The sequence below is a fragment of the Rhinopithecus roxellana genome, chromosome 20 (genome assembly GCF_007565055.1).
Source record: "Rhinopithecus roxellana isolate Shanxi Qingling chromosome 20, ASM756505v1, whole genome shotgun sequence".
NCBI lineage: Eukaryota > Metazoa > Chordata > Mammalia > Primates > Cercopithecidae > Rhinopithecus > Rhinopithecus roxellana.
In genome coordinates this window covers 81,418,878-81,490,966 of record NC_044568.1, presented here as the reverse complement: position 1 = coordinate 81,490,966, position 72,089 = coordinate 81,418,878, and the positions used below count along the sequence as shown (strand labels likewise).

Sequence of the window (72,089 nt, the reverse complement as noted above, 5' to 3'; positions counted from 1 at the left end):
GTTTTAAGCCAACCAGCTCGTGGCACGTTGTTATGGCGGGCCTAGGAAACGAATGGAGATAGAGATGCAAATATTTTTCTATTGCTTTGGTGATTTCAATCACTTTGTAAAGGAAGAGAATACATGGGCTGTATCTACCATCTGGGAAACGAATACAGAAGTCTCAATATTGCTTCCTATTGTGGGTCTCCCACAGATGATCTCATGCCCACCTAGAGGATTTACTCAGTAATAGGTGTTCCCTAAGCCTTTTGTGGGCTTTGGGCAAGAGTATAAATGGGAGCCCATATACAGTATGGCCAAAGTCTTTCAAAGCTTTAAGTAAGCTGACAACTGTTCTTCTTCTTCTTCTTCTTCTTCTTTTTTATTTTTTTTGAGACAGAATCTCACCCTGTTGCCCAGGCTGGAGTGCAATGGTACAATCTTGGCTCACAGCAACCTCCGCCTCCCAGGTTCAAACGATTCTCCTGCCTCAGCTTCCCGAGTAGCTGGGATTACAGGCTCCCGCCACCATGCCCAACTAATTTTTGTATTCTTAGTAGAGATGGGGTTTCACCATGTTGGCCAGGCTGGTTTCAAACTCCTGACCTCGTGATCCATCCACCTTGGCCTCCCAAAGTGCTGGGATTACAGGCATGAGCCACCATGCCTGGCCAACTGTTCTTATCTCTACCTGGCAAACATACCTTCATAACCATGTGGCAAGCCACATTTGAATTTAGAATTCTCCCAGGCTCCTCAGAGTTCTGAGCTATTATCTGGTAACACAAAGAGAGTTGAATGCCCTTTCCCTATAGCTCCCATTTCCATCCTGCATCAGGACAGGCCTTGTGAGAACAGGTATGGGCATTCCAGCCCACTGTCCATGCTTTGTCCACACCCCATGCAATCAGTCATCTTTTGTCACTCCTCAGGCTTAGGAGTACACTGACCAGCAGTGTGGTCTACTTTTGGGAGGATGGACCCAGGAAACAGGCCCTGAAAGCGGGATAAGACCATTTAGGTAGAGGATTCTAGGGTCTTGGGTATCTAGAATATGGTCTAGAAGGCAGGGGCACAGGGTCATGGCATCCAGGACTCCATAATTTCCACCTAAATGGGCCTGAACCTACTTGCAAGTTCTGTCTCATTGGCCCTGCAGATTCCTCACCTGCTGGGGAGGATCATGGCCAAAGGAGGAACCAAGAAGACAATTAAAGCAAAGGCAGAAGCTGCCCTGGCCTGGTCTACAGGGCTGCTGCTTAGCAGGTTGTCACATTACAAAAGAGATCCGCCTTGTGGCTGGGCGCAGTAGCTCATGCCTGTCATCTCAGCACTTTGGGAGGCTGAGGCAGGTGGATCACCTGAGGTCAGGAGTTCGAGACCAGTCTGGCCAACATGGTGAAACCCTGTCTCTATTAAAAATATAAAAATTGGCCAGGCGCGGTGGCTCATGCCTGTAATCCCTGCACTTTGGGAGGCCGAGGCAGGCGGATCATGAGGTCAGGAGATGGAGACCATCCTAGCTAATACAGTGAAACCCCGTCTCTACTAAAAATACAAAAAATTAGCCAGGCGTGGTGGCGGGCACCTGTAGTCCCAGCTACTCAGGAGGCTGAGGCAGGAGAATGGTGTGAACCCAGGAGGTGGAGCTTGCAGTGAGCCGAGATAGCGCCACTTTACTCTAGCCTGGGCGATGAGACTCGGTCTCAAAAAAAATAAAAATAGAAATAAAAATAAAAATTAGCCTAGTGTGGTGGTGCGTGCCTGTAATCCCAGCTACTCGGGAGGCTGAGGCAGGAAAATCACTTGAACCCAGGAGGTGGAGGTTGCAGTGAGCTGAGATAGAGCCACTGCACTCCAGCCTGGGTGACAAAGCAAGATCCATCTCAAAAAAAAAAAAAAAAAGACATCCACTTCTACAGCACACTGAACACTGAAGATGGTGGATTAAAAACTTTGTGGGGACATCAGAGAATGGAACCACATTACAAACCCGAGCAGAAACTAGTAGACATCCCTGTCCCTTCCTCCAAGTTCCTTCCCCACCTTTCCTCAGTCTCTTCAAAAAACCCAGTATTTATTTATTTCTTTATTGAGAATGATCCAGTTTTAACCATTGCCCCTAGCAAAAGAGAAGCCAAATAATCATCCATTGATCTACAAGTATGTCTGGGTAAATCTGTTGAAATCTTATGACCTCTCCCTTCCGTCTAAGTAGCATGTCACATATTTTGCCAAGAAAAGTAGAGGACAAGGGTGGTCATGAGATAAAGAGGCAATAGATCAATTTTGACTTAAAAAATATTTTTCTCCTATTTTGTAACCCTTAAATAAAACATTAAGAAAATTGATATGTTGTCAAACTCTTCAACAGCAAAAAAAAAAAAAAAAAGAGAGAATAAAATAGAATACAACTCTACATTTAAAAGAATAATAAAATTTGACTAAGTATAGCTTAACTCCCCAAATCATACATGCAAGGATAGTTCAATGTTAGAAAATGTATGGATTTATAACATTCAGAAGTTAAAGAAGAAAATCATATCAGCTAATAGAATTTTAAGTTCTCTCTTCATACAATGCTTTTGTTAAATTGGAGAGCGACAGAGGCTTACTATTGAAAAATATATTTATCTCAAATCAAGAGTCTACAAAATAGCTAACTGGGCAAAGAATGGAGGCATTTTGACTAAAACAGGATAAGGCAAGATGCCTAGTATCGCAACCCAATACATACTTAAATTCTGGAACCTCTAGCCAATGTGGAGGATACTGTGAGCCTAGATTGAATACGACCATCAGATATTCCATATTTGACTTGCCTGATGTTTAAAAAACTCAAATTTATTTCCAACATTTAAAATACCTGTATATTCGACATTTTAAAATACCTGATCTTTGGCATATCTTTTTTTAAAAAATCTGACCCTCTGTTAATACTAGGTCTGTTTCCCAAAGGGCAGAAATTGGCTGGGACTGAGCAGAAGCACCAATCCCTCAGACAACGCCTGGGATCTGAGTAAAGGCCTTGCTTGGCTCAAGTTACTCATTTATATTGCTTGACTGGGCCTCTTGAACCCATGCTATAAGACAAGAAATAGAAAAAGAGGTATAAATATTGACCACAGGACAAAATTATCATTATTATTTTTACATGAAGTAGATGGTCTCCCTACACTATTCAAAAGAATCAGCTGAAAAACTATTACCATGAATAAAAGTTCTATAAGATGGGAAGTTATAAAATCCATAAAAGTTCTTGTAGTTAGAATGGCCAGGGCTGGGGGAGGGAAGAAAGTTCAATCACAATTCGCAGCAACAATAAATACCTTTGAATTAACTTGGCAGGACGTGCGGGACCTATATGAATCGAACTACAATATGTTACTGAAGGAAGTGAAAGAAGACTTCCACAAATGGTAATACACATTTTCTTAATATTGTAAGGATTCCCCTTATTGTCAAAGTAAAATGAATGTAATGCAATTCCAATAAAAATCTAAACATCATTTTCTTTGGAAGCTTGACCAAAAGAATCTTATATGTTCAACTGGAAGAATAAATAATTGAGGATGGCCAGTTAGCCAGTAAAAATGTCAGAGGATGCAGTAATAGAGAGACATCTGTCCAACAAATTATGGAAATTTATTACGACATGATAGGGGCCAGGCACAGTGGCTCATGCCTATAACCCCAGCACATTGGGAGGCCGAGGTGGGTGGATCACCTGAGGTCAGGAATTTGAGACCAGCCTGGCCAACATGGTGAAACCCTGTCTCTACTAAAAATACAAAAATTAGCCAGGCGTGGTGGCCGGTGCCTGTAACCCCAGCTACTCACTCGGGAGGCTGAGGCAGGAAAATCACTTGAACCCAGGAGGTGGAGGTTGCAGTGAGCTGAGATCGTGCCACTGCACTCTAGCCTCCAGACAGAGCGAGACTCTGCCTCAAAAACAAACAAACAAACAAAAAAAGACAGGAACAGAATGAAAAGCACAGAAACATATCTAAATGTAACATAAAATACAGTATAAGACAAAGGTGTGAATTAAAATCAGAAGGTAAATAAAATACTTTTCAACAAATGGTGTTGGATAACTAGTTCACCATTTTGAAAAAGGTTAGATACATACCACACATCACATATTGATATGAGTTTTCAGTGAAATAGAGATTTAAATGCAAAAAACAAAATAAGAATAAGAATACCAGAAGAAAATGTGGGTGTATTTTATATATTCTCAAATACAAAATGATTTTTTAAATACCAAAAGATTTAACAACATATACATTTTTTTTTTTTTTTGAGACGGAGTCTCGCTCTGTCGCCTGGGCTGGAGTGCAGTGGCTGGATCTCAGCTCACTGCAAGCTCCGCCTCCCGGGTTTACGCCATTCTCCTGCCTCAGCCTCCCGAGTAGCTGGGACTACAGGCTCCAGCCACCTCGCCCGGCTAGCTTTTTTGTATTTTTTTTTAGTAGAGACGGGGTTTCACCGTGTTCGCCGGGATGGTCTCGAACTCCTGACCTTGTGATCCGCCCGTCTCGGCCTCCCAAAGTGCTGGGATTACAGGCTTGAGCCACCGTGCCCGGCCAACATATACATTTTTTGAAATCTGAAAGGCAGTAGCATAGAAGAAAAAGATAATTACAAAAAGGTTTACAACATTTATGTTGCAACTTACTACTCTCAGTGGATATAATTCTCAAAAATAAATGAGTGGCCAGGCGCGGTGGCTCATGCCTGTAATCCCAGCACCTTGAGAGGCCGAGACAGGTGGTTTATTTGAGGTCAGGAGTATGAGACCAGCCTGGCCAACATGGTGAAACCCCATCCTACTAAAAACACAAAGATTAGCTGGGCATGGTGGCGCACGCCTGTAGTCCCAGCTACTCAGGAGGCTGAGGCACAAGAATCACTTCCCAGGAGGCAGAGATTGCAGTGAGCCAAGATTGGGACACTGCACTCCAGCCTGAGCAACAGAGCGAGATTAAGTCTCAAAAAACAAAAAATAAAAATAAAAAAATAAATGGGAGGAAGAACATTTGATAGATAAAAGGGACAATTTGCACACACATACCCTGCCCCTCCAACACACAAACAAATGGCCAAGCAACATATGAAAAATCTAATCTCAATAGTAATGAAGAAATACAGGCAAGAGTGGTGGCTCATGCCTGTAATCCCAGCACTTTGGGAGGCCAAGGCAGAAGGATGGCTTGAGGCCAAGAGCTTGAGACTATTCTGGGCAACATAGTGGGACCCCATCTGTACAAAAAACATAAAAAATAGCTGGGTGTGGTGGCACGCACCTGTAGCCCAGCTACTCGGGAGGCTGAGATGGGAGGATTGCTTGAGCCCAGAAAGTTGAGGCTGCAGTGAGCTATGATCACGTCACTTCACTCCAGCTTGGGTGACAGAACAAGACCTTGCCTCCAAAATAATTAATAATAATTTTAAAAAGAATGACAAATCCAAATAGTGAAATGGCACTTGAATTTAGCATATTGATGATAAAAGGCACAGTGACACTTTCCAAGTGAAGGTGTAGAAAAGTGGAGTCCCATATCCTGCTAATGTGAACCTAAGCTGATAAAACCTTTCCAAAGAGCAATGTGGCTGCATATACCAAAAACTTAAAACATGGTCTCATCTTTAGGAATTCCCGCTTGTTAAAATTTACCCTGAGAAAATGATCATGGATATGCACAGAGGTTTAGTGTGAAGGATGACCGTTTCATCATTGCTTCTATTGAGGAACAATCAGAACCACCATAAGGGTCAGAAATGTAGCGTTGGTTTCATAAAATCCACAGCCGATACGAGTGTATGGGAGCACTGGCCAGCATCCACTCTGATTGGTGGCTGTGATGCACATTTGACACAGACTTTAGATGTCACTCACACAGTGAAATACTCTGTACCACTCAAAAATGATGATGCAGAACATTTATGACACTGACAAATTGTATACAATGTTAGGCAAGAAACTTATACGTGGCATATATATAAGAAGATTCCATTTTAAATAAAATATAATATCCATGCAAGTAAAGACAGAAAAATATCTAGGAGGCCAGGCGTGGTGGTTTATGCCTGTAATCCCATCACTTTGAGAGGCCTAGGCAAGACAGATTGCTTGAGACCAGGAGTTTGAGACTAGCCTGGGCCACATGGTGAAACTCCCGTCTCTACTAAAAATACAAAAATTAGCCAGGTGTGGTGGCACAGGCTTGTAATCCCAGCTACTTGGGAGGCTGAGGCACAAGAATCGTTTGAACCTGAAAGGTGGAGGTTGCAGTGAGCTGAGATTGCACCTCTGCACTCCAGTCTGGGTGACAGATTGAGATTCTGTCCCCCCCCCAAAAAAAAGAAAGAACGAACAAACGAACGAAAGAAAAGAAAGAAAGAAAGAAAGGAAGAAAGAAAAGGAAAGGAAAGGAAAAAAAGTCTGGGATACACATTGAAGTGCTAGAAATATCTCTAGCTGATAAAATTATCTATATATATTTTTTGCCTACCCAGATTTTTAAATAATTGCACAAAATTCAAATTATACAAACTATAATTTCTTTTTTAGTTTTTTATTTTTATTTTTATTTTTTTTATTTTATTTTTTTTTTTTGAGACGGAGTCTCGCTCTGTCGCCCAGGCTGGAGTGCAATGGCCGGATCTCAGCTCACTGCAAACTCCGCCCCCTGGGTTTACACCATTCTCCTGCCTCAGCCTCCCAAGTAGCTGGGACTACAGGCGCCCGCCACCTCGCCCAGCTAGTTTTTTTTTGTATTTTTTAGTAGAGACGGGGTTTCACCGTGTTAGCCAGGATGGTCTCGATCTCCTGACCTCGTGATCCGCCCGTCTCGGCCTCCCAAAGTGCTGGGATTACAGGCTTGAGCCACCGCGCCCGGCCTATTTTTATTTTTTTTGAGGTGGAGTCTCACTCTGTTGCCCAGGCTGGAGTGCAGCGGTGCAATCTCAGTTTACTGCAAGCTTTGCCCCTGGGTTCATGCCATTCTCCTGCCTCAGCCTCCCGAGTACCTGGGAATACAGGCGCCCACCACCACACCCGGCTAATTTTTTGTATTTTTAGTAGAGACAGGGTTTCACCGTGTTAGCCAGGATGGTCTCGATAACCTGACCTTGTGATCTGTCCGCCTCGGCCTCCCAAAGTGCTGGGATTACAGGTGTGAGCCACCGCACCCGGCCCAAACTATAATTTCTTTAACAGAAGTTCTTTTCTTTTTTTTTTTTTTTTAGGGTAATGGTCAGCACTGGTAAATGGTATTCCTGGATCAAGAAAGGTAGTGTCTGAATCACCTCCATGTCTAGGGTCAGGGACATCGGATAGTCGCGTGCTACTGGTGGTCATATAGTTGGTTGCAGATTTTCTGGAGAATCAGTAATGTCTGAAGATTCTGGCATATTAACATGTACAGAAAAAAGTCTGAGTGATGGGATTATGGTTTTTCTTTTCTTTTCTATGTTCTTCTCCATAGTCCAAATTTGATGAGTTCATGTTATGTTTATAATCAGGAAAAAAACTCACAATACAACTAGTCAGTGTATGTGTGTGTGTGTGTGTATATGTGTGTGTGTGTGATATGTGTGTATGTGAATATATTTACTTATTTATTTAATAAATAATTTAATTAAATAATTACTTATTTAATAAATAACCCTTGCTCTGTCACCCAGGCTGGAGTGCGGTGGCGCAATCTCGGCTCACTTCAACCTCCGTCTCCTGGGTTCAAGCAATTCTCCTGCCTCAGCCTCCTGAGTAGCTGGGATTAGAGGTGTCCACTACCACACCCGGCTAACTTCTGCATTTTTAGTAAAGATGTGGTTTCACTGTATTGCCCAGGCTGATCTCAAACTACCAGGCTCAAGCGATCCACCCACCTCGGCCTCCGAAAGTGCTGGGATTACAGGTGTGAGCCACTGCACTTGGCCCTAATCAGTATTATAAAAGCCTGCTATGGCTATAATTCCCACCAGGACCTGGGTCCTGCCGAAACTCTGTATTCTCTTTCCTCTCTGGGTTGTTTGGCCCCATTCCTGGGATTGTGTTTCTTCCTCCTTCCCACGTCTACTTTCACAGTTCCTTCTGCCAGGAGAGGATTCTTTTCTTTGAGCTCTGGATTAATCTGACAGAAATTAATTTGTTGAAAGCCAATTTATCGAATTAGTTTTCCAGAATGAATCATTGGCCAAAATTTATCCAGTTTGCCTCTTCTCTAAAGCCAGATGTTTTAGTAGCTTTCACTAGAAAGTTTAACAACTTTACAGGAAATGTTGAGTTTTTGGTTATTGGTCATAAGAATATATTTTTAGCCTTTCTACTAGAAAATTTTTGATTTACAATAACTTTTTTCCTCCAATATATTTACAATTTTTAGACATACTGAAAAATTATATAACAAATGCCCGCATACTCATTACCTACATTGTAAAATGGTTCACACTGATTTTTAAAAATAATTGCCAATTTTTGTTTTTGTTTTTTTTTTTTTTTTGAGACAGAGTCTTACTCTGTCACCCACACTGGAGTGCAGTGGCACGATCTCGGCTCGCTGCAACCTCCACCCCCCAGGTTCAAGCGATTTTCTCGTGCCTCAGCCTCCTGAGTAACTGGGATTTCAGGCACCTGCCACCACGCCCAGCTAATTTTCTTGTGTTTTTAGTAGAGACAGGATTTTGCCATGTTGGCCAGGCTGGTCTCGATCTCCTGGTCTCAAGGGATCCACCTGCCTCGGCCTCCAAAGTGCTGGGATTACAGGCGTGAGCCACCACTCCCAGATAGTAATTGCTAAATTAATGTTCTGATCATGATCTTTGTTCACTGTTTTGGTGTTTATGCAATTTAAGAGGCTTTTAAGTTGATTTTATTGATTGCTTCTTTTAAAATTCCTATTTATGGTTAATGCATGTCAGATATAAAGTACTAATAATATGATTCATTATAATAATTCATTCTGGTGAAATTAATTTTCTCTCACTCATGTATTCCAAATTATCCTTGTTAGAAACCAGAATTTCAGCATTTTTCAGGAAAGGATTATTTCAGTTAGTCCTGATATTTTTAGTATGGTTTTAAATTTGCAATTTTGGATTTCTTTGGGACATTTTGCATTAAAATTTAACATGTTTAACACTGAATTCCAACTAAATTCAATTTTAAATTTGATGCATTTAAATTTAAGCCTGATATGTCATTAAAGGAATTGGCAAAAGATTATTATAAATGTTTATAGTTTGAAGGATAGAAAAAGACATTCAAAAGTATCAAAAAAGAATTTAGAAGAAACTGAAGAAAATCTGACATGAAAGGCTAAAATTTTGCTTGGTAAATACAGCACTTCATATGAAAAAAAACCCTTCATTTTAGGTTTATTCCTACTTTGTCACATTTTTAAAAGGATCATTTTTATAAGATCCTTTTGCCAGGTGGCATTATCAATCATATTTAGTTAGTAGATAGGGAAGTATATCACAATCAGAAACCAACTTGAATATCCCAGTGAAAGCTACTCAGTAACTCTGGCAAATTCAGTCTATGGGTCATTTGGCAAACTGGATTTCTGCACATTGATTTGCTGTGAGTTGATCAGGCGATGAATCCACCAAGAACTAAGTAAGAGCTCTACATAGATTATTTTATTTTGTTTTGCTAATAAATGTAGGTTCTCTGTACTACTATCCCCATTTTACAAATGAGAACACACATGCTTTGGTTGGGTGGGGAATTTAAGATATGAACTGGGCTGGGTGTGGGGGCTCATACCTGTAATCCCAGCACTTCGGGAGGCCGAGGCATGCAGATCACGAGGTCAGGAGTTCGAGACCAGCCTGGCCAACGTGGTGAAACCCTGTCCCTACTAAAACTACAAACATTTGCCGGGAGTGGTGGCGCGTGTCTGTAATCCCAGCTACTCGGGAGGCTGAGGCAGGATAATTGCTTGAAACCGGAAGGTGGAGGTTGCAGTGAGCCGAGATCGTACCACTGTACTCCAGCCCGGACAAAAGAGCGAAACTCCGTCTCAAAAAACAAAAAGATACTAACTTAGGCTGTGTGAGCCCAGAGCTTGTACTCTTAACCTCAGAGCTAACTCTCTAGCTCCCCACCAGCTCTATGGCTCTCTGCTGTTGATGGCAGTATAAACTGTTACATCAGGCATCGCTTCCTCCAGGGAGCCTCCCCTGACTTCCAAGACTAGGTTAGATACTCTCCTCTCTGTTCTCAGTGAACTCTGATCATGATATGTCCACGTTGCTTTGAAAACATCAGTATGTTCCCCATAGTACTGAGGGCAGGACCATTAAATGTGTCATCTTGGGCAGCCCTGGCACCTAGCATAAGGTTCTGGTGCAGAGGAGTTCTGATCAGTGAGGTTGTGCCAGGTGCCACTGGATCACAGAGCTTAAGCACTCTTGCATACTCAGACAGAGAACATCAGCCCTTTTCCCTCACGTTCCGGTAGCTTTGGTGTGGGGTCTGGACTGCTGGCTTTGGCAGACATACCCAGACAGTGATTTAACCAGCTGTGTGAGGCGTCTGTTCCCTGTGCCCCCACCACCCCCAACTTGGTTTCTCAAAATGGAAGAGTGGACTGGTTGTAGGCTGCTGTATTATTCAGTAGCACTTTCAGGAAAGCAAACAAGAATAAAAGAGGCCTGAGGAAAATGGCTTTCTCAGTTTTTCTTCCTCTTTTTCATCATCCTATTTCTTCACTGTACTTAAAACAATCTGTAATCCTATTTGTCTCCTTGTTCTCTCCCCTGATGAGAAAGTAACTCTAGGAAAGCAGAGATCTTGTCTGACTTATTCTGTACCATATTGTTAGGGTCTAACACAATACCTGGCACAAAGTTGGTTCTTGGTTAATATTTGTTGAATGAATAGGCTTTGGGTTCCTCAATGTTAACTCTAAAGCTTCTTCTAGCTCTAATATTGTGTAACCCTGGGAACTAACCCAACCGTTCTGGTAACCTAACCCAAAGCATCTTATTAAGCTGCCCTACATATTAGGGAGAAAGTTATGAGAAGCAAATAAACGTTGATTTAGTATCATTTGTTTGACATTACTACTATGATTGTAACTGCTTACATTTTTAATTTATGTATACTTTATAAAGCTCTAATCAAAAATTATCTTTAAACAGGCAAAATATAGAAAGAAATAAAGAAAACGTGAGGTTGTAAGTTATGAAGAATATAGAAAGCTAGGATTGGAATCACAGATCCAAAAAGATTGGAAGTATTCTTGTACAAATCAGAAAACAGACAAGGGTGTTTACTATCATCTCATCTATCCAACATTGTATTGGAGGTTCTACAGTGTAATAAGACAAGAAAAATAAATTAGAGGCATAGGAATTGGAAGGGAAGAAATGAAAAGGTCATAACTTTCAGGTAACAGGATAATCATACAGAAAAGCCAAAAGAAGCCACAGTTAACGCATTAGAAATGAGATTTAACTAGGTTCCTGGGTGTGACATTAAAGTGAAAAATTCCATTGCTTTTACTATACCAACAGCAAAGTAGAAGATATAATTAAAGAGAATAATTTTTAATGGAACTAGAGAGTATAAAATATCCTAGAATAAATCTAATAAAAGATATCCGTAATCCCTATATGGAAAATTATAAAACTTTATTAAGAGATAGTAAAGAAGGTGAAATAAATGGAGAGAAATATGTTCATGGATAAATATTGGGAATAGGTCAGTTCTCCCTAAATTGAGCTTTAAAGATAATTGCAGTTAAAAATCCCAACAGAGATTTTATGGAGCTTGATAAGATAATTCTACAATTTATTTGGAACAGTAAAGGGCCAAGAATTAGTAGGACACTTCTGAAGAGAAAGAGTAGAGACAGGTCTGGCCCTACCATATATCAGAATTATTAATAAAGCTCTAGTAAGACAGTGTATTGGTGCAGAGAGAAATACATTCATCAAGAGAAGAGAATTAAGTGCATGAACAGACTGTATATAAAGTGGAAATTTTGTATATGACAGACATGGAAAAAGATACAATTTTTAGATCTTCCATGACATCATAAATAAATAAAATCAACTTTAAAAACACTTAGTATAAAATACAGTTAAATATTTGAGATATTATAGTAGAAAGGACTTATTAAACAATTTCTCAAAAGATATCTCAAACAAAAAAGATTAATTATAAAAGAGTGATACATTTTGCTATATTAAGAACTTTTGTTCATCAAAAGATACCTTAAAGAAAGTGAAAAGAAATAAACAAAGGATCAGTATTGAGAACATATTCAGTACTCCTTTTAATAAGAAAAGCATATCAGTTCTAGGAGCTGAGAAATAAAGGAAAAAAAAAAAAGAAAAGCACAAACAACTGTAGAAAAATGGGCAAAAACCATAAACAGATACATCTCAGAAAAAGAAAGGAGACATGCGGTCAATCCAGTAAAAGAGATGCTTGGCACTGAAGGTGAAAATGCAAATCAGGACCATAATGAGGTACTATATAATGCACAATTAATCAGCAAAAATTAAAAAGTCTGATAATATCAAGTGTTGGAGAGAATGTGGCTCCATCAGTTCTCATAGACATTACTGACCTGAGTGTAAGGGCAAGCACTTCAGAAAACAGTTTGGCCCTCTACCCTGAAGTTGAACATACATAAACCATCCAACCCAGCAATTTTCTTTCTAGGTACATACTTGAGAGAAATGTTTGCACACACTTGTATAAGTCATAAGACTAGACACAAGAATGTTGATAAAAGCACTGTTTAGAGTAATACCGAAAACTTGTGGAGGAGAGGAGGCAGAGGAAGATGGCCAAACAGAAACCTCCACCAATTCTCCTGCCCACAGGAACAACAAATTGAACAACTATCCACACAAAACAGCATCTTCATAAGAACCAAAAATCAGGTGAGCAATCACAGTACCTGGTTTTAACATTACATTAAGGAAAGAAGCACCGAAGAAGGTAGGAAAGACAGTCTTGAATTGCCAATGTCACCCTTCCTCCTTCCCCCAGCGGTGGCTGTGTGGCACAGAGAATCAGTGCACTTGGGGGTGGGACAGCACAGTGATTGTAGGACCTCACAGTGGAACCCAGTGCTGCCCTGTCACAGTGGAAAGCAACATGGGGGAGAAATCAGCCAGAGCCAATGGAGGGAGCATTTAGACCAGCCCTAGCCAGAGGGGAGTCATCCATCCCAGCAGTCAGAACCTGAATTCCAGCCAGCCTTGTCACCATGGGCTACAGTGCTCTGGGGTCCTAAATAAACTTAAAAGGCAGTCTAGGCCACAAGGATTGCAATTTCTGCATAAGTCCTGGTGCTGTGCTGGGCTTGGAACCAGTGGACTTGAAGGGCACACGACTTAGTGAGACACAAGGTAGGGCAGCTAAGGGAGTGCTTGCACTAACCCTCCCCCAACCCCAGGCAGTGCAGCTTGCAGCTCTGGGAGAGACTCCTCCCTTTCACTTGAGGAGAGGAGAGAGAAGAATAAAAAACAGGCTTTGTCTTGCAACTTGGATACCAGCTCAACTACAGTAGGCCCACATTCCAGGTCCTAGTTCCTGAATGACATTTCTAAACACACTGTGGGCCAGAAAGGGGACCCAGTTCTATGAAGGGAGGGACCCAGACCTGGCAGGATTTATCACTTCTAGACTAAGGAGCCCTTGGGTTCTGAATAACCAGCAGTGGTAGCCAGGCAGTACTCACTGTGGGCCTTGGGTAAGACTCAGAGACATGATGGCTTCAGGTGTGACCCAGCACATTCCCAGCTGTTGTGGCTATGAGGAGAGACTCCTCCTGCTACAGAAAAGGAAAGGGAAGCATAAAGGGGACTTTGTCTTGCAGCTTAGGTACCAGCTTGGCCACAGTGGGGTGGAGAACCAGATGGGCTTTTGGGGTCCCTGATTCCCGGTCTTGGCTCTTGGATGGCACTTCTGGACATGCCCTGGGCCAGAGGGAAGCCCACTGCCCTGAAGGGTGAGTTCCAGGGTTGGGAACATTCACCACAAGCTGACTGGAGAACCCTTGGACCTTGAGTGAACACTGGTGGTAGCCAGGCAGGACCCATCATTGGCCTGGGGTGGTGGTGGCCATGGGGAGAGACTCCTCTGCTTGAGGAAAGTAAGGAAAGAGTGGGAGAGACTTTGTTTCATGGCTTGGGTGCCAGTTCAGCTAAAGTAGAATAGAACACCAGGTAGATTCCTAAGGTTTCTGACTCCAGTCCTTGGTTCCTGGCATCTCTGGAGCTGCGTGGGGCTGCAGGGGAGCTCATTGCCCTGAAGGGAAGAACACCAGCCTGGCTGGCTTTGTCACCTGCTGATGGTAGAACCCTAGGGCCTTGAGTGAACATAGGTGGTAGCCAGGCAGTGGTTACCATGGGCCTTGGGTGAAACTGAGCAGTGAGCTGACTTCAGGCCTGACTCAGCATAGTCCCAGTGGCAGTGGACACAGAGGTGCTTGTGTCACTCCTCTCCTAGTTTCAGAGAGAGAGAGAGAGAGAGAGAGATATTGAGATTCCATTTGTTTGGAGAAAGTAAGGGAAAAGAATAAGAATCTATGCATGGTAATCCAAAGAATTCTGGATCTTATCCACGACCACCAAGGTGGTACCTCTATGAGTCCGCATGAACCACAGTGTTACTGGGCTTGGAGTGCCCCCTAATGAAAATATGTCTACAGCGAACAAAAACTTAGATTACAACACCCAAGTCCCTTTGAATACCTGGAAAGCCTTCCCAAGAAGGATAGGTACAGACAAGCCCAGACTACAATGGCTATAATAAATACCTAACTCTTTAATGTCCAGACACCAACAGACGTCTACAAGCCTGAAGACCATCCAGGAAAACATAATCTCACCCAACAAACTAAATAAGGCACCAGGGACCAATCCTGAAGACATGGAGATATGTGACCTTTCAGACAGAGAATTCAAAACAGCTATTTTGAGGAAACTCAGCGAAATTCAAGAAAACACAGACAAGCAATTCAGAATTCTATCAGATAAATTTAACAGAGATTTAAATACTTTGAAAGAATCAAGCAGAAATTCTGGAACTGAAGAATACAATTGACATACTGAAGAATGCATTGTGTGTCTTAACATCAGAATTGATTGAGCAGAAGAAGGAATTAGTGAGCTTGAAAACAGGCTATTTGAAAATACACAGTCAGGCCGGGCACGGTGGCTCAAGCCTGTAATCCCAGCACTTTGGGAGGCCGAGGTGGGCGGATCACGAGGTCAGGAGATCGAGACCATCCTGGCTAACACGGTGAAACCCCATCTCTACTAAAAAAATACAAAAAACTAGCCGGGCGAGGTGGCGGCGCCTGTAGTCCCAGCTACTCGGGAGGCTGAGGCAGGAGAATGGTGTAAACCCAGGAGGCGGAGCTTGCAGTGAGCTGAGATCCGGCCACTGCACTCCAGCCTGGGAGACAGAGCGAGACTCCTTCTCAAAAAAAAAAAAAAAAAAAAGAAAATACACAGTCAGAGGAGACAAAAGAAATAAAAATAAAAAACAATGAAGTACACCTACAGGATCTAGAAAACAGTTTCAAAAGAGCAAGTCTGTTATTGGCCTTAAAGAAGAAGTAGAGAAAGATAATGGTAGAAAGTTCATCCAAAGGGATAATAACGAAGAGCTTCCCAAACCTGAAAGACATCAATATTCAATTACAAGAAGATTATAGGACAACAAGGAGATTTAATCCTAATAAAACTACCTCAAGACATTTAATAATCAAACCTCCAAAGGTCAAGTATAAAGAAGGGATCCTGGAAGCAGCAAGAGAAAAATGTCTGGCAGCAGACTTTTCACTGGAAACCTTACAGGCCAGGAGAGACTGGCATAACATATTTAAAGTGCTGAAGGGAAATAACTTTTATCCCAGGATAGGAAAATATCCTTCAAACATGAAAAAGAAATGCAGACTTTCCCAGTCAAACAAAAGCTGAGGGATTTCATCAACACCAGACCTGTCCTACAAGAAATGCTAAAGGGAGTTCTTCAATCTGAAAGAAAAGGACGTTAATGAGCAATAAGAAATCATCCGAAGGTACAAAACTCACGGGTAAGTACAAAGAAAACACAGGATACTATAACACTGTAATCACGGTGTGTAAACTATTCATGTCTTGAGTAGAAAGGCTAAAAGAGGCAATAAAAATAATAAAAAATTTTCCAGACATAGACAGTATAAGAAGATATACATAGAAACAACAAAAAGTTTTAAAACGGGGGAATGAAGCTGAAGTGTAGATTTTTTATTAGTTTTCTATTTGCTTCTTAGTTTGTTTATGCTATCAGTGTTGTCATCAGTTTAAAATAATGAATTATAAGACATTATTTGCAAGCCTCATGGTAACCTCAAAACAAAGAACATACAACTGATATACAAAAAATAAAAACAAAGAAATTTAAACACACCACCAGAGAAAAACACTTTCACTAAAAGGAAGACAGGAAGGAAGGAAAGAAGGAAGGAAGAGACGACCACCAGACAATCAGAAAAACAAATAACAAAATGACAGGATAAATCCTTAATAATAGTATTTAATATAAATGAACTAAACTTTCCAATCAAAAGACATAGAATGGCTGAATGAATGTTTTAAAAAGACTCAAAGATCTGTTGCCTTCAAGAAACCCACTTCATCTATAAAGACACACATAGACTGAAAATAAAAAGATAGGAAAAGATGTTCCTTGAAAATGGAAACCCAAAAAGAGCAGGAGTAACTATACCTATATCAGACAAAATTGGTTTCAAGAGAAAAACTATAAAAAGAGACAAAGATGGTCACTATATAATGATAAAAGGGTCAATTCAGCAAGAGGATATAACAATTTTAAATATATATGCACCCAGCAGCAGAGCACCCAGATATATAAAGCAAATATTATTAGAGATAAAGAGAGAGATAAGCCCAGTACAATAATAGCTGGAGACTTCAACATCCCACTTTCAGCATTGGACAGATCATCCCAGCAGAAAATTGACAAAGAAACATCAGACTTCTCTGTACAATTGGCCAAATGGACCTAATAGATATTTACAGAACATTTCATCCAAGAACTACAGAATACACGTTCTTCTCCTCAGCACATGGATCACTCTCAAGGACAGGCCATATGTTAGGCCATAAAACAAGTCCTACAAGTTTTTTAAAAGTTGAAATTGTAGCAGGTATCTTCTATGACCACAATGGAATAAAGCTAGAAATCAATAACAAGAATTTTGGAAACTATACAAATTCATGGAAATTAAAACAATATGCTCCTGAATGACCAGTGGGTCAGTGAAGCAATTAAGAAGGAAATTAAAAATGTTCTTGAGAAAAATGATAATGGAAATGACATACCAAAACCTATGGGCTCCTGTGAAAGCAGCACTAAGAGGAAAGTTTATAGCTCTAGGCATCTATATCAAAAAAGGAGAAAAACTTCAAATAACCTAACAATTCATCTTAAAGAACTAGAAAAGTAAGAGCAAACCAAACCGAAAATTAGTGGATGAGAAGAAATAATGAAGATCAGAGCAGAAATAAATAAACTTGAAATGAAGAAAACATTGCAGAAGCTCAAGGAAATGAAAAGTTGGTTTTTTGAGAAGATAAACAAAATCAACACTCTCTTAGCCAGACTAAGAAAAAAAAAGAGAAGAAAAAAGAGAGAAAAAAAGAAAGAAGACCCAAATAAGTAAAATTAAAAATGAAAAAGGAGATATTACAACCAATACTGCAGAAATTCAAAGAATCATTAGAGGTTACTATGAGCAACTACATGCCAATAAATTGGAAAACCTAGAAGAAATGGATACATTTCTAGACACATACAACCCACCAAGATTGAACCACAAATAAATCCAAAACCTGAACAGATCAATAACAAGTAATGCAATCAACGCAATAATAAAAAGCCTCCCAGCTAAGAAAAGCCTGGGACGCAGTGGCTTCCCTGCTGAATTTTACCAAACATTTGAAGAACTATACCAATTCTACTAATCCTACTCAAACTCTTCTGAAAAACAGAGGAAGAGGGAATACTTCCAAAATCATTCTATGAGGCCAGTATTACCTGATACCAAAACCAGACAAAGAAACATCAAAAAATGAAAACTATATGCCAAAACCCCTGACGAACATTGATGCAAAAATCCTCAAAAAAATACTAGCAAAATGAATTCAATAATACATTAAAAAGATCATTCATCGTGAGCAAGTGGGATTTATACCAGCATGCAAGAATGGTTCAACATACAGACATCAATCAGTGTAATACATCATATTAACAGAATGAAGGATAAAAATCACACGACCATTTCAATTAATGCTGAAAAAGAATTTAATAAAATTCAGCATCCCTTCATGATAAAAACCCTCAGAAAACCGGGTATAGAAGGAACATATTTCAACACAACAAAAGCCATATGTGACAGACCCACAGCTAGTATCATACTGAATGGGGAAAAACTGAAAGCCTTTCCTCCAAGATCTGGAACATGACAGGGATGCCTACTGTCACTACTGTTATTCAACATAGTACCTGGAAGTCCTAACTAGAGCAATCAGACAAGAGAAAGAAAGAAAGAGTATCCAAACTGGAAAGGAAGAAGTCAAATTATCCTTGTTTGCAGATGATATGATCTTATAGGTTTTTCCAACTAAAGACCCTGCCAAAAAACTATTAGAACTGATGAACAAATCGAGTACAAAGTTGCAGGATACAAAATCAACATAGAGAAATCAGTAACATTTCTATACGTCAACAGTGAACAATCTGAAAAAGAAATTCAAGAAAGTAATCCTATTTATAATAGCTATAAATAAAATAAAATATCTAGGAATTAACCAGAGAAGTGAAAGAGCTCTACAGTAAAAACTGTAATATGCTTATGAAAGAAATTGAATAGCATGCCAAAAATGGAAAGATATTCCACGTTCATGAATTGGAAGACTCAACATTGTTCAAATGTCTATACTACCTAAAGCAATCTACAGATTTAATGTAATTTCTGTTGAAACACCAACAACATTCTTCACAAAAACAGAAAAAGAATCCTGAAATTTATACGGAACCACAAAAGGCCCAGAACAGACAATGCTATCTGGAGCAAAAAGAACGAAACTGGAGGAATCACATTACTTGACTTCAAATTATACTACAGAACTTTGGTAACCAAAACAGCATGTACTGGCATAAAAATCTAGACACATAAACTAATGGAACAGAATAGAGAGCCCAGAAACGAATTCATATATCTCCAGTCAACTCATTTTCAACAAAGGTGCCAAGAACATACATTGGGAAAAGACAATCTCTTCCATAAATAGTGCCGGGAAAACTGGATCTCCATATGCAGAAGAATGAAACTAGACCCCTATCTCTCATTACACACAAAAATAAAATCAAAATGGATTAAAGTCTTAAATCTAAGACCTCAAACTATGAAACGACAAGAAAACACTGGGGAAACTCTCCAGGACATCGGACTGGGCAAAGATTTCTTGAGTAATATCCCACAAGCACAGGGAACCAAAGCAAAAATGGACACATAGAATCACATCAAGTTAGAAAGCTTCTGCACAGCGAAGGATACAATCAACAAAATGCAGAAACAACCCACAGAATGGGAAAAAATATTTGCAGGCTACCCATCTGACAAGGGATTAATAACCAGAATATTTGAGGAGTTCAAACAACTTCATAGGAAAAAAAATCTAATAATCCAATAAAAAATAGGCAAAATACCTGAATAGACATTTCTCAAAAGAAGACATACAAGTGGCAAACAGGCATATGAAAAAGTGCTCAACAGCACTGATTATCAGAGAAATACAAATCAAAACCATGATGGAATATCACCTCACACCACTTAAAATGGCTTTTTCTTTTGGGATGGAATTTCACTCTTGTCGCTCAGGCTGGAGTGCAATGGTGTGATCTTGGCTCACTGCAACCTGCACCTCCAGGGCTCAAGTGATTCTCCTGCCTCAGCCTCCCAAGTAGCTGGAATTACAGGTGCCCACCACCACTCCTGGCTAATTTTTTGTATTTTTAGTAGAGATGGGGTTTCACCATGTTGGCCAGGCTGGTCTTGAACTCCTGACCTTGTGATCCACCTGCCTTGGCCTCCCAAAGTGCTGGGATTACAGGCATGAGTCACTGTACTTGGCCTAAAATGACTTTTATCCAAAAGACGGGCAACAAATGCTGGCGAGGATGTGGAAAAACGGTAACCCTTGTACACTGATGGTGGGAATGTAGATTAGTACAATCACTGTTGAGAATACTTTAGAGGTTCCTCAAAAAACTAAAAATATAGCTACCTTATAATCCAGCAATTGCCCTGCTAAGTGTATACCCAAAAGAAAGGAAATCAGTTTACCAAAGTGACATCTGCATTCCCTTGTTTACTGCAGCACTATTCACAATAGCCAACATTTGGAAGCAACTTAAGTGTCTAGCAACAGGCAAATGGATAAAGAAAATGTGGTACTTATACACAATGGAGTACTATTCAGTCATAAAAAAGAATGAGATCCCATCATTTGCAACAACATGGATGAAATTGGAGGTCATTATGTGAAGTGAAATAAGCCAGGCACAGAAATACAAACTTCCTGTGTTCTCACTTATTTGTGGGAGCTAAACATCAAAACAATTGAACTCATGGAAATAGAGAGTAGAATGACGGTTATGAGAGGCTGGAGAGGGTAGTGGGGGATGGGAGTAGGGCTGGGGAATGGGTACAAAAATATTATTATATAGAATGAATGAGAACTAGTATTTGATAGCACAACAGGGTGACTACAGTCAACAGTAACTTATTACACATTTAAAAATAACTAAACATGGCAGAGCGTGGTGGCTCACGCCTGTAATCCCAGCACTTTGAGAGGCCAAGGCAGGGGGATCACCTGAGGTCAGGAGTTTGAGACCAGCCTGGCCAACATAGTGAAACCCTGTCTCTACTGAAAATACAAACTTAGCCGAGGGTGGTGGTGCACGTCTGTAATCCCGGCTACTCAGGAGGCTGGGGCAGGAGAATCACTTGAACCCGGGAGGCGGAGGTTGCAGTGAGCTGAGATCACGCCATTGCACTCTAGCCTGGGCGACAAGAGTGAAACTCTGTCTCAAAAACAAAAAACAAAAAACAAAAAAAGCCCAACCTAAACGAGTATAATTGGAATGTTTGTAACTCAAAGGATAAATGCGTGAGGTAATGGATACCCCATTTACTTTGATGTAATTATTACACATTGTATGCCTGTATTAAAATATCTCAGGTGCTTCATAAATATTTATACCTACTATGTACCCACAACAATTAAAAATGTGTTAAAAAAGGACCTATGAGTAACCCAAGTGACCAGTAAGGAGAAGGCTGCTGATCCACTGTGGTTTGTTCATCTAATGACATATTACAGAGGCGTCCAAACAAATGAAGAACAGCGGTGTGTAACAATAGGAGAAATCTTACCAATATAAGTGAGTCCTAAAAAACTACACTTTTTATAAACTTATGAACATACGCACACACTTTTTGGACTGAACATAATACATACAAGAATTAATAAGACTGTATGAAAAAGACAGCCAGGGAATAGCAAACCATACATCAGAAGGAGGATTCACTGTGGCTTGGGAGGGGTAGGGAAATAGGGTGAAGTGTGGGTCTGGATGGTTAGATGAAAGTAACAATCTTATTGTCAAGGTCCTGTTTGGGTTGTGGGGAGTGGTCATTTCAGGAGTACTTTCTGGATTTTTAAAAATAACAAACTAGGCCGGGCGCGGTGGCTCAAGCCTGTAATCCCAGCACTTTGGGAGGCCGAGACGGGCGGATCACGAGGACAGGAGTTTGAGACCATCCTGGCTAACACGGTGAAACCCCGTCTCTACTAAAAAAAACAATACAAAAAACTAGCCGGGCGAGGTGGCGGGCGCCTGTAGTCTCAGCTACTCGGGAGGCTGAGGCAGGAGAATGGCGTAAACCCGGGAGGCGGAGCTTGCAGTGAGCTGAGATCCGGCCACTGCACTCCAGTCTGGGCGACAGAGCGAGACTCCGTCTCAACAAAAAAAAAAAAAAAAAAAAAAACAAAATAACAAACTAAATGAATCAGAGCAGGTTGCATGGATACATGATGTGTTTAATAAACCAATAATTATGATTATTCTCATTCTATGCACTAGTGACCCAAATAAAAACAAAAACACCTATCTTAAACAAACAGTAGTGTATGAGAAAACAAAGAAGATGGGCTGGGCATGGTGGCTCACGCCTATAACCCCAGCACTTTGGAAGGCCGAGGTGGGCAGATCCCGAGGTCAGGAGCTCAAGACCATCCTGGCCAACATGGTGAAACCCTGTCTCTACTAAAAATGCAAAAATTAGCCGGGCATGATGGCAGCTGCCTGTAATCCCAGCTACTCAGGAGGCTGAGGCATGAGAATTGCTTGAACCCGGGAGGCGGAGATTGCAGTGAGCTGAGATCACGCCACTGCACTCCAGCCTGGGTGACAGAGCAAGACTCTGTCTCAAATAAATAAATAAATAAAATAAAATAAGTACAAAATAAATAAAAATGACAAACTAAATGAATCAGAGCAGGTCATGCATGGGTCCATGATGTGTTTGATAAACCAATAATTATGACTATTCTGATTCTATGCACAAGTGGCCCAATTAAAAATAAAAACACCTATTTTAAACAGTAGTGTATGAGAAAAGAAACAAGATGATAAACTCAAGGAAATGCAGGCAGCTCAAACCTGGATTACAGATGGAAGGCTCAGTTTGAAGGGATACGTCATAGGTTTGGAGCCCCAGTGAAAAACCATAACACAAAAGCTTCTCCAGGACAGGTCTAAGGAATACAGTATAAAGATCTACCTGGAACACGTCTTTCCTTTTATAAACCCTTCTGTCTCATTTCAGAACTGCCCTCCGACACCACTCCTCGCAACTGGCGAACAGCCTGAAGATCCGAACAGCTGAGGACATGGGTTCTTCGCTTTTCAAGACGACCGAACTTTCTCATCTGTTCGACTTGGGCTATCTTTTTCCTACAAGGCATTAAATGTGAAATAAGCCCTTGCTTGGCAGTCTGCCATGGAGAAGTATACTTTTACAACTCCTGTAACCTATGCTCTTAGCACCCAGAACTCTGTAATACAGATCACAGTGCTGTGAAGCTTTGGTCATTTCCAGGCAAGGAGTGTTATTTTCAAAAAAATATGTATCTAAGGAGTACTTTACTGTAATTCCATCATTAAAAATACAAAAGCTGGCTTTGCTTTTTGCACTCTTTAAGACTTGGAGAAAACTACAACGTTAACTCCAAACTATGGGCTGGGCTTTACTGTTCTGGCACACAGAAGACGCTTTATGAATGTTTGTGGAATAAATTGACATTTTTTTCCAAACAATAATTTTTTAGACCCCGAATGTCAGGAGAAAATACTTGTTGAATGAAGCATTCTTCTGATAGATCATATTTACATAGCAGAAAATGACCTACAAAGTATGAATGTATATTTATGGAGGTATGTCAAAGAAATTGTGAAAATTTGGGACTGTCTTTAGAAATTAAGGACACGGACAGACATATGTGAGATCAGCCACTGTGGCAAGGACACGCCTTCAAAATAGGTACAGAATCCAGAGGGTCAAAAAATACACACACATACACACACACACACACACACACTGCACATACAGATTTAGTGACAGTGACTGAGAGGTTAGGAGATCCGGAAAAAGACTGCCAACATTAATGACCCTCTTGTTTGTTTGCTTGTTTGCTTGTTTGTTTGGAGACTGAGTCTCTCTCTGTCACCCAGGCTGGAGTGCAGTGGCGCGATCTCAGCTCACTGCAACCTCCGCCTCCCGGGTTCAAGCAGTCTCATGCCTTAGCCTCCTGAATAGCTGGGACTACAGGCAGCTACCACCATGCCCAGCTAATTTTTGCATTTTTAGTAGAGACGGGGTTTCAGCATGTTGGCCAGGCTGGTCTCAAACTCCTGACCTCAACTGATCCGCCTGCCTCAGCCTCCCAAAGTGCTGGGATTACAGGTGTGAGCCACCGGGCCCAGCTGACCCTCCTGTTAAGATGGCAAGTTCTCCAAATTACCTGTGTATGTTGAATTTGTTTGCCAAAAGATGGCAGCAGGAAAATGCTGGCCTCACCAGAGACTGAAGGGGAAATGAAAGAAATAAGTAATTCCTTTTGGATGAAGTTAGCAGTCAAAATGAAAGACCTTTCCCATAAGGTTAGCAGTCAGAAGTAGGTATCCCCAAGAGAATACCTACAGCAAGAGGAAGGAAAAGCCTCCTTTCGCGTCATGAAGGGCATTTATCTGAAAGAGAGAGGGATCATGTACTTTTCTGAAGATCATAAGCAAGTCCACGCATGGATACATGTTCATATTTTCCCAGTTGAAGTTATTTACATTTAAAAAAATCCAGGCCACTCCACCCTCACGGCTGCTTGCTCTCTGATTAACCTGGCTTGCTCACAGACTTTGTTCTTTCTTTTGTGCCATCTAAGAATGCACGTGTTCATTTCTCCCTAAATTAATTTGCTCCCTGGTGTGCTGGTTTCCAAGTGTTAAATCATTTCACGTGTGCGTGTTTTGTGGTTCCCAGCCCAATGGCACAGACCTTGCATGCCGTCATGCTGTTGGCTTGACTCAACTTGCATTTGCTGAAATCTGAAGGCGTCAACAGCCTTCTCCTGTCCTGTGGCCGCCTGGGGTGGGGCACCTTGAAGGTGCTTCTTTTTCCTTTGCTACTAGGTTGCTGTGAAAGTAATTGTGGGCCAGGCATGGTGGCTCATGCCTGTAATCCCAGCACTTTGGGAGGCTGAGGTGGGTGGATCACCTGAGGTCAGGAGTTCGAGACCAGACTGACCTACATGGCAAAACCCTGTCTCTACTAGAAATATAAAATTAGTCGGCTGTGGTGGCGCATGCCTGTAATCCCAGCTACTCGGGAAGCTGAGGCAGGGGAATCACTTGAACCTGGAAGGCAGAGGTTGCGGTGAGCCAAGGTCATACCATTGCACTCTGGCCTGGGCAACAAGAGGGAAACTCCATCTCAAAAAAAAGAAAAAAAAAAAGTAATTGCAGTTTTTGCCATTGAAAGTAACAGCAATAACTGCAATTACTTTTTAAAAATGTTTTATTTTCTTTTATCTTTTTCTTTTTTTTTTTTTTTCGAGACAGAGTCTTGCTCTGTCACCCAGGCTGGAGTACAGTGGTACAATCTCAGATCACTGCAACCTCCTCCTCCCGGGTTCAAGTGATTTTCCTGCCTCAGCCTTCTGAGTAGCTGGGATTACAGGCACTGGCCACCGCGCCCGGCTAATTTTTGTCTTTTTGGTAGAGACGGGTTTCACCATGTTGGCCAGGCTGGTCTCAAACTCCTGACCTCAAGTGATCCTCCCACCTCAGCCTCCCAAAGTACTGGGATTACAGGCATGAGCCACCGCTCCTGGCATAATAACCACAATTATTTTTGCACCAACCTAAAACCCAACATCTCCCCCTCCCTCCTCCAAATTTGTCACCAACCTGGGTTTCACCTATCCTGACTGCCTTCATTCTCTTTTGCCTACTGAAATAGGGAGTTGAGTAAAAATAAATGTCACCTACTAACACACGCTCTGGGAGTTTGAGATCAGCATTAGATGCTGTGACCTCATGATCCCTTCAGGCAGGTACTCTGTGTGTTTGCACCCAAATACAAGCGATAAATTGGTATAGATGGGAAGGGAAGAGGGAACGCTGAGCTTCATGATAAATCACAATAGTAGTTAAACACCACATAGGATGACCAGCGGTGTCTTCATTGTTGCATCAAAGGCCATCAGGCCACCAGCGCTCATACTCCTCAACTCCTGATGTTGTGGGTCACTCTCTTGAAATTCCCTCCTGTTTTCATTCTGGTTGCTGGATGACTCAGTTTCTTCTTCTAATATTCTGTCTCTGTCTTCCCATCTCCTAAGTGTAGGCATTTTATTTTATTTTTTTGCGACGGAATTTCGCTCTTGTTGCCCAGGCTGGAGTGCAATGGCACAATCTCGGCTCACCGCAACCTCTGCCTCCCAGGTTCAAGCAGTTCTCCTGCCTAAGCCTCCCGAGTAGCTGGTATTACAGGCATGTGCCACCACACCCGGCTAATTTTGTATTTTTAGCAGAGACAGGGTTTCTCCATGTTGAGGCTGGTCTCAAACTGCTGACCTCAGGTGATCCGCCCGCCTTGGCCTCCCAAAGTGCTGGCATTACAGGCGTGAGCCACCGTGCCCAGCCAAGTGTAGGCATTTTTAGCGTTCTGTTAGTCGTTTCAGGTTTCTTTACCTTAACCACTTAGTTATTCAACCAGTGTCTTCAGTTCTCAATTCAATGCAGGTGCCTACTACATTTTTTTTTCCTGCTAAACTGTTAACTATGTTTCTTTTAAAAAATATTTGAAGTATAATTTATATACAATAAACTGCACATATTAAGAGTGTATGCTTTTATGATTTTGACATCTATATACTGCAAAACCATCATTGCTAAAATTACAAACATTTCTATCAATTCCAAATGAGTTTCTTTGTGGGCCCAGCCAGTTTTTATCCTTATGCTGGAAGCTCTTTTGGTTTTGAAGGGATGTGACCTCATGTAGAAGCCTAGGGCTTAACAAGGGGTCACCGATAGTATTCAAGAAATCAACAGAACTCTACTGAAAAATCCACCTCTTTCTCAGGGGGAAAATTCCCAACAAGACTTGGGACTTCAAGTCTGACTCATGCTCTGTCCTGGGGCGCAGACTCGGGCTCTGATAAGAGGAAGCCAATCTGTCCTCTATTTGTTTATAATGAGTCATGCTGGAAGTCAGGCATCTACTTTTTGTCTCTCCTCTGTCATGGTTAGATACACCCCAATTCGGAGCGCAGTCATCCTTAAAGTGTTCAGGGGCTCCAGTGTAGTTTGGGACGTGTGACTTAATGGGGACCCCTACCGATGGAGGCCGGGAGCGCCAAGTCTTGGAGTTGAGGTCTTCCTCCCTCCCATATCCCAAGGGCAGATCTTAGTGAGTTACAGATTTATTTGCAAGAGGAATGGGAAAAGGCAGCTGAGTTTTCAGGGCGTCCTTGAGTCCTGTCCACCCCATCCCCAACCCCCATCTATTAGTGACAGAGGGCGGCATGAGTCACATTTCTCAGCCCAAGCCCACACTGGAGCCATTAACCACATAATTGCTTCAGTGATGAACCTTTCCCCAGCTGCAAGCCGCCCCCGGGGCAGGGCTCTAGGCTGTGAGCCAACAGCTTTCAGTTGTATGAATTGGGAAGGCCCGGGTTTAAAAAGCCGAAGTTGCAATTCTTTTAGCCAATGCCTTCTTGGCCCCAATTTAAAATTCCTATACATGAGTCCTGATGGGAGCATGGAGGATGTTTCAACCAGAATTAATGTCACGATCAAGTCAACATGAAGTAGATTTATCTGCTGTTTCAATGCATTGAAGGAAAGTGCTCTGTTTTGAGAACAAATTACCATAGCAACTCAGCCGCCCCAGTTACAGTAAGTAAGCTCAGTACGACCAAAATAAAAATCCTTACCACGTTGTAGGATTGGCGAGTGAGAGTTGCTGAACATCGACTTTCAGTTTCCAGATGACATTAGCCAGCATATATTTTGGTTTTAAAAAATCGCTGAAAGGGAGGCTTTAAATAATAACAAAACTATAAAGTCAGATTACAGAGAGGGGTTCTAGGCTGTTCCAACGCGAGCTTAAACACAAGCAAACTTCAATGCCAAACAGCAGCGTTTTGTTAAAACAGAAGGCTGCCGAAAAGGCTCATTACTACTTATTGCGGCGTGCCTGTTCCGTTTTACGTGGGGGGAGCAGGATCATGTAAATGCTGGTCTTTAAGAAGAGGCAATTCAATACAAAAACAGGTTTTCTGTAGGTGTGAAAGGAAGAAAAGCAAAACCAAGTTCGTTTTTTTCCCTCCACCCCCATCCCCCACAATACTAAATTTTGGTTCTACCTAATTCTCTGTTCTCTCTCTAGTGTCTTCCTTCTCCCACTTTGCCCTGCTTCCTCATCCTGATCACCAACGAGCAAAATCGCCCCTCTGTTCAGCCTGCCCCGTCCTCATTTTCTTCATCCTCACCATCCCCCATGGCTTCCTCAGACCCTCAGGCGGGCACATGCCCCTAGGTCTCCTGGATGTACCACACAGGATGACCAGCGCTGTCTTCACTGTTGCTTCCAAGGCCACCAGGCCACCAGCGCTCATACTGCTCAACTCCTGATGTTGTGGGTCACTCCCTTGAAATTCCCTCCTGTTTTCATTCTGGTTGCTGGATGACTCAGTTTCTTCTTCTAATATTCTTTCTCTATCTTGCCACCTCCTAAGTGTAGGCATTTTTAGCGTTCTGTTAGTCGTTTCAGGTTTCTTTACCTTAACCACTTATTTATTCAATCAATGTTTTCAGCTCTCACTTCAATGCAGATGCCCACTATATCTTTTTTTTCTTTTCTTTTTTTTTTTTTTTCCTTTTTTGAGACAATCTCCCTCTGTCACTCAGGCTGGAGTGCAGTGGTGCGATCCTGGCTCACTGCAACCTCAGCCTCCCAGGCTCAAGAGATTCTCACGCCTCATCCTCCCGAGTAGCTGGGACTACAGGTGTGCACCACCACGCCCGGCTAATTGTTGTATTTTTAGTGTAGATGGGTGTTTCACCATGTTGACCAGACTGGTCTCGAACTCCTGGCCTTAAGTGATCCGCCCACCTCAGCCTCCCAAAGTGCTGGGATTACAGGCATGAGCCACCACGCCCAACCCCTACTACATCTTGTATTGAGACTGTCTCCTGACTCTCTGCTATCTTAAAATCAACCTAATTAAAACTGTACTTCTCCTTTCCCAAATCAAGCCCTTCTCCAGACTTTAACTTTTCTCTTCAACAGTCTCATCTCCTGAGCCCAGGCTTAAAAGCTAGCATTATTTAGACTCTTCCCAGGCATACATTTCATTTGCCACCTTCCAAAGATAGTCCTTCCTTCCATTTCCAAAGCTGTCATCCTAGTTCTGGCTTTCGTTGTCTGTTGCTTAGATTGTTACAACAGCTTCTGAGGTGGACTTTTCACCTCCAATCCTCCCTTCTAGCCAGCAACGTCTGGCACAAAGATGACAGGTTTTGGAGTCTGAATCTGCAATGTCCTTCCACTGTGGCTTTAATTTCTTAATCTCTCAGTATCTGTCTCTTTGTCTGTAAAGGTAGCATCCATAACCCACATGACACACTGTCAATTAATATTAGTTCCTTTCCATTTCAAAATCTCTACTGCTAGACCAAAATTTTAAAAGGCTTCTGTTTCATTTTTTCCTTAATTGAACATTCACTTTTCTACTGAAATAAGAACAAACTCCTCATCCTAGCCCTTAAGAGACTCCTACAATATGGCCCTCGTATTTCTCCTACTTAGCATTCACAACTCCCTCTTTAAACATCATTATCCTATTTCCCATCTGTTTCTTCACAAAGCGGTAGACTGGGGCTGAAGTGGAGTGCCCTGCATCTGTCTGCTGAAATCCTAGCTGTTTTTTAAGACCCATCTCGAATTCTACCTCCTCTCTGAGGCTATTCCTGTTCCCTGCAGGGATATGACCTCTTCCTCTGACCTCAGGAACACATATCTCTCTCTTGTGGCATTTTTATTCTTCCACCTGCTCATTTTCTGCCTTTGACTTCCCTTCACTGCAAGACTGAATGTCTCTTGATGGCGTGGACTGTTTGTTATAGCATCAAACCCAGAGAGAGCCCTCTGCCTTACGCAATAATGCCTGATGCTGAAAATAAACCTGCCTGGTCACGCTTCTCTTGGTCTACTAAACTATCTTTTCTCCTAAGCTTCTGTTGGGTGTCACCCTTCCCAGAAATAAAGCTGCACAGGGAGGCACATCTTTTACTCAGTGAAGAGCACGCTTTAATTGACACTAAGTTCTGGAGCTCATAATTATAGGAAAGGGTCCCTAAATATTATCATCTCAAATATGCCATGCTACCATTTCATTAGACCTGGTTTATTTACTATTGTCATGAAACCAGAAAACCCTTTTATTTAAAATCTTGAGTTGATTTTGTTTACCTTTCAGTCCTCAGAGAGCTGTGTTCTTCTCACGTAGAAATATTTCAGTCACACAAATAGATCCTTGGGAGTATCTAAAACTCCTTTTATTTCTCATTCATGAATCAGCCTCTTTAACACTGATAGTCAATGGCTACACAGAAAAGGAACTCAGACTAAATATTCAGCTGAGCTTTTGTAAACAGAATGAGGATGAGTCCACTGAAAAATGCCAGCATCTTAAAATTTGTAGTTCTTAAAATTAATATCTAATCAATTTATAGTTTTCAACATATTATTCAGTTATACTTCTTACATATTTAAGAAATACATATTTCTTAATGTTATATATATACATGTGTATATATATTACCCTCTTCTATTTTATAACTTTAGGAGGCATGAAGCCGGAAACAGGGTTTTATCATTATATGGGAGCTTCAGGAGCCCATGCTGGCAATACCATTACAAAGGACAATTTTCAAAAAGTTAAAACCATAGGCTGGGCACGGTGGTTCACGCCTGTAATCCCAGCACTTCGGGAAGCCAAGGCGAGCGGATCACCTGAGGTCAGGAGTTCGAGAACAGCCTGGCCAACAGGGCAAAACCCGGTCTCTACTAAAAATACAAAAATTAGCCAGGCGTGGTGGTGTGTGCACGTAATCCCAGCTACTTGGGAGTCTCAGGTAGGAGAATCACTTGAACCTGGGAGGCGGAGGTTGCAGTGAGCCGAGATTGTGCCATGCACTCCAGCCTGGGTGGTAGAACAAGACTCCATCTCAAAAAAAAAAAAAAAAAAAAAAAGTTACAACCATGACTCTCATACAAAAAGAACAAAACAGAAGTCAAAGATTTTATTTGACTCAATCAATGAGGAAATCAGGAAGATATTAAGACTGGTTCAGAAGAAAGTCAAAGACCTGGAGATTTGGAGTTTGTTGGTCAAAGGAGTGCAGAAGTACATTTGTGAAAAAATGCAAAACCGGTTAATGCTACACTAGGCAATGGCCTTTGCAATGCAACGGACAAGAATCATTTGCATGGCCAATAGTTTTATTTAAATTAACCTCTATTCTTATGAGGTTGCAAAATAGCCCTTCTAATCAGTGACCAAGAGGCATATGGCCCTAGAAAATCAGAGACAGTCTAGGCCACTGCTAAATATCTAGCTCTACACAGAGAGGAGACTCAGTATTATCTAAGTTTTACATACTTGCTTTTGACACTTTAAGAAAGATAAAAAAAAAAAAACCAATTTGCAAGCTGGGCACGGTGGCTCACGCCTGTAATCCCAGCACTTTGGGAGACCGAGGCGGGCAGATCACAAGGTCAGGAGATCAAGATCATCCTGGCCAACATGGTGAAACACCATCTCTACTAAAAATACAAAAAATTAGCTGGGCATGGTGGCGGGCGCCTGTAATCCCAGCTACTTGGGAGACTGAGGCAGGAGAATAGCTTGAACACGGGAGTCGGAGGTTGCAGTGAGCCAAGATCGCACCACTGCACTCCAGCCTGGTGACAGAGTGAGACTCCGTCTCAAAAGAAAAGACAAAAAACCAATTTGCTTTTTCTATGACATATTTGTAATCAGATACATAAAAGCGTACAGAAATGTTTCCCACTACTCCCCACAGCCCCCACTGTTTCATTATGGGCTGTACATTAAGGTTTCAAATCATGCTTCCACCATTTACTACTGGGTGACCTTGAGCAAATTACTTAGCGTCTCTGTGTCAGTTTCATCACTGTAAAACAAGATTAAATAATAGTACCTTCATGGCTTTGTTATGAGGATTAAATGAGATAATGCATAAGTGATTTTTAAAAAATGTGAGTTGCAGCGCTGCTACTAACAAGGGGTTAGTCTGCCAAAGTTTTATTCAGACACTAAAACATGTTGAGAAATAATCTCACGCCTTGTTAAAAAGGGATACAGATCTACATTTTGAAGCAGAAGCAAATGTAATTAAATCATTGAGTCAATCAATAACCAATCATTAAGCTTGTTTGAAAGATTACAATAAATTCCAGAGGTGTTGGAAGGATAATTCATTTCTTCCAACTCTGACATTAAAGGAACCAAAATGTACGAGGCAGGAGTGGCCAGGAATTCACCTTCGTTGAGCTAAGATATCCCAGGCATTGTGCTTACCACACACTCATCACAAACTGACAAATGAATATCTTCCGAAGAATAGTTTTTTTTGTTCTGTCTTGTTTTCCTCCTTAAGGAGACATGATACAGAATGAAAAGCAGAAAGGAAAAGTAACCAGTATTGTCAAGTCTTAGAAAGTAGGTTACCAAATGAATTAAACAGCAAAAGCAGTGGTTCAAAGAGCATTTCTCCTTTAATCGTTTATTCATAACGAAAAGGAAAAAAATGAAACATTTTCAGGATTTTAAATTATCACTGCTGGTAATAGATGCCCTTTCACTATACATTGTTATTTTTACTTTGCCCATAAAATACTGAGGAAAATACTGAATAAATATATATTTTATTAAACACACACACATACAACCCTGTTAAAATTCATATAAATCAGTTATGTCTCACTCCCATCCAAATTTTGGCTTATGCATCTTTAAATTAAAAAACAACAGCATAGTGGTTTAGGCCACCAAAAACGTGGTTGATAAGGATGATTAAGTGCTGAAGTTCAGAACTGAGCCAGAAATAGCTATAAACCAAAATAGAAAACAAAATAATAAAGAAAAGTGATAATTCATGTCAAAGCCTGGCTTAATTTTAATATACTCCATCCTGAAAAAAGAACTTTCCTAAATGTTGGTTTTTAAGAGGACATTTCCAGGTTAAACTGAACACAAAAGTGAATTTCCCCAAAGAAGTTTTCTGAGCCAAAGGAAAATCAAATTATGCCTGCAAAACAAAGGAAAGACCGGTAACGCCTGTCTCCCCATGACCCACTTTTTCGGATTTGCTTCAGTGTAGGTTTTCCTGCTGAAGGCCATTTATTAATTCTATATTGTGGGATTTCAACGCGACCAAATCTAGACTTAACCCTTCACATCCTAATGGGTTGATGAATGAGACTATTTTCAGTTCCTCATGAGCTGGGAAACTGTAACCAGGATGTACTCAAACACATATAGACATACTGTCTACTGAGCTTCAGGCTGAAGAAATAATAACTTACTGCCAAAAGGATAATATTTATGACCACTACTAAAAATGTTTTCTTCTTGCATAATTTTAAGAAAGTATCAAAAGAGGCACTGTGATTTAAATGAAACAAAATGATTTCTCACAATATCTCATATGTTCACATTTTTATACAAAAAACTTGTAAAATAGAATAATGCTGATTTAGCTTTTAGAAAAGGTTTTTAAAGAGCGAAACATGAGTTCCTAAGTACACTGGATATTTACTATCTTGAGAGAAAAAAAGTGAAGTTAATAAAATTCTGCTGGAAAATAAATACATTAATTTTGCAACTGCATGCATCTCTAGTTCCTTTACCAAAGATTCTTAGATTGTAAAAATATTTGTACAAAAATCTAAGTAAACACTTGATGGATGTATTGAAAATTTTCCAAAACTGGAAATACATTGAAATATATTTATGTAGTCGGAAGAGGAAGTGGCAGCGAGAGGCTTTCACTTACAATGACCATTTTAGAATTCATTAGAAATTAATGTTCATAATTCAAATACATATGAGACAGTGCACCTGTCTTCAAGCGTCCAGCAGATACAAGAGCAATGAACAGATTTGGAGAGCCATGGGGCACTGGCATTAAGTGCAATTAAGACTGTTATTTATGTTGCACTAGATAACAAGGACTGTTGAAAATGGTAGCTTTAAGACCTTATTTTTGAAAACTCAACTTGGAATGAAACCCCTTTCATAGAATATGCTATGTGAAGACGTTCCTTTTATATAATGAAACAACAATAAAAGGCAAGTGGAATTATACAAGAAAAAAACCAGAAACCACATACTGCAAGAAGTGCTAGAACAGGGTGAAGAGACATTATCATCATCATTATCATTTGAAGTGGCAGGTCTATTTTAATACACTCTGAACTATACTCAATAAAACAAATACCAAATTGAATGTTAACAATAATGTAATCATTCAAATTCTTGTTTTCCATTCTAGGGGGTATATTTTGAATCCTGGGGAAAAAATAGCAACCCAAATCTTTATTCCATCTTAAACTAATTTTTATGTCTTGTCCTTCTCCTTACTCTCCACATCATCTTACAGAGTTCTACTATAACCAATCTGGTTCTTGATACCCCTCAATTCATTCTGGTAGTATCCTTGTGTAGAGTTCAAAATCCATATATACTGTTAAGTACCAATAAATCAAGATGCCAACGTGAGAGGTTCAGTTCAGAAAAGACAGTTAAAAATAATTTTGTTGGCTGGGTGCAGTGGCTCACGCCTGCTATCCCAGCACTTTGGGAGGCTGAGGTGGGTGGATCACCTGAGGTCAGTATTTGAAACCAGCCTGGCCAACATGGTGAAACCCCCGTCTCTACTAAAAACACAAAAATTAGCCGGGTGTGGTGGTGTACGCCTATAATTCCAGCTACTTGGGAGGGAGAACTGCTTGAACCTGGGAGGTGGAGGCTGCAGTGAGCCGAGATCGTGCCATTGCACTCCAGCCTGGGCAGCAGAGGGAGACTCTGTCTCAAAAAAAAAAAAAAAAAAATGATAATTTTGTTAAAGTCAAAGACAGTTTTGTGTTACATGATCCACTGTCTATTAGTTCAAATACTGTAGCAAACAAAAAAATAGCTGATGTTGATGAAACATTAAAATGTGTGATATGGCTAGCAGAACTGATGTCTGTATCAGCTCCTGAGGTAGAAAATTTCCTACTCGTTACTCAACATGTGAACAACGGGCAAGTTAATAATATTTAAATATAAAAGCTTAAAAACTGGACAAAGATGCTGTGAATATCCTAGTTGTACACTTATGTAAAAAGTCAACTTAGGAAGTTTAGAATGAGATTTTTTTTTTATGGATTTTTAAATGTATGTATTTCTTTTGAATTTTTATATATTCCATACATTGCTCTTTCATTTACCTACAGTCCTTTTTATCTCAAGGCAGAAAAACCAAATCTTAAAAGCTTAGTGGGCCACTCATTGGCTTGCATTTGAGTCCTCACACAGAGAAGAAAGGAGCCACCCTGGCACAGGATTGTGAGAAACAGGAATCACAGGAAGGTGAGCTTAGGTTGTGTTTCTTTTTCTTTTTTTTCTTTTTTTTTAATAGAGACAAAGCCTCGCTCTGTTGCCCAGGCAGGGGTGCAGTGGCGCGATCTCGGCTCACTGCCAATTAGGTCGTATTTCTAGAAGATATGATGCTGGTGTCTTAGGATATAAGAGCTGGGAAACGAGGAAGTCTGAAAAATCTGTCACTAGCCATTCGGACTTAGAGATCTCGGATATTAGGAGACTGAATATGTGCAAAAATTGAGAATTCTAAGAGCTCCTTCACCATTAACTTTTGCAAATAGGTAATTCATTTTGTTTTAAAAATACTAATTTTGAACAATGAAGTTATAGTATATGCTACATATGTTCGGGTCATTAGAAGACTAGTCAGCCAGTTTTAGAGGAGACTGTCTTGAATTAGACTGTCTTAGAGGCTTCATGAAATTTCCTTAGAGCAGACAGGCAGAAGAAACATGGAGCTGAAGAAAATGGTAGAGAGAACTGGTCAGGAATGGCAAAGAGATGTTCCTTCTCAGTGTTCCAGAAGGCTCCTTCATAGACAAAGGGTCAGAACACGATTCCTACACAAACATCAGTTCAAACGTCCAGCAAACACAACAGCAAAGAACAGATTTGGAGAGCCACGGGGCACTGGCATTAAGTGCAATTAAGACTGTTATTTATGTTGCACTAGGTAACAAGGACTGTTAAAAATGGTAGCTTTCTTGTGCCTGCTCTTGTCCCTCCCTGCACCGACCATGCTAGGCTTAGCATGCTCCTTTCTAAATGAGATCTGTCAGGATCAGGTAAAATTTCTACCTTCTGTAAACACTTGTAGGAACTTTACCTGATCCTGCAAAAAGGAATATGCTAAGCCTGGCATGGATGGTGCAGGGAGGGACAAGAGCAGGCACAAGCAAGTTAAAGTGATGTCTAACTGCAGAGTTCAGAGAGGAATCCTGGCTTCTGGTCCACCGTACAACCATTGAGAGCATTGGAAAAGAATGAAATACCAAACTAATAATTAATAATGACCTATGACGTCTGGCGAGGAGCAGCTGAAAAGCACAGGCGTGGGATAAGAAAACAGCCACCACTGTTCACTTTTTCCCTTTTCCTTTCGATACGACTTCTGCATAAGAGGTGTGAATGAAATCATAAAGCTGCTTGGCATTTGCAGCATTCCCCAGAATACTCGTGAGCTTGTCTTGTGACAGGGTTGCTAATTCTGCGATGTTCTTAACGTGGTGCATCAAGGAGCGGCAGTTTTTGGCATTCACCCCTGGCATTTTTAACAAGAAGTCTTGGGGACCAGCACTGTACTTTTCTGACTCGGGAAGGGTTTCGGAATCTGCCGTAATGGCCAGTGCTGTCGCCGCATCAGGCTGTGGCTTATTTTGTTTCAGCTCCTCAAACAACTCCGCCGTTGCATGAGGAGAGGGGCACCAGAGAATCCGTAGTCTGGGGAAGTGAAGTGTAAGAAGAGTGAGTTTGGAACTAATGTCATTGCTGGAGATCTCCTGAAACAAGGCACCTCGGGCAGTGAGAGAGAAAGGCTTGCTGGGGTCAAACTCGATCAGAAGCACAGGACGCTTGTAGTAGCGGGACATGGAGACGCACTGGCTGTAGAGGCGACCGTTATTTAAAGAGCCGATTAAATCACTGATACTCTTGCGCTCCACACACATTTCTGGAGTGAGGATGTAATCTCCAACCTCTAAAGTCACGGGTTCAATGTCAATGCCCCGACGATGGATCAGAGATGGGAGCTCACTTCGAAATTCACGCATATCCACAACTACGCTTTGCTGTGTACCATTCTGTTCCTGGCCACCTGTACAGAGAAAGTAAGTAATGTCACTGGGGAAGAACTCTCAAAGAAGGAATATAAAAAACTAGCCGGGCGACGAGGCGGGCGCCTGTAGTCCCAGCTACTCGGGAGGCTGAGGCAGGAGAATGGCGTGAACCCGGGAGGCGGAGCTTGCCGTGAGCTGAGATCCGGCCACTGCACTCCAGCCTGGGCGGCAGAGCAAGACTCCGTCTCAGAAAAAAAATAAAATAAAATAAAAAAATAAAAAATAAAAAAAGAAGGAAGCCGGGCGCGGTGGCTCAAGCCTGTAATCCCAGCACTTTGGGAGGCCGAGACGGGCGGATCACGAGGTCAGGAGATCGAGACCATCCTGGCTAATACGGTGAAACCCCCGTCTCTACTAAAAAAATACAAAAAACTAGCCGGGCGATGAGGCGGGCGCCTGTAGTCCCAGCTACTCGGGAGGCTGAGGCAGGAGAATGGCGTGAACCCGGGAGGCGGAGCTTGCCGTGAGCTGAGATCCGGCCACTGCACTCCAGCCTGGGCGGCAGAGCAAGACTCCGTCTCAGAAAAAAAAAAAAAAAAAAAAGAAGGAATATAACAAAATCTAAAAATCGATGTTTCTGTTGTTAACGCTGATGGATGGTTACATAATTCTATATGGTAATATTCCATATAATTTCTATATTTTCAAACAGATTTGTTTATAAAGTAGAAACAATTTCCCTTGAACGAAACTGAGCTAATAGGAAAGTTAGACTCTGTCAGTAGTTCCTTATTTGCAATGATTTGTAAATCCACACATATCTGCTAAGGTCTCCCCTGTGTAGTTTCCTCATAGCCCGTTATTATTGCACTGACCACATTTTGTTGGTCAATGTATGCCCAATTCCTAGGACAAAGCCTGAGGGTAGATGCTTAAAATAGCAGACACAGTAGATGCTTCAAAATGCTCACTGAGTAAATCTAGTGATTTAGGAACTATTGTGTTTACATCAAAGAGTCCAGAGATGGAGAAAGGGAAGGAGCTGGGAAAAACACGAACATCTTAGACCACAGCTTCTCACATTCTAACATTAAAAAGCAGATTCGGGCCGGGTGGGGTGGCTCACACCTGTAATCCCAGCACTTTGGAGGCTGAGGCTGGTGGATCACTTGAGGAAAGGAGTCCGAGACCAGCCTGGCCAACACGGTGAAACCCCGTCTCTACTAAAAATACAAAAAAATCATCCCGGCATGGTGGCGGGCACCTGTAATCCCAGCTACTTGTGAGGCTGAGGCAGGAGAATTGCTTGATCCCAGGAGGCGGAGGTTGCAGTGAGCCGAGACTGCGCCAGTGCACTCCAGCCTGGGCAACAAGAGTGAAACTCCGTCTCAAAAAAAAAAAAGCAGACTCTGTATTTAGTAGGTCTGGGATCTCAAGGGTCTAAGAATCTGCATTTATAACAAAATCACAGGTGATGTTAATGCTACTTGTTTAAGGATTACATTTTTAGGTATCAAGGGCTGCTGTCGACAGAATAATGTTACCCCACAAAGATGTCCACATCCAAATCCCTGCAACCTATCGATACGGTCATGTGCTGTACGTACACAATGTTTTGGTCAATGACAAAGTACATGTAAGACAGTCATCCCATAAGATCACAATACTGTTTTTTTTTTTTTTTTTTTTTTTTTGCCATGGAGTCTTGCTCTGTCGCCCAGGCTGGAGTGCGGTGGCCGGATCTCAGCTCACTGCAACCTCCGTCTCCCGGGTTCACGCCATTCTCCTGCCTCAGCCTCCCGAGTAGCTGGGACCACAGGCGCCTGCCACCTCGCCCGGCTAATTTTTTTGTATTTTTAGTAGAGACGGGGTTTCACCATGTTAGCCAGGATGGTCTCGATCTCCTGACCTCGTGATCTGCCCGTCTCGGCCTCCCAAAGTGCTGGGATTACAGGCTTGAGCCACCGCGCCCGGCCCCCACAATACTGTATTTTTATCATACCTTTCTATGTTTAGATGTGTTTAGATACACAAATACTTACCACTGTGTTACACTTGCCTAGAGTATTCAGTACAGTAACATGCTATGCAGGTTTGTGGCCCAGGAGCCATAGACCGTACCACATAGCCTAGCTGTGCAGCAGGGTAGACCGTCTAGCTTTGTGTGAGCACGTTCTGTGATGTTCATGTAATGACAAAATCACCTAATGACACAGGTCTCAGAATGTATCTCCGTTAAGCATTTTGAGATTGGGAGATTATCTGGGTTATCCAGGTAGGCCGAAGGGTTCTCAGAAGAGAAAGATGGAGGCAGGATGATCAGAGAAGAGACGATGCTATGCTACTGGCTTTGAAGATGGAGGAAGGGGCTATAAGCTAAGGAATTCAGGTGGCCTGTAGAGGCTGGAAAAGGCCAGGAAAGGGATTCTCCCCTAGAGCCTCCAGGAGGAATGCAGCCATGCCAATATCTTGCCTCATAAAACCCATTTGGACTTTGAACCTGCAGAACTGTAACATAATAAAACATATGCTATTTTGAGCCACTAAGTCTGTGGTAATTCGCTATAGCAGCCATAGGCAACTAATATGAAGGCATGAGAACTGACCTCTAAGGACAGACTTCTACGAACAGCTCTCTGTGTGGTACCCACACATTCCAATCTGTCTTCCTTCATACTGCCGTACATTCTGTCATTCTTCATGAAATGTCAACAAACTGGTTGATTTTTCAAAGAATCTTCTTTGAACAAGACACAGAGGCTCTGAGGCAGTGTTTCCCAAAGTATGGTCCAAAAACCACTTCCATTAGAAGCCGCCGAGATGCTGGCTCCATTTCACATCCACTGAGTCAGAATTTCTATGAATTGAGGGCTATGAATCTACAGTTTTAACAAGCATCTAAGGTTATTCTAAAGTCTACTAAATTCTGACATCCACTGCTCTAACTGTATTTGGCCTCACCAAAGGTTAAACCAACTCAATCGTATTGCTTTTCTCATGCCGCCTGGCTGAAATCAGATGCTGGCATGGGAAAATAGGAATTTGGGGAATGGGAAAATGGTGATTTCTGGATCACAGTGCACTTGGAATTCAGCAGGTCTTGGTGGCATGCCACAGTTTGGACACTGCACAGCAATGTGTACCAGACACTGGGGATCTGGGGAGCTACCAAGACATGAATACAAAAGGAGAGGGGGAGTGTATGCACCCCACCTATGTATACACCTAAGGGGAGAGGCAGAGGAGGGAAGGAGAAACTTCCTTCAACTACTCTGGATTAAATTGGCTTTTTAGGTTGAGATAAGAACCTAACCACCATTTACCAAAGTTTATTTGCAAAAGTACATTCTGAGTCTCAACCAACCAAACATAAAGGCAACGCTGGAACATAACCCATTCTAAGCTGGGGTGCCTAGGACTCAACCTCACATGGTTTGCAGATGACACAGTGCCTTCGCTCTGAGGAGGACACATGGTGAGTAAATGGTAGAGCTGAGATTAGAGTAGGGAAGTACACATCCTCTCCTTGGCCTAAACCCCATTTTTAAGAGTTTGTTGACACAGACCAAGCCTTGGCAGAGTAACTCTGGAACTTCACAGCCCCCTTTTCAGGCAATGGAGGTGCTTGACAAAGTGCAGGACTCACCGGCTTTGCGAGTGTCAGTGGAAACATCTGTAGACGCTGTTCCTCTTACTAGGTCCAGGTTTGTTTCATCTCTGCCTTCTCTTTCTTCAGGGACAACCATGCTCGCCTTTTCCCTGCGGGAGAAAACACTGTCAACATTTTTGAAATGAATTTCAAAATTCTAGATTTTATCATTTGTAAATTGTAGTATTGAAAATTATCTACATGATGATGGCAGTAACAGAAAAAAACAAACAAGGAATATATTAGAAGTAAATATGCCAAGACAAGTGACGGGTAAAGGAAGTAGAAAAAATTAAGGTAAAAAGTATCTTGGTCGGGTACTACTTCTTGATTTTCCAGAGTAAAAAAAGCAGTTGCTTATTTTGATTTTATATTCAAATATTTAAGAAACAACATAAGCATGTAAAAAAAAAAAATGCCACATGTAAAAAACGCCACCAAGAGATTCCCGAGACTGTTTATAAGGTTAAAGTGTTATTGATGTTAAAATGTAAATCATTTATATTCAAACATTTTCAGGGTAATCATAAATAGGGGTTAAAAATCATTAAAAAACTAAAAAACATATATGATAGAATTTTGATTTTTAAAAACTCCAGGTGGGAGGCCCCATTAAACACCCTGAGTTTTAAAGAAAAATCAAGATCAAGACTTTGAAATAGATACAAGAAATCAAATTTCTATCAGAGATTAAAACAAAAAATCGACAGTTCAGGTTCTGCCTTGGGAGCAGCATTCATTACTCACTCACGCATTTGTTGAAAAACATTTATGGAGTGTTCCTGTGTGGTGCTCTAGGTACTTTGGATATAACTGTGATCACACAAGAATTCCTGTCTTCAAGGTGGCTCATATCTCATACGGTAGATCCAGAGGACAGTACAATCATAACTAAGATTCGCAATTTGGAACCACATCATGACAAGATCCTTAATAATCACAGAAAGAGTAAGCCAGGTTGGCGGTAGCCTTGCTTTTCAAAACTGGTTAAAATATGTTATACTTAATTCTGCCAGGTATGACAGAAAAGATACATAAGCTGAGTCTCTTCCCTCCTTGGGTTCGCAACTGATTCCAGGGAACAAAGCAAACATGAGAAGGAAAAAAAAAAAAAAAAAAAAAAAAACTGGAACCGAGGAACTGCAATAAAAAAGACTAAGGTGAGGGGAATAGAAGAGGAACCATCAATATTAGTTAATTTCAACAAGGGTTAAAACAATCAAGATTTTCCCATTGATATGGTCTGGCTGGGTCTCCATCCAACTCTCATCTTGAATTAATAGTTCCAATAGTCCCCATGTGTCCTGGAAGGGACCTGGTGGGAAGTGACTGAATCATGGGGGTGGTTTACCCCATGCTAATCTCGTGATAGTGAGTTCTCACGAGATCTGATGTTTTTATAAGTGTCTGGCATTTCTCCTGCTGGCACTCATTCTCTCTCCTGCTGCCATGTGAAGAAGGACAAGTTTGCTTCCCCTTCTGCCTTGATTGTAAGTTTCCCAAGGCCTCCCTAGCCATGTGAAACTTGTGAATCAACTAAACCTCTTTTCTTTATAAATTACCAAGTCTGGGGTATTTCTTCATAGCAGTATGAAAATGGACTAATACATCCACCACCATTAGAGGAAATGAAATCAGAGGGTCCAATTCTTCAACCACTCTGGATAAATATTTTAGGGCAGGGTATCACTAAAAGATACTACTAAAGAACAGAAATTGTAATTTTAAATTTTATACTATTTGAAACAACCTATAAATGCAAATATTAGTACAAATTTCATAACTAGATCACAAGGGGGCAGGCAGTGGTTCCAGTTCCATGTGTTTTTTCATTATTCTCAATACCAGACTCAAGCGCTACCTGCTGAAAAGCCCTTTGCAATGGCAATGGCTCTGGCTGCCTCTCATTACCACTCCATTCTGTCTATTGCACTCTGGTTAGGACAAAGGCAAACCATTCAAAAAAATTATTGCTCTTCTATTTTTCCTTAACATTCATTTGGTATTATTATGTTCGTTGTGTCCCCCACTTTCTTTCTACTTGTTACACTGGCTAAGCTATGTATCACACATGGGATCATCCCAATTTCCTGGTTAATTTGTAGTCTGTATAATCTTAGGGGGTTAGAGTCCAGATTCCGGTTCCAAAGTGTGTGGATTTGAAACCATTTACTGGCCACGTGACCTCAGGCAAGTCATTTCATGGCTCTGTACTTCAATTTCTTTATCGGTAAAATGAGGATAATAATTTAAAAACTTACCTCAAAAGACTGTTATGAGGATTACATAATATATGCAAGGTGCTCAGAACAGTGTCTGGCACCTAGTAAGCACTATATAAATGTTAGGCGTTATTATTATGTACTTTTCTTATAACATGGTAATCTCTTTGTCTAATTATCCATGATTATACTAAAAAACTGAAGATTTGCTTTCGAGTAATTCCACAATTGTTTCCACTAATAGCTACAGAAAACAGCTAGTTTACCACTAAATGTTGTAACTTAACTACAAGTCGAATCTGAGAAAAAATATATTCCAGAGATGAAACCTGGACTATGAAGAAAATAAGCCTTCCTAACCAGTAATTCAATTTAACAGAAATTGATCACAATTATAAACAGCCAATCTCTTGCTTTCAACATGTGGCATAATTACCCAAGTCCCCCTGTGTGCCAGACACGAAACGATTAAAAAATTCAGATTTCTATTTCTGCTGAAAACACCAAGCTTTCCTATGTTTGCTTTAGTATCTTCAATGGTATTTTTATCAAAATTTATTTATTTTAATTTTTAAACAAATAGAGATGGGTTCTCACATGTTGCCCAGGCTGGTCTTGAGCTCCTGGGCTCAAGTGATCCTCTCGCCTTGGCCTTCCAAGGTGCTGGGATTACAGGCGTGAGCTGCTGCACCCAGTCTTCAATGGTATTTGAATAGCGTGTACAACATAATCCTATGCCAACATAGGAAAGTGGCACTGAACTAGAAGTCTCTTCCAACTCATTTACTTAAGCCCTCATGCTAGCCCATTTTGTGATCATATTTTCAAACTGTCAAATTTCAAATCATCCTACCCCTTCCTTTGAAAAGCAGTGACCTCCTCAAAGCTATGTATACTGAGGATGTTATTACTAAGTTTTCTATCCAGGGAGCTAAAGTGCTCCCTGGGTAGAAATAACATGATGATTGATATTTAGCAATGTAATCTTTTCCTCTTTACCTGTTATCTGTAATCTACAGATCTTTAATCCAGCTACACAATCCTTTCACTGTCAGTTCACCTGACTTGTTCCTTTCTGGTTATTTTAAAGAGCCACAATTGCTTTTGTTCTTACAGTATCACCCAAGGTGGTCTTGGTAAAAGCACACTGTCTTATTTTCACATTAAATTTTTCTCTAAGTACAGCAACAGTGCAAATGTTTTTTGAACAATGTACCTCAAATATGTTTTTGCTTTGCAAAAGAAGCACCTCTCCAATTTCCCAAGTTTCCTGGGAAAGTATCTTAAGATTCTAAATAGTGCAACCATCTGATTGACTGCTGGGTATTATTTATGACAAGTAGACAATCACCATGGAAAGCATTAAAAAATCATGCCAGATAAAAGATAAAATTATGTTAAAACCTGGTACAGAAATTATTGTATGGACTGAAATGTGGGAGAGAGTCCACGTTCCAGGCTCTGCTGAGTGAGGTTTTCCAGTATGCATAAGGCTAATCCACATCTTGTCACTGAGTCCTCTGATGTGTAGAAGCAGGTGCATAAATCAGGAATGGCATGGGATCCGATACCTTACTACTATCTACTAAAAGTGCTCTTTTCTAGATTAGATTCCCTGATGCACTGGAGAAGAGGCAGTTGCATGAAGACAGGCGAAGCATGAAACTCACCTACTCAGGTGATGTCTTCCTCCCATTCTATCAGGCTCCTCTGGCTCTAACATTGTGCAGGAAAGGATTAACTCAGCAGGCCTGGACTGCTCAAACTCTGCATGTTTCCAAGAAAGGCTTCTCTCCTCAACACTGGCTCTTGGTCAGCTCCTGGGAGATGAGCTCTGAGCCGGTATAGTATTCTCCCTGATAAGAAGGCTCTTATATGCCTGAGGCTCTGGGTCACAATGTGCCAGTTGGATCAGACAGTTTATGCTGACGATGTGATTTACGGTAAATGTCTGTTGTTGCTTTGGGGGCTGGAGTCTGAGGAGCTGTAGCCAGCCATGGAGGTACTCTGTGTCTATGTGACTCAGCTTAGTACAAATGCGGGGCCTCGAGGCTCAGGTGAGTTTCCGTGTTGACAACGCTTTCCATGTGTGGTCACACGCTGTTGCTGGGAGGATTCAGCACATCCATGTGACTCCACTATGAGAGGATACCTGGAAGCTTAGGCCTGGTTTTTCCTGGACTTTACCCCATGTGCCTTTTCCCTTTGCTGACTTGAATCTGTGTCTTTTTTTTTTTTTTTTTTTTTTTTTTTGAGACAGGGTCTCACTCTGTTGCCCAGGCTAGAATGCAGTTCCATGATCTTAGCTCACTGCAACCTCCACCTCCTGGGGTTTGAGTGATTCTCCCACCGTAGGCTCTCAGGTAGCTGGGATGACAGGCATGCGCCACCACTCTTGTCTAATTTTTACATTTTTAGTAGAGACAGGGTTTCATCATGTTGGCCAGGCTGGTCGTGAAAGCCTCCTGACTTCAAGCGATCTGCCCGCCTTGGCCTCCCAAAAGTGCTGGGATTACATGCATGAGCCACTGCATCCAATCTTAATCCGTATCCTTTTGCTGGAAGAAACTGTACTGCGAGTATAACACCTTTTCTGACTCATTTGAGTTCTTCTAGTGAATCATCGAGCCTGAGGATGATCTTGGGGAACCCTGACATGAACACTGAAAACTCAATCTGAGTATTTTAGCTCTGCGCTCATTTCTATCTAGGTGACAATTATTTTAATGAGCAAAAACTTTGGCAAAGGCTGTTTTAAAACGAGTGAAGGATGGTCAGGAGGTACTGGCTCACACCCAGTATCACCAATTCTTTGATTCTATCTCCCAAACCTCTCTCAAATCTGTCTTCTTTCCTCCATTAACCTAATCTTGGCTACCACCTTCTCATCAGACTGCAATAGCATTCTGACTGGTTTCCACACTCACTCATTCCTCAGTTTGATGCCAGAGAGAGCCTTTACAAACATACTTAAGTCACTTTCCTACTTAGAGTGCTTCAGTGCAGTCTTACTGCCCGTGAAGTCCTAAATCCTTCACAGGGCCTCTTGTACCTCGGAGCCTTCATACACACCTTTGTTCAACATAACCCCCTTTCCACCCCATCTGCCTAGTATCAGCTTGAATATCACTTCCTCAGGGAAGTGGCTCCTGATCAGCTTATGGTCTGGGTGAGGTCTTCAATGTACTCTCCTATTACACCCTCTTCTTTTACCTTTGCAGCCAGTGGTGCTCTGTATACTTCTACTTATTACAGTATTTATAATCATTTAATGTCTGTCTTTTCCACTAAAGGGTAAGTTCTAGGAGGGCAGAGGCTTTTTCTACACCACTTGTAACCTCAGTACTTTAATATTAGCACAGGGCCTGGCACATACCAGATGCTTAATAAATAATCTGTTTACTATTTGAGCCTTGTGGTGTGAAGGTCTAGAAGACAAAGAGTAAGACAGAGAAGAGCAAAGAGCCTGGAACAAGAAGAGGCGGCTGGTATAATGCCTGGTCTGTTATAACATGATTTCTGAACTGTGTTTTTGAAAAATATATACACCCACATATATGACATAAACACCACCATAAAGCACATTGGTAGAAAACATATTTTCATAGGCTGAGAGGACTGAGCAATACTTGTATGACTAGTAGCTGGATGAATCCATGGCCAAAGCATACCACCATTTGAGAGGATGTGAAGGGAAAAGAGGGGACTGCCCATGCACCATGTTGACCCCCATCGTGGGACTCCATGCCACTGATTCAGCAAATATTCCGATTTCCAAGAATTCTTCTCCTGGGCTATCCGGGTTACATGTATATTTTGCACATATACTGAGAACCCACAGACACCACTGTAGAATGGTTATCCATTTTGAAATTCGGCCTAGGGTCCTGGCAAGTTGACTACTGCTAAAAATAATTTCTGCCCTCCATTGCCAATGCCTGAGGTTGGAAGACTGGTCTGGCCCAGCCCACTCCGTCCAGGCCATGGTCTCTGCCGGTCTAACTTTCTCTGGCTCAGCTCCGTGATGCCCCATCCAGCCCTTACCCTGGCTTCTGAGGCCCTTAGAGATCACCTGGCCCATCTTCCCACACCAGGCTGCAAACTCCTTGACAATATCCCTGGTGGGTGGTTATCAGATTTCTTGAATGCCTTCAGGGCAAGAAGTAGCCATCCGGTTTGTGAGTACCTCAACATTTTCCTTTCGTAAAATGGAAAGGCATTTTCTACTTGGATTTGGAATAGTACCAGATACTCATTCTTAAAAACATACACATGTGTATGTCCAGACAAACAACACACTTCCTAAGAAATATTTTCCCAGAGTGATTCTATTGGTGATCCTAACTGGCTGTGTTGTAAAAGCATTTCCCAACAAACGGTAAGGCAGTCCCCCACCCACAGACAATGGAAATTTTACAAGGAAAAAAAATCATTCAAAGGAGGGGAGAATCTTGTGCATAAGGCAGGGAGGAGGGAGATTTACCAACATATTTCTTAGAAAAGCAGTATTTTCGCTATATTTCTGGTGTCATACTGCTTCATAAACAGAAAAGCAGTTGTCTTTGTTACATTTCTAATATTCTATTAACCAAACCACTGAAAAGCAACTGGAGATGAAGGAAGAGAGGGGGAAGAGAAAAAGGAAGTATGTGCCGAGATCTACACTGGAGGACAATGCACACTACACGTTTATCTCAATGTGATCCTTTCCAACTTCTTCCTTGCCCCATCCTTCCTGAGCAGGGCTATCTGACACTCCCCCATCCAGAGAAGCCTCCAGACCGTGAAAGGTTTCCAATGTAGTTGGGGCTTTCATACTGATTTTCTATGTATTACCTTATGAGTTTTTCAAAAGCTTCCTTTTCTTTCCGCAAAGCAGTGAGATAGCGTTGTTCCTCAGTTGAACCTCCGTATATAAGAAAGTAAACCCTGCATGTTAAGACAGAACTTTTAGATTGGAAAAACAGCATTTTTAATCCCTAAAAGGAACAGCAGAACATTTGAAATCAGCAGCCTAGAGTGTTCAAATAATAAATATTTGACTCAGAATCAACGGTTTCATTTATTACACACTAGCTCAGATTAAGCTGCCTAAACCCCACCTGTTAAAGGTCTTGTTACCACACAGGGCTTTTTAAATTTTCTTTTGCCAAAAGGAAGAAAAGAGTTTAGGTAAACATTGAAATATAACTAGAGGGATAGAATAGTTCTTTCCTCATAACTATAAACAAATTAAAAAAACACAAATTTTAGAGGCTTCTCCAATTCTTCCTTTGCACCTCTGCCAAACAATTGTTGAAAAAATTGGGTAGTATGTTATGAAAGTTATGAAAGCCAGCCTATGAACTTTTTTTTTTATTCATGTCTTAACAGAACACAGCAGTCACACATTTTATATAAATACACGGGCATAGAAGACATACGGATTATATCAGGCATCTCAAAGAATAATTTGATCTACTTTCTCTTAGAAAAGGCCTGCTTTTTAGGCTGGGCATGGTGGCTCACACCTGTAATCCCAGCACTTTGGGAGACTGAGGTGGGAGGATCACTTGAGCCCAGAAGATCAGCCTGGGTAATATAGTGAGACCCCATCTCCACAGAAAAAAAAAAAAAAAAAAAGAGTTGAGCATGGTGGCACATGCCTGTAGTCCCAGCCACCTGGGGCTGATGTGGGAGGATCACGTGAGTCAGGGAATGGGGGAGGTGTTGAGGCTGCAGTGAGCCGTGATTGCAACACTGCACTCCAGTCTGGGCATCTGGGCAAAACTCTGTCTCAAAAAAAAAAAAGAAAAAGGAAAAAAGAAAAAAAAAAAGAGAAAAGTCCTGCTTTTCCATCTTGTTTGTTGCTAAGAGAGCTGAATTGAGCACCTCCTCTGTCCCTTTGCTTCACCTTCAGCCAAAGCTATTTTCCTTTTTGACCCTTGGTTTTTCTTTCAGCTGTTCTCTTCCTAGATGATAATTCTTTGAAGTGTAAACAGAGAAAAGATCACTGGGTAATGAGTCCAGAGACTCAGTTCTCCCACGGATGTGTCATGTGGCCAAGGCCAAGTCACCATTTCTGGGCCTCAGTTTCCCGTTGACAGAGTAAGTGGTTGAACTCCCAGGTCCCTTCTGATTCTAACATTTTGCTCCCAAATATCACACTAATCTGTTCTCAGGCAAGAAAGAAGCTTGGTGTACATAAGCTATCTACAAAGTTGATCAGCAGCAAAGTACAAAAAATTTACCAGCCTATAATTATTTTACCAGCCTCATCTAATCTCTTCATCCTGCATTATTTCTGATCCAGCTCCTCCATTCATCTCTACTCTGAAAGGCTGTGTTAGTTAAAATGCTAGGGGAAGGTTTCTTTTGGCTCCGTTTTTGGTTCAGACTGAGTTCAGGATATTAATTTTGCTGTTTATTTCCCCTCAGATAATTGGAAAGCCAGAACACTATCTTCTTTGGGAGGCATCATTTTCTCATCTGATATTTCTGTAGATGTTTTATCTGATATTTCTTGAAACTCAAGTAAACCTGGTACAGTAATTCCCCCAACACTTCAGTTTTATGTGGATGTAATTTAGAGTCATTTTTTAAAATTTATAGAAAAGACATTTTAGAAGATTAAAATTACTTAGCCAAGTCACAGTTATATTAATTTTTGGTAGAAATTAGATTACGCATTTCTTAGACTTTTTCAGACACAGCACCCCATATGCTGCAAGTCAATGCCCAAAGAATAAAGGCCAGAACGCACAGCAGCACGTAATGAGAACGTGAGCAGTCCCCTTGGTTTGTCGTCCTGCTGTGACACTTGACATCCTTCCTATCCAACCTCCCAGATTCATCAGGAAGCAAAATAAGGTTTCATAAACACAAGCAGCATCGTAACGGATATTAAACAAAACTTAACATGCAACTGGTACAGTTTCTGGGTTAAATCCTAAAGAACTGTGCAACTGAAAGCTTTGATTCTTTATAACTTGCCTCAGAGGTTTCCCAGGCCTACTTGCCCTATAAATTTCAAGCTGTCGAACAAAGGTTAGCTCTGCGTCATAAAGAACCACGTATCTTGGTTCCACTTCATGGAGTACCCTTGTCAGAGCATAGGGGTCGCTACAGCCCAGAAGCGGATGGATGATAGTGAGGGGTTCTTTCAGGATTCCATAAGCAGCATCCGATGACAAATTTACATCAAATTCTTCATGCTTAATTTCTTCCAGGCAGCTTTCTGGGCTACTGCTTATTTCTCGACAATATCCTTCCTCGACATCTCCTTCCTCTCGCAGTTCCTCAGGTTTTCCTACCATTTGAGTTAAGGTCAACTTCGGTTTTTTTTTTTTCAGGGTTCTTTCTTTGGCAGAAGCTCGTTCTTTGTTTTGGGGGTCTTTGGGTCTTTTGTGAGATTTCCTAATTCTCTTTGAACTGTCTTCCTTCCTAAATTTCATCCAGATTTCTTCAGCTTTGCTATCCTTCTCAAAGGTTTTCCTGTAGAGCCTCAGTAAGAAAGCCTCTGCTCCAAGAGTGATATAGTCTCTCAGCTGGGAACATGTTCGGTCATCACTTGCACATATCAGTACTTGACCTGAAAACAGAAAACAGCATTATGTTACTATTACCTCACTTGTCCTCCTAGTTTCCCTGTGTCCCCTTATTCCTTCACCTGAAGGGAAGACATCTTACCCGTTGGTATCAAAGATCCACAATTTGCAAACTATTTATAAAGGGTCTTAGGTATTGATCACATGCTTTCTCCTCTCTGGCAAGATTACTTAAATCTTTTCAGTAAAGTTGAAGCCAGACTACTTAATCTTATGAAAGTACAACTGTGGTATAAAGGTGGCTTTAAAGAAGTTCTTTTTAATTTTTTTTTCAGAGGGTCTTATATATGCCTAAATTAATTCCAAATGGCTTTTTCCTCCTCTGTGAATTGTCTTGGTCTCCTTTGCCAATGTAGACAATGCCTTCCGTTTGTGTCGGCTCATTACATATTAAAGTAATAGAAGAGTCGAGGCTTCTTCGGAAAGATACTTGGCTGAGGATATAAAACAGGAGACCCATTAGTTTATTCCTTTGGGATTCCAGATTTAGAGCTTGGTGAATATGTGTAGAGATTAGCTCAATCTGTAAATAGAAGTTCTAAGAACCCAACTAGTGAAAAAGGCTTCATGAAAAGCTTTCATGAATATACAATGATTCAACCTGGAGAAAATGACATCAAATGAACAGAAATGAGGTTGCCACTAGGATCCCAGTGTTCATTTGCCATTTATTTGTCTACATTTTATAGATAAAATAGCAGGGTTTTAAAATAGAGAAGGGTTTCACCATTTTGGTCAGGCTCGTCTTGAACTACTTTTAAAGAGCTAATTAAATCAGGACTCATTTGATAGATTTTGAAAGCAAATGTTTTCATCTCCTTTTTTCCTACCTGGACCACCAAGAGCTTCACTCTCCTTATTTTCTGCCTCAATTTCTTTTAATACTTCTGCCAGTGCCTCCCACTTTGGGTTGCTTTCTAGGACCAGTTCCTTTTTTGCTTCTGTAGAGAAATAAAAATATCCCATTCTATGTGATAATATTTACCCATGAAGTCTTCTAAAGGCTTTTAAAACAACAGATAACACAAGCATCAGTACATATGCCCATTTATTTAAGCTTTCTTTATAATGATAGATGGACTCTGCTTTTCTGAAAAAGATCTACTAAATGAAAGATACTTCAAATCATTAATATGGCTTTCAAAATGCCTTAGTAGAAAGTTACATGCATGGTCACTAATGAGAGACCATTCTGTGTTAGTTGTTTCTGTTGACACTGTATATAAGCAGCTATACAAAATAAAGGCATCGGTACAGAGTGACAGTATTTATTATTTCTAAAATCCCCACGACTTTCACAATCCTGAACATGGATAAAAGGAGACAACAATTAATTTTTTTGTTTCTATAAGTATTCAAACACACACACATCAATAATATATTTAATTATGTTTTCTTTAAAAAGGTTTTTTTTTTTAAGACGAAGTTTCACTTTTGCTGCCCAGGCTGGAGGCAATGGCATGATCCTGGCTCATTGCAACCTCTGCCTCCTGGGTTCAAGCGATTCTCCTGCCTCAGACTCCCAAGTAGCTGGGATTACAGGCACGTGCCACCACTCCTGGCTAATTTTGTATTTTCAGTAGAGACAGGGTTTCACCATGTTGGTCAGGCTAGTCTTGAACTCCTGACCTCAGGTGATCCGCCTGCCTTGGCTTCCAAAGTTCTGCGATTACAGGCATGAGCCACTGTGCCTGGCCACAATTAAGTTTTGAAACAGATCTTTAAACTAGGCAGAAAGCAGGCATTAACCCTATCCCATGCCTTAAAAACCCAGTGATATTTACGATATCACTAGATAGATGCTGGAATAAAACCCATATTTGCCTCATTCTAGTATATTTATGTTGCTTAAACATTAAAAAGGATATTCAAATATTCTACCCTGACTTTATTTATTAGTTTTGAGACACAGTCATACTCTGTCACCAAGGCTGGAGTACAGTGGTATGATGCTATCTTGGTGTAACCCTGAACTCCTGGGCTCACCTTAGCCTCTCAGATACCTGAGATGGTAAGTGCACATCACCTCGCCAGGCTACTTTCAAAGGTTTTTTTTTTGGTTTTTTTTTTTTTTTTTTTTTTTTTGAGACGGAGTCTTACTCTGTTGTCCAGGTTGGAGTGCAGTGGTGCGATCTCAGCTCACTGCAACCTCTGCCTCCTGGGTTCAAGTGATTCTCCTGTCGCTGCCTCCCGAGTAGCTGGGATTACAGGTGCCCGCCACCATGCCTGGCTAATTTTTGGTATTTTTAATAAGAGACCAGGTTTCACCATGTTGGCCAGGCTGGTCTCAAACTCCTGACCTCAGGTGATCTGCCTGCCTTGGCCTCCCAAAGTCCTGGAATTACAGACATGAGTCACTGTGCCTGGTCTTAACGTTTTTTTTGTAGAGATGGAGTCTTGCTTTGTTGCCCAGGATGGTCTTGAATTCCTGGGCTCAAGCAATCCTCCTGCCTCGGCCTCCCAAAGGGCTGGTATTACAGGTGTGCGCCACCATGCCCCAACCTCACCCTAACTCAGAAATAATAATTACTTTGAAGTTTAAAAAAAATCAATAAATAGTTCTTTATATAGCATACTTTTGATCGATATTTGGCATTTGTTATTTGGAACCCCTGGAAAATAGATTCCAAGACTTGTCATGCTGTATACTTCGACATACATTACACATATACTTCACACATATACTTCACACATACATTACATGTTACATATAACAAACATACATACATTTATCATCAAGGAACACACTTTTCACATGGCCAAAGGAGACTAAATTGCGCTTTAAATATCTATACCAAATACTGAAATAAAAGACACATTTAAAGACTTAACCCTACAAGATACCTTGCCCTTCTTTAATTTCCATTTTTTCAGATATTTTGCCTTTTTTACTCATTTTGGCATCTGGAAGATGATAAACCCTTGCTCGAGCATTTACAAACATCGAGGTGCTGGAGTCAAGAAACAGCCAACCTAATATGAAAAGTTAAAAGAAAAAGTGCCATCAATTTACGGTTAATTTAAAATAGTCTCTGATGGTCACATGACCTACATATGTAACCGGCTGCCATCCTGTTTTCCTACCAATCACACCTCCTCCCACTATTGTGATCTCTCACTGTTCGGCTAGACCAGTGGTTTTCTGGGTGTGGTCCATGAACTCCCGGGGGTCCCCAAGATGTTTTCAGGGCTGTGTGATGTCAAAACTTTTCTCCTAACAATACTATGACATTATTTGACTTTTTTCACTGTGTTGACATTTCCAGTGATGGTGTAAAAGCAATGCTGGGTAATACTGCTGGTGCCGTAGCACGAACCAAGGCAGTGCCATTAAAGTGTACTGGCATTCACTGCATTCTTTACTGTCATGCTTCCGCAATTCATCACTTAAGAATGTCCCTAAAGAAGCATCAAAATTATTAACTGTATTAAATCTTGACCCCAGGGGTTCACAGACCACACTTTGGAAACCGCTGGTCTGGTCAAACAGTGGCAGAGGCCAAAGCAGTGGTAGCAAAACAAGATGGTGGCCAGCTGTATATGTATATTCCCCTACAAATCTCTTCTGCTCTTCAGTCGTTGGCACTCTGGCTGATGGAAACCCCATACTCCCTTGCTTTTTGGCTTTGAGGGAAATGAATTTTAAGTTCTTAACAACTAAACTTTCAGAACACAACCTATTTCTAAGTTGAGGACTGCCTGTACTACACACAGTCTTTTCTAGAAATAAAATTGCCCAGAACGGATATGAATATTTATTATTACACAGAACAGACGTTAAGTAGGCGGAAACATTAGCTATCAATAAAACTTACATCTTTGTGCTATGAACATAAAACATAATTTGAAATCTCAGTATCACATATAGTTGAATATAGTACTTTTCACACCTGATTCCCCCTAAAACCTAACACTTTATTCAAATCAGCTCTTAGAATATTATTAGTATTTTAATCTCTCACCTGAATTCTGACCAAAAGCTTTTTCCGTTGCTCTCAGAGATTCCAGAAGATTAAGAAATGTGACACAATCATACTGAGAGAGATACTGCAGCAAAGTTCGTAGTATCTTCAAATCCTGAACTAAGGATTTAGTCTTGGCTCCAAGCTGGTGCCACAAAGGATCCAGATAGTGGCGGATTGTCTAAAAGAATAAAATTGGGTATTGCTAAAATATGTTAAGTATAGTTATTCTTAATACAAATCATATTTTCAAAAGGATTATTTCCTGTATAACTAAAAATGGTTAAAATGGTAAATTTTATGTCATATATATTTTACTACAATAGAAAACCCCAAACATTATTCAAGGAAGTAGCTAGAACATTTCAGTTAATAAAATTCTAATAACAATGTTTAAATTTTCAAATGTAGAAGAATGTCTTACTGTTAGAATCTTTATGATCAGATAGAGTCAATCTATCATTATCCAAATATATATTACTGTAAGGAAAGAAAAGACCTGATAAACATCAGATAATCAATTATTTGTTTTTATGAACAGACTCTAAGCATGTAGCTCAGATATGTTCAATTCCTGCCATGTTTGACTCTGACTATCCTGGATGGATAAAGACATGGGATCCAAATGGACCAAGCAGAGGGCATAAACCAAGCACCATGACTTACTAACAAATTAAGATACATTGTTATTTAATTTGTACATGAGTATCAAGTTTTTTGACCTTAAAATAAGGTATAACCAAGAAATGAAAAATTTAGTTTGATGCTCACGTACAAATTAAATAACAATTACTAAATTAAATAACAACATACCTTGCTGATGTAAAAATTTCTTTAGTGTTTTTTCTAAAGTGGATTCATGATAGGAAAATATTTGTTAAATTAACAATGGACTAAGTTTGATTATTATTAGCAGTAGTAGTATTATTTTGAGATGGAGTCTCGTTCTGTCGCCTGGCTGGAGTGCAGCGGCACAATCTCGGCTCACTGCAACCTCCGCCTCCCAGGTTCAAGCGATTCTGCCTCACCCTCCCAAGTAGCTGGGACTACAGGCATTGCCACCACGCCCAGTTAATTTTTTGTATTTTCAGTAGAGACGAGATTTCACCATGTTAGCCAGGATGGTCTCCATCTCCTGACCTCATGATCCGCCCTCCTTGGCATCCCAGAGCGCTGGGATTACAGGCGTGAGCCACCGCGCCTGGCTGATTATTTTTTAAGATTCCAAAATGCTGTCTAAAACAAAGAACAGCTTTATGTATATACTATGCACGTACCTACATATCCACAGCTATGTACATGTATGTTTCCTTCACAGACTGATTCTGTAACTTTTTAGGTAAGAATTATCCAATTTTTTTATCAGAGATTTGTAGCCTGATGTAAAAGCAGTACCACTGCATGGAATCTTATCTAACAAATTTAATAATGAGTACAGTAGTATCTGGATGACCATATAGTTTATTGTCTAAACCAGGACACTTGTGGAAAAAGAACTGGTACACTATTTATAATCATTCCAGGACAACAGGTAGATACTAGGACTGTCCTGAACAAACTGGGATATGTAACTACATGCCACTTTTGTAAAATTATCTACAAAACCTTAAATACTTTAACAAGACACATGCGATATCTATATTTAGATATGGTTACTAAAAGAATATCTAAAACAATGAAGTGACTGTTACTAACCAGGGGGATAATCAACAGAAATTTAGTGTGAAACATGTTAGGTTACGATTTTATTTTTCTAGGGCTATATACATTCTATTAAAAGATTGTGTGGGATTAAAAAAAATCATCATGGACTAAATTATAAAAAACTTTAAGCACAGAGGAAAACAAAATATATAAAATTAGTTTTATGTATCAATATTTCACAGTCAACGGACTTTTTTGAAGAATCAGAGAAATAAGAAGTTAAATTTTTCCTTTTTTATAATCGCCATGCATTATTTCCAGTGACACAGAGATTGATTCAGAGTTTAAAAGACAGGAACTTTTTCTACCAGAATATGACAAAAAAGCTGCCAAGAATTTCTAAAAGGTCAGCATTTTCTGGATCTCCAGTTCACTACTAGACATTTATGTATCTGTAATAATATTGATCTATAATGAAAAAGTAGACATTTATATATCTGCAATATTAATCTATAATAAAAAAATTAGAATAAAAATTCCTGGAACTGATGTCTTCCCATCTCCCCAATTCAGAATGTAATTTTAAGAAAGAGCAAGTTTCACACTCCTCAGTAATGAAAACTCATCCAAATTATTTTTTATTCCATAAAAGAGATCATAAATTCATGTACAATTATGGAGCATTCTTTTTTTTTTTTTTTTTTTTTTTTTTTTTTTTTGAGACGGAGTCTCGCTCTGTCGCCCAGGCTGGAGTGCAGTGGCGCAATCTCGGCTCACTGCAAGCTCCGCCTCCCGGGTTCACACTATTCTCCTGCCTCAGCCTCCTGAGTAGCTGGGACTACAGGCGCCCGCCACCACGCCCGGCTAATTTTTTGTATTTTTAGTAGAGACGGGGTTTCACCATGGTCTCGATCTCCTGACCTTGTGATCCGCCCGTCTCGGCCTCCCAAAGTGCTGGGATTACAGGCTTGAGCCACCGGGCCCGGCCTGGAGCATTCTTATATAAAACTCTTCTACCTGTAGATATCCAAATGTTGTCACTTCAAAGTAAAAAAAGTTATTTATTTTCTTCTTGATTATAGTTACAATAAGAGATAATTACTACATAACTGCAAAAGTCAGAGTGATGCTTATATGCCACTCCTCATATTTTACTATAAATCATTACTTTCCAGTAAACCAAAGAAGCTATGTTTTAAATGACCTCCAATCTTATTCTTAAATAACAGCAATTCCTATTAACAACATTGCAAATATTAAAATAACTTGCATTCTTTAAAATTACAACATAATAAACTGTGCTTAAAAGGAAAAACAGTACCTTGTCAAAAGGTTTTCCAATAGCATTTTCTAAAGATAAATCTTCCACTTCAAGCGATGGGTTGTGGCATTTTAGTTCCTTTAGACATGCATTTAAAATGTCCAGTATAGCAGTCTGTATAGCAAGCATGGCAGGTGTCATGGAAACATGGATTTCTACAACTTCAGGTTTGTGCTGTTCTAAAAATGAGTTTACTGCTACATGGAACCTAAAGAGACAAATATTTTTCAACAATTTTCTAGAGTTTCAGCAGCTATATATTTCTGGTCTTGGATTAACACTCCATTTTTATAAATGCTACAAACAACACGAAAAGCGAAACAACAAACAAATGAAAAGCAAAACAACGCTTTCAAAAACACTTTGAACCTCAATAAACAGAAGTACTGTATTATTCAGATAAGGCAAGGGTCGGCAAACTACGGTCTGGGCCAAATCCTGTACCTGTTTTTATAGTCTCATTGGAATGCAGTCACACCCATTACTTATGTAAGCACTCTATAGTTGGTTTTGGGCAATAACAGAGTTGAGTAATTGTGATAGTCTGTATGGCCTGCAAAGCCCAAAACATTTACTACCTGGCCATTTACAGGAAGAGTTTGTTGACTCCCAAAACAAGGTATAATCAACAAAGTAAAAAATACTATAACTACCCTTTTTTTGCTTGTTTGTTTTGTTTTGTTTTTGAGACAGAGTTTCGTTCGTTGCCCAGTCTGGAATGCAATGGCGCAATCTCGGCTCACTGCAACCTCTGCCTCCTGGGTTCAAGTGATTTTCCTGCCTCAGCCTCCCTAAGTAGCTGGGATTACAGGCATGCGCCAACGCGCCCGGCTAATTTTTGTATTTTTAGTAGAGACGGGGTTTCACCATGTTGACCAGGCTGGTCTCGAACTCCTGACCTCAGGTGATCCGCCTGCCTTGGCCTCCCAAAGTGCTGGGATTACAGGCGTGAGCCACTGCACCCGGTGTACAACTACTCTTAAAATAACATATATTATAACCAAAATACATGGTAGCATAGGTTGCAAAAATGTTTGAAAACTGAAACCTTAATGTTATTCCTAGAAATTAACAAAACTTCTTCAAAATCTATGTGCTTTATTTCCCTGTTGAGTAATTTTCAAAGCAGAAGTGGTACTCTTAGCCAATAAATCTGCAGTACACCTAAAGCTGTTGTATATGTGGGTCTCTAGATCCCTGGGAGTTTCACTAAATGTATAAGAAAGAATCAAGTGGCTGTCCTGGATGGATTTGATAGATCAGCAGAAAAGTAACCCTCAAATTGCTCTCGACTTAAATAAAATCAGAAACTTGGTGCATACATATTTATAGTTGGATATGTTTGTTACAAACCTGACTAGGTTTTATCAAACAAAATTACAATGAATGTTACATTATATTACATCAAAGTGCAACTAAGTTACAGTAGGTCTCACAAAAAAAGATGACAAATAACGTCATCATTATTTGTCACATAAATGTTCTTTACCTTGGCCACAGATACAGTTTCCTCACAAAAAGATTTCTCATCACTCTTTCCACATGACAAAAACCAGTATCAAAGGCAACAGCATTGTCTGTGAAAGCTTTAATAAAACCACGTTTGTTTTTCTGGCGAAAGAGGCGCAAGATGAATGCTTCTTGACAAGACTCGATTATTCTGTGGGCTCTATACACCAAGATGCCTGAGAGGGAGAAACGTAATTTAAATTACAGAACAAGTAGGTAATTTTTATGCTCATTTCCATTCATTCATCACATTTTTCTTAAGGACCTACATGAGAACGAACAAGCACCATTCTAGACTGGGCATATAGCCACGCACAGAACAGACATAAATTCCTGTCCTCAAGGAATTGACTATAAACAATATAAATAAGTAAAATATTTAGTATGTTACAAGTGCTGACAAGAAAAAATGAGAGAAGGAGGAGAGGGAGTATGTATCAGGGGTGGTTTCACCAATGTGATATCTGAATGAAGGCTGGATGGAGCCTTGTGACCATCTGGGCCAAGAGAGTTCCAGACTGCCAGGCTGAGGGGACAGTGAGGGCACAGGCCCTGGGGTGGGGTGTTTCTGGCATGTTAGGGGAAGAATTTCTGAAAGCAAAGTAGGTCAAGAATTTTTTAAAAAAATATATGAATCAGATGTGGACTATACAAAATAGCCACAGTTTAGAAGTCTGGACAACATCTGTATCACCTATTAGATGAATTCAATTTTCAGAATCAGAAGATAGTCAATTCAGAGGTCAACTGATCCATTTAAAACAAAAGCCTTCAATCGACATATTTAATATGTGTCTCTGGGGGTGTGTGTGTGATGATAACACCTCTGAATCTCAAAAATAAGAACAATTATACATGCTTCATTATTTATGAAATGAGACTACTGACCCAGATCTTTCATACACATTGCGTCATCTGATGCAGTGATGAGTGCTAAGTTAGGGAGAAACATGAGATGACATAAAGTCATACAGACATCCTTTCTAGATCAAAACCTCAATTACTCCATGATGAGTCTGTCTTTTAGACCTAAATCAAGTTGGTTACCTTACATATATTTGGGAAAATGTGCTTGCATGCTTTTGATCCAGTTTTCATATCTGGAAGGGTCTGGACAATGACACTAACAGTGATTTACGACCCTTCTCATAGTTCAGTAAACTCAGATTTTACTATTTTAATGTTTAAGTTTTGGATAGAGGTAGACGGAGCTAAAATTTACTCTAGCTCAGCTAATTATCTTTCAAATATGGGAAAAATTAATAGTGTTATTTAGGAATTTATAGACAAAGGATTTTCAATAACTCCCCAATACATGCACATAACTAATTTACTACTCAGAAGATATTCTATACCTAGTTGGTTGGCCTTCCCAAAGACTCTAAGAGGCCGCATTTTGTTAGCCTGGAGTGAAATATTACATAAAGTCAAGAATAATAAAAATGAACTTCTAAAGAAAAGGAGCAACTCAATTTAAGAAAATGTTGTGCTCCAAAAAGTTGTCTTTAGTTTGGTTGGAACCCAGGAGGAAGAAGAGAACTAATACTACATCCCAGGTAACTGGGTGAGGTGTTTCTATAGATTTTTATTTCATTTAATTCTCATGATAATTCCATGCAGTAGGTATCATGACGAGACCAAGGAAGGGAAGCAACTTGACCAAGGTCATCCAGCAAGTAAGAGGGAGGCTGAAGATTCCAAATCCCATGTAAAATCATGGTATTCTATTTAGTCACACCAACTCAAGACACCACTTTTTCAAAAAATAAAAATAAAAATAATAGAAGCAGGTTGGGTTTTTGGAAGGAGTTTTCGTCCCACAAAAGCCTACTATAGATTTTTTTTGTTCCTATAACATTTCGTACCTCTTACTGTACTATAATTACTTCTTTACTTATCTGTCTCCTCCACTAAACTGCCCGAGAACAGGAACATCGTAACACCACCAGACAGAGATCATAGAGATCATAGAATGCTGACTATGTGCCATGATACCAAGTATTTTACATACAGCATTTCATTTCACCCTGACAATCCTAGAAGGAAGGTACTATCTTTATCACCAATGTATGGGTGAATAAGCTGAGGCATAGAGACATTAAGAAACTTGCCTAAAAATACACAGCTGGTATGAGATGAAGAGAACTCAAACCCAGAAGCAGTCTAACTCACAAGGTCACCATACTGTCCCATTCATCTGTCTATCTTCAGCACCCTTCCTGCCACGCAAGGGACCCTCAGTGAGTTAAACATTTGTTGAATGAATGTAAGGTGGGGGCACAGAACTGGGTACACCAATCTAAAGTGTAAGTGAAAAACACATATATAATCCCCAGAAAGTGTGTTCTTAGTTCCGTCTGGAGATGTCAGGGTCATTTTGGTAATGAAAGCATCCTCCTGTCCTGTTCTTTTCCAAGTACAATCTTAGCGGGTATTTACACAGTTCTCCCACGTGTTAGGAGTTCTGGTTAGTAGGGACTCCCAGGGTTGGGTGTGGTGGGAATAATGGGTAGTGACAGGTGAAGAAGCTGGGGCTGGGGGATTCAGCCTTTCCAGAGGGTCACCTGCACTTCATGGACTGCCCTTTGGTCAGTCCTGGGGGATGATTCCAGGGGATGAAAGAACTAGAAATAAGTCATTTTTGGCATTCATTTACATTCCACTCAGCCAAGCATCAGTAACAGCTTCAGCTTCATTACTGGCTGGGCTTTGATCAGAAAGGAAGAGGGAATTTGGCATTTTTCATTAGGAGCTACATATAAGCCAGACTTCAACACTGCATAGATTCACATGCTCTCTGCCTGATTAGGTTGCACTGTAACTGAAAGTCACAGAGTATTACTGACACCTAGTGGTAGTTTCAAACACAAAACAGAAATTTTTTTTAATCAATTTAAAAAATAAAGTAAAACCAAGCTTATAAGAAAGCAGCAAACAGTAAAAGACTGGTGTATCAAGATTTCTGGTTATAAAAGGCCAATTTTATTTGGTATCAGTTACTAAGAGTTTGTTGTGTACCAGGCACTAGACTAAGCAATTATTTTATTAACTTAATCCTTATAATGAATTTAGGAGACAGTTTTCTTAATGAGAAAACTGGGGTTAATGAAAGTTAAGAAGCTTGCTTTGTAAGCAGGGTGTTAGCATTCAAAATCAGGTGAGCCTATGATACTGTTTATAACAATTATAAAAGTTATAAAAGAGTAACCAAACTTCTTCAATCGGTTTACCATTGAAGCATTCATTCACACATTTATCAAATTTTTCTTGAGGGTCATCTAGGTTCAGGGTAATATGACAGATATGGTGGGAAGTAAGATTATGAATTTCAGAGTCTCTCTGCCTCCAGAAGTTCACCAATGATCACAGTACTACATACGTCCATCATTCACCCAACAAATACATCTTTAGTACCTACCATGTACTAGTTACTTACTCTGGGATGAACAACTTATTCCTTGTGCTTAAGCTTATCTTGTGAGTGAGAGACAGACAAACACATAAATACAATGTAGTATTGTGAGCACTATGAGTGGGGAGAAATACAGAGTAATATGAGGGCACAGAGGCACAGCCCCTACATTAGCTTTGGAGACATCAGAAAAGGTTTTAGAAAGGATAATGAAAATGAATTTCTTTTCTATTTAATTCTAGCTAAAAAACTTTTTCCTCAAAATAAGCAAGCAACTACTTGATTTAATTTCAGATGCCAAAAAAATCTTAAAGAGGAAAACTAAATATTTTAGGAAATATACAAAGATTATTTATAAACATTTCAAATCTGATTAAGTTCTAAAAGCAAATGCTAATGAATTGCAAGTATTTACTGAATAAGAGCTTAGAAAACAAGGAAAAGTTAATCTTACATTTAGTTACCTATTCGGGTCACAGATATTTATTGAGCATCTACAATGTGTCAGGTATTAGGCTGAAAGCTGGAAGCACAATGTTGAGCAAAAGGTTCCAGTAGTGCCCACTAGAAGGTTCTAGTAGAGCGTTTAGCAGAGGGGACAGACAAAAATAAAAATGTACAAATTGCTCTCTCTGGTCTGTGCCTCCAAGATAACAAAGAAAAGAAGGAACAACGGTCGTGCCAAAATGGGCTGCGGCCATGTGCAGCCTATTCGCTGCACGAACTGTGCCTGAGGCGTGCCCAAGGACAAGGCTATTAAGAAATTTGTCATTCAAAACATAGTGGAGGCTGCGGCAGTCAGGGACATTTCTGAAGAGAGCGTCTTCAATGCTTATGTGCTTCCCAAGCTGTATGTGAAGCTACATTACTGTGTGAGTTGTGCAGTTCACAACAAAGTAGTCAGGAATCGATCTTGGGAAGCCTGCAAGAACCAAACACTCCACCCCGATTTAGATCTGAGGGCGCTGCTCCACGACCCCCACCAAAGCCCATGTAGGGAGCTGAGGCCTTCCAGACTGAAGACAGACTATTCTCTGGAGAAAAATAAAATGGAAATTGTACTTAAAAAAAAAAAAGAAAGTACAAATTTACATACAAATAAGAAGATTTCAAATTCTTACCAGTAATTAAATCTGAAGGTATTCTATCAGTCAAGAAGTCAACCACAAGTATCCTACTTGTTGCAAATATAACACCACCTTGTGTGTAAACTTCATAGCGACTGTTGCTTGTGATTTCATTTGTTACACGGCGAGGGAGGTGTTGAACTCCTTCTATCTTCAGCTGATTGATAAAATACTCCTAAATCAAATGAAACTGGATTAGTAGGCTACTTAACACAGGGCAGTTTTTATTAGGTTGCAGATATTTAAAATAATGTGCTGTCTTTCTCTGAGATAATGAACTTAATAATGAATATACAAACTAAGTTACTTCTTTTTTTTTTTTTTTTTTTTTGAGACGGAGTCTTGCTCTGCTGCCCAGGCTGGAGTACAGTGGCCGGCTCTCAGCTCACTGCAAGCTCCGCCTCCCGGGTTCACACCATTCTCCTGTCTCAGCCTCCCGAGTAGCTGGGACTACAGGCGCCCGCCTCGTCGCCCGGCTAGCTTTTTGTATTTTTTAGTAGAGACGGGGTTTCACCGTATTAGCCAGGATGGTCTCGATCTCCTGACCTCATGATCCGCCCGTCTCGGCCTCCCAAAGTGCTGGGATTACAGGCTTGAGCCACCGCGCCCGGCCCTAAGTTACTTCTTTATAGTAACTTCAACCAACCAGTCTACATTTAATGAGGTTTTTCTTGTTTTGGGGTTTACACTAAGGAATAATTGAACTTCAGTCATTATCAGCACTCAACTACAATAACATATGCACACACACACAAAACCTGAAACTTTTAAAAGCCTGGAGTAAAAGATTTCTGTTACCTAAAAAATACTTCCCACCAAAGCCAGGTTTGTAGCCAAGCGCATTCTATGAGAAGGTAACAAGAGAATCCTTTTCCCAGACCGATCAGTTTTAGACTATCAGTTCTGTGCTGATCCATCCTAGAGGGACCTCATGTCACTGGATCCCTTGGCTTGGTTTATTTACATCCCCAGTTTAAAACCACTTTTACTAGGCACTGTATGTTGCCTTAGTCCCTATGCCAAGCACTGGGGATACCCAGATGAATCAAACAGGGTCCCTGCCTCAAAGGGACTGTGGTCACTCTTCTCAGCTGACATTTTTCTCCTCACCACCTGATCTATCTAGGGGATCATCACACTTGTCAGACCCAAGCTGTGTCCCCTCTCAACATCCCCCAGCCCCAAGTGTAGCCCCATTCCATCTTTCTCAGTGTTCTCTATTCTCCTTAACTGTCGTTAACCTTTGCTAACATCCTCAGCTTCCAGATCCAATCGCTTTCTGACCCGATGGCCCTCTTAACACAGCCTTAGTAAATGCCCTATTTCCTGGTCCCTCCTTTTCCCTATTGGGTTTTTCCAGCCTCAGCATCTCCTTTCATGTCTTCCCATCACCCTCAGAGACCCTTCCATCTTCATCACTGTTCCCTTTCAGGGACCATCCTTCTGCCCCCAGAAACTCCCTTAATGGCCAACTTCAGGACTCTCCCGTTATTCCTATCCAGATCCTCCTTTCGACATCTCCCCTTTCCCTGAAGGGACCTCCGATCCTCTCCTACCACTCAGAGCCCCTTCACCTTTCAACGCCCTTGCACCCATGTCAGGGACCTGCATCCTTCTGGGGACCCCTCCCATCCCTCTTAGTGTTGTCAGGGAATTGCATCCTTCTCGGGAACCCTTCCATCAGTCTCATTGTGCCTGCACAGTGTCAGGTACCTGCATCCCCTGGGGACCCCTCCCACTTCTCTTAATGTTTTTGAACTCTGGTCAAAGATTTGCATCCTTCTCGGGACCCCTCCCTGTCCTCCCAGAGTCCTCGCACAGTGTCAGGGACTTGCATTCCTCTTAGTGTTCTTTAACTCCTGCCAGGGACCTGCAGCCTTCTCGGGGCCCCTCCAATTCTTCTCAGTATGCCTGCACAGTGTGAGCGACCGGTATCCTCCTCGCGACCCCTCCCATACGTCTGTGTCCCCGCAGTGTGAGGGACCTGCATCCCCCTGGGGACCCTTGACATCCTTCTCTGTGTCACTGCGTAGTGTCAGGGGCCTGAATCCCCCCCAGAGCTCCTCCATCCCTGTCAGAGGCCTCGCATCCGCTCAGGAGTCCCCCAACACTCCCTCACTCCTGTGCCGGCGCGGCCGCACCTCCTCGGCCGGCTGCGTGTTGAGCACCAGTACCAGGCAGGCTGGGTGGCAGTGCAGCCGGAGAAAGTGGTAGAGGAGCCGGTCCGCGCCGAGCCCGCGCGCGCACACTACCAGCCCGTCAGTGTCGAGCAGTTCCAGCACCAGCTGCCGCTCGTACTCCAGCAGTGGCGCCATAGCTGTCCGTCGAGCCGGCAGCTCCGGCTCCATCGAAGCTCTTCCGGGTCGCAGCCGAACGCAGCCGAAGGGAGCCGACTCAGAGACGAGCGTGAAGGGCAGCCGACTCCGAGACGAGAGTAGGCCGAACTCAACCGAAGAGAGCCGAGTCCGAGAGGACGAAAACCAGGCGAACGTAGCCGAGGAGAGCCGAGACTGAGACGATCGTGGGCCGAACGCAGCCGAAGAGTAGCCGAGGCCAGGACGAGAGTGCTCTCAGAAAGCCGAAGAGAGCCGAGCCTGAGAAGACAAGCGTCGGCCGAACTCAGCCGAAGAAGAGCCCAGTGGAGCCAAAGATTCAGAGTCACTTGGAGGGAGTGGCGCTCCGGATCGGTGTAGCTCGCAGGCAAAAGGCTCCATCCATGTCTTCTTTGAGGGTCCACATCCCCTGGTACCGTAGACGCAAGCTGCCAGAACGCAAGGGGAGGGGAAGTAAGCCTAAGGAGCTTGATCCCCCGACATCGACAATTGAAAAAGTTACTGCTCAATATTGCAAATGCTCCTAGAGTTAGTGGCACCTGTTTCCTAGGGTAGTTTTGGCCCTTCCTTTTGCGATTGGTCTCCATCCCTCTTTTAATTTTTTTTTTTTTTTTCGAGACAGGGTGTTGATATGTTACCCAGGCTGGAGTGCGGTGGTTGTGGAATAAGCAGAATCCTTTACTAACGTCAGACCCCGTTTGCCTCCAAAAGACTTCAATACAATAAACTATTTTTTAAAGTCCCGCCTTCCACTAGAGGGACACATCCCGCAGTATTTGTTCTATACCTAGAAATGCCTGATAATGGAACTAGCAGAGGAATTGTTTTGTATAGAAACTCCCCAACTTTATTATTAGAAAATAGAAAATACGAGTAAGCAAAAATGAAAACCACTTGTTTCCATTACGTGGAAATAACCACTGTTAACATCATGACATCTATTTTATTTAGTCCTTTTTTTTTTCTATCTATACACACATTCTCTCATCACACAAGTTTTTTTTTTTTTTTTTTACCGATATGAGATAATTAATATCCCTGATTTAAATCCCCAACTTTGTCATTAACATTTGGCAGACTTCTGAACATGATGTTTCATATTCTTTTACAAAGTCCTTTTATATGACCGATCAGATTTCCATAATGTGGGTGTACTTATCTAATTGCTTATTAGAGGACATTTGGTCTGTTTCTGCTTCTTCCCCCTCCAGTAATATAAATAATATTTCACTAAACATCTTTGTCTGTAAATTCAACCATGGCCTTCAGATACACATCTGGAAATGAATAATCACTGGGATAAAGAGAAAAAAAATTGTAAGGCTTTTCATTACATTCACATTGCCACATTGCCCTTTAGAAAGCCTCTACCAATTTGCATTCACACCAGGCATTTCCAAGAGGATCTGTTCCTCTACCTCTTTACTGCTTAATCTGGTATTTTGCTTACATTTTGTCAAGATGAAAATAGCATATAATTCCTGAATGCTGTTTAAGTGGAAAGGGTTGCCTGCAAACACTTTACATACAGCGTTTCCTGTGAGGCAGATATTAGTCAGTTCTGCCAATGAGAAAAATGGAGGTGCAGGGAGGTTATATAACTTGGGCGAGGCCACGGGAGCGAGTTAGTGAATTTCTTAGATCTATTTCAGGAAGTGGTATGGGGGTACTCAACACGTACTTAGGAAATGAAGCTTGAAATGGCAAGGCTGAAATTCAAACCTGATTCCCAAGCGGTGATAGGCAGAATATTGGCTTCCCAAGATGTTCACATCCTAATCCCTGGAGCCTGCATGTTATCTTATGTGGCAAAGGGGGATTTGCAGATGTGATTATGTTAAGGTTCTTGAGATGGGGGGATTATGTGGATTATCCAGGTGGACTCAATGTTTCATAAATGTGCTTATAAGAGAAAGAGAAGTAGGAGGATCAGATTCAGAGATGTGACAGGAAGCCGAGTTCAGAGTGATGTGGAAGGAGCACTACATCAAGCAATGCAGCCCTTCCAAGCTGAAAAAGGCAAGGAGATGGATTCTCTCCTAGGGCTCCCAGGAGGACTGCAGCTCTACCCACCCATTTTGGACTTCTGACCCCCAGAACTGGAAGATAATGAATTTGTGTTGTGTTAAGCCTGTTTGATCAGATGACGTCCCTAGCTAATCAAAACAAAACAACACTGAAAAACTATAGATAGGGCCAGGCGCGGTGGCTCACACCTGTAATCCCAGCACTTTGGGAGGCGGAGGCGGGCGGATCACCTGATGTCAGGAGTTCGAGACCAGCCTGACCAACATGGTGGAACCCCGTCTGTACTAAAAATTCAAAAATTAGCCAAGCGTGGTGGCGCATGCCCGTAATCCCAGCTAAGGCTGAGGGAGGAGAATCACTTGAACCCAGGAGGCAGAGGTTGTGGTGAGCCGAGATGGCGCCATTGCACTCCAGCCTGGACAACAAAAGCAAAACTCTGTCTCAAAATAACCAACCAACCAACCAACCAAAAAAACTATACATACGAGTATACAGTGAAATAATCTTTTTGGAAGGCGATTGGTCACTCTACATAGAAATTTTTTTTTTTTTTTTTTTTTTTGAGAGGGAGTCTCGCTCTGTCGCCCAGGCTGGAGTGCAGGGCCGGATGTCAGCTCACTGCAAGCTCCGCCTCCCGGGTTTACGCCATTCTCCTGCCTCAGCCTCCTGAGTAGCTGGGACTACAGGCGCCCGCCACCTCGCCTGGCTAGTTTTTTTTTTTTTTTGTATTTTTTAGTAGAGATGGGGTTTTACCGTGTTAGCCAGGATGGTCTCGATCTCCTGACCTCGTGATCCACCCGTCTCGGCCTCCCAAAGTGCTGGGATTACAGGCTCACATAGAAATTTTAAATACATGTATAGATACATATACACATAGTCATCTGGTGAGAGTTTATGGGGCACCCAATGTGTCAGGCACTGCTCTAAGTGCTGGGAGTTTACTAGTGGGCAAAGCAGGCATAGAACTTATATTCTAGTGAGGAGCTTGTATATGAAGATGTGTATTCATTATATCATTGTGTGGACTATTGTTATTTCTTGGATATTTCTCCTAAATGTCCAAGAATAGGAGAGTAGTTAAAATTTCTTCATGCGTCTCTGATAAGTAGAATATTAGCCATGAAAACCTGTATATGGAAAGATACCCAATATGCATTATTGTATACTGAAAAAAGCAGTTGCAAAACAGTAATGTATAGTATGGTCCCATTTGTATAAAAACAAAATGGTAAATGGTACTTGCATGTGATTGCATAGAAAAGTCCTAGAACAAACAGATCTTTTTTTTTTTTTTTTTTTTTTTTTTGAGGTGGAGTCTCGCTCTGTCGCCCAGAGTGGAGTGCAGTGGCGCCATCTCGGCTCAGTGCAAGCTCCGCCTCCCGCGTTCACGCCATTCTCCTGCCTCAGCCTCCCGAGTAGCTGGGACTATAGGCGCCCGCCACCACGCCCGGCTAATTTTTTGTATTTTTAGTAGAAACAGGGTTTCACCGTGTTAGCCAGGATGGTCTCGATCTCCTGACCTCGTGATCCGCCTGCCTTGGCCTCCGAAAGTGCTGGGATTACAGGCGTGAGCCACCGCGCCCGGCTGAACAAATAGATCTCAACCGCAGCAATTTAATTCTGGGGAGTCGAAATGAGTAGCGGGTTTCAGGATCAGACCTTTGTACTTCAGTATATGCCTTTCTGCTCTGTTTGACTTTCTTATCATGAACTTATATTGCTTTTATAATAAAAATGAAAGAAGAAAACTTCCCAGCTACTGTATAAATACTTCATCAGCACTAAAAAATATCACCTGTGAATTCTAGATTTAAATGTATGTGGTGGGCAGCATTTCATGTCAAATGTTAGTATCTGGGAAAGTAGACTTTTATAAGTTGTGACAGGTTGTGTCTACACATTTTACTTTTGTCCCTGGGTAAAAGCTTTCAATTTAAGGCGAAGGTTTTTTTGTTTTTTTGTTTTTGTTTTGTTTTTTTTTTAAGACAGGGTCCTGCCCTGTTGCCCAGGCTGGAGTACAGTGGCATGATTTCAGCTCACGGCAACCTCAGCCTCCTGGGTTCAAGCAATTCTCGTGCCTCAGCCTCCTGAGTAGCTGGGATTACAGGCGCACACCACTATGCCCAGCTAATTTTGTATTATTAGTAGACACGGGGCTTTGCCATGTTGGCCAGGCTGGTCTTGACTCCTAACCTCAAGTAATCTGCCTGCCTCGGCCTCCCAAAGTGATGGGATTACAAGCGTGAGCTACTGCGCCTGGCCTGAAGTTTGTTCTTTATATCACACATAGTTTTTGATGCCCTTTCTGCTTTAAATTATCTCCAGTGTGGATTTTAATTATTCTATTAGAATTTAAATTGTCTTGAATTCTTTTCTTGTTTAATTTGGCTTTTTGTTCTGCATTTCTGCCTTTACCTCTATAGCACTCTACTTTTGTTTCATAGAAGCTTCTTGATTTTATATTTATATTTATTAAACTATCTAATCTACATAGATTGAGATATATGCAGATTATATATCTACCTAGATATATTTAGATATAAATATACATTATCTATATCTAAACCACAGATATAGATAGATAGAAACTTACGGGTGGCCCTCTGTGGGTTCTGCGTCTGTGTATCCAACCAACTGTGGTTTGAAAATATAGAAAACAAAAGCCAATGAAAAATAACAATACAACAATAAAATAATTTCAGAGTGAATAAAATGTGAAAAATTATCAATAAAAGTACAAATAGGCCGGGCGCGGTGGCTCAAGCCTGTAATCCCAGCACTTTGGGAGGCCGAGACGGGCGGATCACGAGGTCAGGAGATCGAGACCATCCTGGCTAACACGGTGAAACCCCGTCCCTACTAAAAAATACAAAAACCTAGCCGGGCGAGGTGGCGGGCGCCTGTAGTCCCAGCTACTCGGGAGGCTGAGGCAGGAGAATGGCGCAAACCCGGGAGGCGGAGCTTGCAGTGAGCTGAGATCTGGCCACTGCACTCCAGTTCGGGCAACAGAGCGAGACTCCGCCTCAAAAAAAAAAAAAAAAAAGTACAAATAAAAAATCAATGCAGTATAACAACTATTTACATAACATTTACATTGTATTGTGTATTATAAGCAATGTAGAGATGCTTTCAAGCGTATGGGAGGATGTGCATAGGTTATATTCAAATACTACAGCATTTTATGTAAGGCACTTGAGCATCAAGGAATTTGGTATTAATATACAGGGGTTGGGGGAGTCCTGGAACCACCAACAAATAATTTTAAATAGTTTTGTCCATAGTTTTTAGAAAGTCAGTGTGTTTAGTGAAGAGCTCTCAAGCAAAGCAATCCTTGGTCACAGTTGTCCTGCCTCTCCCTACTTTTCTCTGGAACAGAGAATTTTAAGGACATCAGCACCGGAACTTTATAGACATACAAATATCTATGCTCATACATCAGGCTTAGCAAGACTCTTGTAAAAGTGGAATGACTTCATATAAAATGTATGCAGCTTTCCAAATGTTGTTTGTTTCTAAGTGTTCGTATATAGAAATATGAGAAGTGCTTATTTTTATAGTCTTAGAAGGCACACACATTTCAGGCGCCGGGAGTAAGAAACACCTGCTGGTGTAGGAAGAGCCAGAGATACTCTATTTAGGTATCAGACCAGCTATCAATATTCCACAAGAGTGCCTGTGCTGAGATTTAGTGAGTTTCTGCCCTCAGACTTCCTGCTGCAAGATTCTCCGCAATGGTGACTTCCTCTTGTTGCTGGCATGCAGGCTGCACATGCTGAATTTAATGAATTTAAGTATTAAATATAATATTTGCACATCTGGAGGAATTCTGTCAATATGCATTAGATGACTGTGAACCAGAAGTCCCCCTGAATCCACTGCTTTGGCATGGGTCAGTATCTACAGTGGCTGCGTGCTCTAGGGGACAGAACATGGCCTTTAGTCATGTAGCCCTGGACTGAGGTCCAGCATTGCCCAAATAACCACTTGGCCTTGGTAAGTCACAAAGCCCATCATTTATTAAACAATGTGTATTAGGTGGCCGGGTGCTCATGCACGTAATCACAGCACTTTGGGAGGCCAAGGCGGGTGGATCACTTAAAGTCAGGCCAACATAGTGAAACCCTGTCTCTACCCCAAAGTACAAGAATTAGTCCAGCATGGTGGCATGCACCTGTAGT

At 41.1% G+C, this 72,089-nt stretch overlaps 1 protein-coding gene across 1 annotated transcript; it reads right to left on the bottom strand.

The window, feature by feature from the left end:
* Positions 1-32,447: 32,447 nt before the first annotated feature.
* ERCC4 (ERCC excision repair 4, endonuclease catalytic subunit) lies at positions 32,448-65,904 on the bottom strand. Its single transcript, XM_010366558.2, has 11 exons — positions 65,692-65,904; positions 63,545-63,725; positions 58,992-59,187; positions 57,503-57,710; positions 54,538-54,718; positions 53,420-53,548; positions 51,406-51,516; positions 49,962-50,559; positions 47,826-47,918; positions 40,765-40,877; positions 32,448-37,156 (listed from the first exon to the last, which is right to left on the bottom strand). Exons 1-11 carry the CDS (start codon positions 65,896-65,898, stop codon positions 36,423-36,425), a joined length of 2,751 nt encoding a protein of 916 aa, XP_010364860.1. The 5' UTR covers positions 65,899-65,904; the 3' UTR covers positions 32,448-36,422.
* Positions 65,905-72,089: the final 6,185 nt, after the last annotated feature.

What these genes read in the sequence shown, in the direction of transcription:
- ERCC4 (XM_010366558.2), bottom strand. Translation starts at nt 65,898, where the DNA reads ATGGAGCCGGAGCTGCCGGCTCGACGGACAGCTATGGCGCCACTGCTG. An exon ending in GGAAATTAAAGAAGGGCAAG is followed by an intron (nt 51,517 to 53,419) that starts GTATCTTGTAGG and finishes ATTTCTCTACAG; the next exon opens with AAGCAAAAAAGGAACTGGTC. An exon ending in GCTTTTGAAAAACTCATAAG is followed by an intron (nt 40,878 to 47,825) that starts GTAATACATAGA and finishes TTTCTCCCGCAG; the next exon opens with GGAAAAGGCGAGCATGGTTG.